The sequence below is a fragment of the Musa acuminata genome, chromosome BXJ3-1, assembly GCF_036884655.1.
Source record: "Musa acuminata AAA Group cultivar baxijiao chromosome BXJ3-1, Cavendish_Baxijiao_AAA, whole genome shotgun sequence".
Classification (NCBI taxonomy): domain Eukaryota; kingdom Viridiplantae; phylum Streptophyta; class Magnoliopsida; order Zingiberales; family Musaceae; genus Musa; species Musa acuminata.
In genome coordinates, this window is record NC_088349.1 from 15501992 (window position 1) to 15574080 (window position 72089).

General features: G+C 41.3%; 3 protein-coding genes across 7 annotated transcripts; all 3 read right to left on the bottom strand.

Annotated features, from left to right (window-relative positions):
• Positions 1–14228: 14228 nt before the first annotated feature.
• LOC135629662 (cell number regulator 13-like) lies at positions 14229–22840 on the bottom strand. 2 transcript variants are annotated; one of them, XM_065137378.1, is made up of 7 exons: positions 21716–22766; positions 20375–20787; positions 17940–18049; positions 17379–17450; positions 15956–16062; positions 14971–15064; positions 14229–14442 (listed from the first exon to the last, which is right to left on the bottom strand). In XM_065137378.1, exons 1-7 carry the CDS (start codon positions 22121–22123, stop codon positions 14390–14392), a joined length of 1257 nt encoding a protein of 418 aa, XP_064993450.1. In that variant the 5' UTR covers positions 22124–22766; the 3' UTR covers positions 14229–14389. The 2 variants fall into 2 exon arrangements, with proteins under 2 accessions (XP_064993450.1, XP_064993451.1); XM_065137379.1 differs by lacking the exon at positions 17379–17450 and having other exon boundaries at positions 21716–22840.
• A 277-nt stretch (positions 22841–23117) lies between these two features.
• Positions 23118–42942, bottom strand: LOC135629663 (probable purine permease 5). Of its 2 annotated transcripts, none has more exons than XM_065137381.1 (2): positions 42611–42942; positions 23118–24357 (listed from the first exon to the last, which is right to left on the bottom strand). In XM_065137381.1, exons 1-2 carry the CDS (start codon positions 42657–42659, stop codon positions 23300–23302), a joined length of 1107 nt encoding a protein of 368 aa, XP_064993453.1. In that variant the 5' UTR covers positions 42660–42942; the 3' UTR covers positions 23118–23299. The 2 variants fall into 2 exon arrangements, with proteins under 2 accessions (XP_064993453.1, XP_064993452.1); XM_065137380.1 differs by having other exon boundaries at positions 23118–24360; positions 42611–42941.
• A 9099-nt stretch (positions 42943–52041) lies between these two features.
• Positions 52042–62117, bottom strand: LOC135586271 (protein FREE1-like). 3 transcript variants are annotated; one of them, XM_065135216.1, is made up of 10 exons: positions 61020–62117; positions 58630–58716; positions 58394–58525; positions 55228–55377; positions 54727–54792; positions 54520–54630; positions 53032–53124; positions 52819–52837; positions 52646–52716; positions 52042–52509 (listed from the first exon to the last, which is right to left on the bottom strand). In XM_065135216.1, the coding sequence occupies exons 1-10, from the start codon at positions 61983–61985 to the stop codon at positions 52432–52434; spliced, it is 1773 nt and encodes a 590-aa protein (XP_064991288.1). In that variant the 5' UTR covers positions 61986–62117; the 3' UTR covers positions 52042–52431. The 3 variants fall into 3 exon arrangements, with proteins under 3 accessions (XP_064991288.1, XP_064991287.1, XP_064991289.1); XM_065135215.1 differs by having other exon boundaries at positions 52810–52837; XM_065135217.1 differs by lacking the exon at positions 52042–52509 and having other exon boundaries at positions 52668–52730; positions 52810–52837.
• Between the last annotated feature and the right edge of the window lie 9972 nt (positions 62118–72089).

The window sequence follows — 72089 nt, forward strand, 5'->3', positions numbered from 1 at the left end:
GTGATTGGCTTTAGGTCAAGTGGGAGATTGCTAGTCATAGGTGCCCAGCAAGCCAATCACGTGAGTGATGGCACGTGTGACTTGATACAGAATCTTTTTGCTTATTATATTTTGGCGTATATCACTTTATAACTATTGCATAAATGCATATATATATATATTGTGATGTCCTTGGATTTGTGCAATGGGAATCGGATCGTGATGAGATCACGATAATGAGATCGATTCACCTTTAAACACATATCCTAAATAATCCCGGTCATAGGTTACTCGAGAGGGACATCGTGATAACCGGATAGACTAGTGTGCTGTATACCCGTCCATATGATGCATGCAGCTGGTCTCATAGCTGCTCGTGTAGGGACACTAGGGATACAGTACAGGTGCTCATTGGAGAATGAGTTCACTGATTGATCCGCTTACGGAATGCTGGATGGTTGATGATGCCTTATTGTCAGACAGTGATTCCGTAGTCCTAGTAGTGTATCTGGTCCTTAGACTTGAGACACCAAGGATGTCCTGTATGAGTGCTCCACTCTTTGATACCAGACTTATAGGTTTGGCTGTCCCCAGATCTAGTACAGCTGGTCATTGGGAGTGGTAGTCGACCTTACGAGGGCTATTGAGTGTCAATAGAGGATCATCCACTCTCGACGTCATGAGAGGAATATCCTATGTGTTCTTGCTCAGACAAATCCCTGGCCAGGGCCATTCGGGTTGAGAGAGAAAGAGTTCTCCGGGAGAATCCGATTAAAGCAAGACTCGAGTAGAAACCGTATGGGTCTGACAGTACCATGCTCGATATACGGTCTCTGGGATATTATATGGATGAGGGACTATAGGTACATGGTAATTGAGGACAGACAGGTCCAATGGATTGGATTCCCCTGTATCGTCTGGGGACTACGGCGTAGTGGCCTGTACGTCCGTAGTCGATGAGTCGAGTGAATTATTACAGAGATAATAATTCACTGAGTTAGAAGGAGTTCTGACAAGTATGACTCACGGCCAGCTCGATATTGGGCCTAGAGGGTCACACACATATGGTAGGCATTGCGATGAGTAGAGGTTCGGATATGAGATATCCGACGGAGCCCTTGTCTTATTGGATGCAGATCCAATACCCACTAGGGAAGGACCCATTAGGGTTTGACACGGGATCTCTATAAATAGGAGGGATTCACAGCCTCATAGGCTAGAGTCTTTGCTTGCCTTTCCTATTCTCCTCTCCCTCTCCACCTCAGAGTAGGCCTGGAGTTTTGAGGAGCGTCGTCGCAACCCTACTGTGTGGATCACCGCTAGAGAGGAGGACGCTTGACCTCCTTCACCCTCTCCTAAGGATCTGCAAGGAAACAGGGATATACGATCTCCCTAGGTAACACAATCTACTCTATACGCAGTTTCATGTTTCGCGGATTTTTGCGCACCAATCTTCGCACAACGACGAACATTTTTTTGGGAATCGGGGATTTTGTTTTCTTGTTCTTCCGCTGCGCATATGATGTCGCCCCCAATGATTTCCCAACAGTTGGCCCCTAACAGAGTTGATGGGATTACCTTCCAATCCCAACTCCAATTATGTGCTAACTATGATTCCTAAGACATAATCTAAGTAAGATAAGTCTGGTTTCTTCCGACAAACTGCCGATGATCTTCCGATGAACTTTCGACGATCTCTCGGTAATGTTTCGGCGGACTCTCAATAAGCTCCTAGACTTCACGATGTTCTTCTTGAGTTTTGATGAGCTTCTTTGGCAAGCTCCTAGACTTCTCAATTGGTTCTGGCAGAACTTCTGATGAACATTCGGACTTCCAACGAACTCTTGAACACCCAACAAAATCACGTTCTTGACTCTGGGACTTCATTTTGCTTTATGCCTTGCTATCGTAGTTAATCCAGTGCACATAAAAATACACTTCGATCTAGATAATTATTGCTAAGCATGAATCATGTCATTCGGCTTGTCATTGGTCTATTGACGTTTCGTCTGATTCTTCGGCACATCATCCTCTCTTGTGGCCTATTGCCCAATCGGCCAGTTGACCTCTATAGCTCCGATATCCTTGGCACAATATCTTCTCTTATTAGCCCGATGTCCGAATCCATGGCCTGAAGCCTTCTGTCGATACGTCGACCGATCCTCCGGCCCGATGTCCAATCTTCTAACACGTTTTCCTTCGACCCAACATGATTCTTCCTACTTTAATTGTCTCTCCTTGGTCGAAGTATCCTACATCACTCAAAATGCAGATTAAATCATAAACACTTATCAATTAGTTTCATCATCAAAATCAGAAATTCAACATCATGAACTTGAAAAAGTTTTATCCCTAAGACTTCTCTCAAGATCAGGTTGGGGAAAACTATACACTGAATAATATACATCGATCTACAAAGCTCAAGGCATTGGTGATAGAGTGTATCTTCAAGATACCATTGTTACAAATTAAGAAAATGAAACTTCATTGCTTAAGAAAAATTGCATCCGTTCAGCCAAGCCTCCACATTCAAAACGAGACCCGATCTATCAACACAAAAGATTGATGAGGCAAATGTGCCCAACATAAGACTGAAGGAATAAGCTAAGAACACTGACCTGACAACTCTAAGACAAAGGACTAGTCCAATGAAAGACAATAATTTAAGCATCAGGATAAGGTGATGGGTCGAGGCTATCATCGAAGGGCACCTTAGTCATTATCAGGATATTTTGATCATTGAGGTAATCGATAAATGGGTCCTCCTCAAGCTCTAGCTTGAGATACCTCACCTTGAAATAGGCCAAGGTGATTTGGTATCCGAACTAGTACAAGATGACCCCCATCCTCTCCAAACCCATTTTAAACACAACAAATGCCTTGTAATCAACAATTGTCGCCTTATGATATTTTGGTATCATGCGTTGTTTGGCCTCCAACATATCCTTCAGTTATTGAGCCTGCTTATTGTAGGAAAATCGAGGGGGGAAATCACATATGCAACGGAAGAACAGAAAACAAAAATCTAAAATTTTCCAAAAAGGTATTTGTCGTTATGTGAAGATTGGTGCACAAAAAACCTATGAAACTTAAATCTACGTGTGAGATAGTTATGTTACCTAGGGAGATCATATATCCTTGAATCCTTACAGATCTATAGGAGAGGATGAAGGAGGTCAAGCGCCCTCCTCTCTAGCGGTGATCCACACAACAGGACTACGATGATGCTACTTAAACTACCATCTAAATCTCCACACCTACTATCTGAGGAGGAGAAGGGGGGAGGAGAATAAGAGATGGCAACCAAGAAGCCTCTAGCCTATGGGTCTTTGGTTCCCTCCTACTTATAGAGGCCTCATATCAACTTAACCCTAATGGATCTTGCCCTATTGAGTATTTGATCTCCATCCAACTACACAAGTCTCTTAGATTAGTATATCTCTATCTAATAATATCTCATTGGCTCTTATTAGATATTACCCATAGGATCAAATAATTCATGAGCTTATTGGATATCCAATAAAATAAATGTTCTGATAGATATCTTATATCCAAATCTCTACTCGTCACTGTTGGTATCAGAGTCACATTTTTCTCATTTGGTTTAACATCCAAAGAGAAATGGCTCTTTTCGGCTTTCAAGATGGTCACTCTTATTCGTCCTCTCATGTTCAATGGGACAGACTATACATATTGGAAAACTCGAATGAGAGTTTTCTTTCTTTTATTGAATCTCGATTTATGGAATTTAGTCGAATTTGGTTTTTAAAAGTCTTTTACTCCAATGAAACGAATAGAATGATTTGGAGAAGAAAACTTTTTCTTTAAATGCGGAAGCTATGAATGCTCTATTTTGTGCTTTGAGCAAAAATGAGTTTAATCATGTTTCTTTATGCGAAACTGCACAAGAGATTTGGCACATAGAAGTAACTCATGAAGGCATGAATAGAGTAAAAGAGTCTAGAATAAATATTTTAATGTATGATTTTAAATTATTTTGAATAAAACTAAGTGAGACTATTGGAGACATGTACACCTGTTTTACGGATGTCGTCAATAGTCTAAAAGCTCTTGATAAAAGTTTTTTGAATCTTGAACTTGTGAATAAAGTTCTACGCTCACTTTTTAAAAATTGGGATTCGAAAATAATGACAATACAAAATCAAAAGATTTGAACAATTTTCTGATTAAAGAACTTATTGGGTCTTTAATGACCTATGAGCTTTATAGCACATGTTGAACATGATGAACTTTAGAATAATATTTCAAAGAACAGGAAGGATTTGACACTTAGAACAATTGAAGACTACTCAAGCAAAAGCTCAAGCGATGGTGAACTTGAACTCCTCACTGTAAAATTTAAAAAGTTCATGAAACAATAATTAAAGAACAAAAATAAACTTAAAAAGAACATAACTACTTGCTATGAATGCAAGAAGAATGAGGCACTTTAGGATGAATCGAGCTCATCCGATGACGAGGAGCAAACCGATCAAGACGAAACGACAAACTTCGCCTTAGCAGCTCTCGACGATGAGGTAAATGACTCACCCGAATCCCCCTTAATTTATTTTAAAATTACTTGATGCATTTGATATGTTATTTTTAAATTAGTATATAAAATATAAAAAATAAATAAATAAAAGGGGATCATGCTTTTTTTTTACTAGCTAATTTTGAAAATGATAATAAAAATTACATGTTTTATGATAAAGGAACAAAATGTTAAAATTTAATGCTTTATGTTTAATGAAATTATATTTGATAATTTAATGATATGATTTAAATTAATGTGTTTATATTTTAAAATTATGCATAATGATTCTTGTAATTTATGGCTTTTTGATCTTTGCCGTAATGAAAGTTACCTTTTTATTTTTAAATGATGATGCTTGTTTTTGTTTAGTACAAATGACAAAGGCATGCTTGTATGAAATAAATCATATGAATTGAAACAACCATAAAGAGGAAGGCATTTTTCTTGAATTGTTTTTTTCTATCTTATCAAATTTTGAATAAGAGATTGATAAATCTATTTATGTTATTTTGAATTTGTTGAACTATGAAAGTGATTTTAATGATTTGATAATTTAAATTTGAATACATTTTTATCTAAATCATTATCTTGATTCCTTGATACTTATAAATTAAGATTTATTATGAATCAAGATTTTTCATTAATTGTTCTCCTACGATTCTACTTGGTATTTTCTTAAGAGGAGATTTTCTAAATGAATCATGTTTTTTCTTGTGAATTCTTGGATTTATAACATGAGATTTCTTGTAAATTCATATCGTGTAATATGATTCTCCTTTTCGCTATTTGAGTCATCCAAAAAGAATCATAATTTTTTTATCTTGATTTTTTGAGATTTATAACTTGAAATTTCTTATGCATGAATCAAGATATTATATCATTTGATCTCTTAAGATTTCGTTAGGAGATTTGCTAAAATGAATCATGTCTTTTGGTATTCACATAATTATATCTTTCATGCCATGATTTATTTATGATACTCCCTTATATTCATTGAGTGTATATCTTATCACTCAATTAATTTTTCTTGATATTCTTGATGTGATGAAATGAATGTGATGATTTGAAATTATGCATGAAATACTCATGATATTATGTTGATGCATATAAATAAGAAGTTATAATCATGCATGGTACGATGCAATGTAATTTAAAATTTTGATACTATCATGATTTGAATTATTTATAATTTGAAATAATACATGCAATACTATGATTTGTTGCTAAAGTGATGTATCATGAATGCTCGAGTATCATGCATAATATGCCCATAGTGATGATTTATTTTTGGTATCATGCATGAAGTAAGGATGAAATGTAAAGTTTTGAAATTGTACATGTTTTAATTTGAAACTATAATGATGTACAAATATATTGAAATAAGATTGACACTTTATCTTTATCATGATTTAAAAATTATTGTAAAGAAAAAAAATAATTATAAAATTATTTTCTTCCCTTTTTTTTGACAATGACAAAGGGGGAGAAAGAACTAGCTTACATATTCTAAAATGATGTAAAATTTGCTAGCTTGCATAGTATAAAATTTGTTAGCTTGCATGATGTAGAACTTGCTATCTTGAACATCCCCAAGAATTGCTAGCTTGCAATCTCAAGATAAGCAAAAGTGCTATCTTGCCTATCTCAAGAAACAAAACATGGTAACTTACTAATCTAGCAAAATTTACAAACTTGCAAAACTTCAAATTATTGCTAGCTTGCATGATAATAAAACTTGAGATTGTCTATAATGTAATGATTTGAACTTGCATATCTCAAACACTTGATAGTTGCACTTCTCCTTTTTGTTGATGACAAAGGGGGAGAAGTATGGTGATGTTATGCATGAGTTTATGATGATATGTTGCTTGAATTTTTGAATCCAATAGTTCTATCAATATGGCATATTGATAGTAGGAGTTAAAAGTTAACTCCGTCATCAATTGGTTGTCATCATAAAAAAAGGAGAGATTATTGAATCTCGAATTTTGATGATGAAATCAATTGATAGTGTTTATGATTTGATTTACATTTTGAGTAACACAAGATGCTTCGATCAAGGAGAGACAATTAAAGTAGGAAGAATCATGTTGGGCCGGAGAAAAATATATCAGAAGTTTGGACGTCGAGTTGAAGGATCGATCGACGTATCGACAGAAGACTTCGGGCCATGAGTTCGAGCATCCGGCCAAAAAGAGCGGATATTGCACAAAGGAAATCAGAGTTTCAGGGGTCAACTAGCCGATTGAGCAATAGGCCGCAAGAGAGGATGATGCGGTGAAGAATCGGGCGAAGCATCGATAAACCAATGACATGCCGAACAACATTTGATTAGTTTAGTAATAATTGTCTAGATCAAAGTGGGTTTTGAAGTATGCATGATTAACTATGATAGTAAGGCATAAAGCAAAATGAAGTCACGGAGTTAAGAACGTGATTTCGTTGGGAGTTTGAGAGTTCATTGGAAGTCCGGACGTTCGTCGGAAGTTCTGTCGGAATTGATCGAGAAGTCTAGGAGCTTGATAAAGAAGCTTGTCAGAACTCGCCAAGAAGATCATCGTGAAGTCCAGGAGCTTGCCGGGAGTCCGTTAGAACATTGTCGAGAGATCGTCGGAAGCTCGTCGAAAGAAACCTAGACTAACTGGACCGGATTTGCTTAGTGTATGCCTTAGAATTTGTAGTTAGCACATAATTGGGATTAAAATTAGGCCAACCCAATTAAGGGCCGGTTGGGCTCATGTATGGACTATGTTGGGCACAATAAAAGGCCCAAATAGTGACCAAATAAGTGGCACTGTCGTGGCACGGTCTCCGAGACTTTGTCAAGCGGTGGTACTGCTAGTCTAGGCAGTGGTACCACCCAATGTCAGTGTCAGGCAATAGTACTGCCAGTCTGGGCAGTGGTATTACCTCGACACAATCTCTCAATCGGTGGTACCACCCAGTGTTAGTGCTGCAGGCGGTCGTACCGCCCAACACAAGCGGTGGTACCGCTAGGACATGGGAAACTAGGGATGAGATATTTTTAAGCTCCAAGTTTGAATCCACTTGAGGTCTATAAATACCCCTCTCATCCCTGGTTAACACACACAAGCACAAAGAGCTTAAAAGTGGGAAAACGCTGTTGCAATTACTTAAGAGATCCCTTCCTCTAGTCAAAGTTTAGAATTCTGTTTAGGATGAGTGAGTATTTGTAAAAGGTTATCTCCTAAACCTGTGAAAATGAGAAGTGGGGTGTAAAAGGGCAATTGGTCTTCGCCCATTGAAGGAAGACTATCAGTAGATACCGATGGCCTCAACGGAAGAGGAATTAGGAGTGGATGTAGGCCACGACGATCGAACCACTATAAAAATCTAGTTTGCTTTTCTTTTATGCAATTTACTTTACTGCAAATCTCCTTACTTACTTTACTTTCTCATTACACTCTTACGAATGCTTTGAAGTTTAATATCTTTCTGAGATCGATTTTATCATACGAAAGATTTTTGAAATCGATGTGATTTTATCCGCTGTACTAATTCACCCCCCCCCCTCTTAGTGCCGACTCATTCCTAATAGTTGCAACGCCTACCATATGTGTGTGACCCTCTAGGCTCAATATTGAGCTATGTCACACCATGGAGATGTGTGTGACATCCCTATGTCGTAGGCAAGATAGCGAATCGCGATATAGGTGAGCCTTGAGGGACCCGACCAACTCAACCTACGTTGGGAATTGGTCCCTACCTATAACGATGGAAGGCCACGTGGGTCAATCTAATTGCCTCACATTTACCGACTTAATATTATTGAGCGAGGGGATTTTAATTTGGTCTCCTAATATGACGTATCACACATATACATATTTAATATATATCTACATTGCATGCAAATATATATACATTTCTAGTAGGTGTACAAGCAATCATACATCACATGAGTAATCACACTAGATGATCATGGACCACAACCTAAGATGATTAGACTTAAGCTAGTAGGCCTAATCACTCACATCAAGATCTATGTATGCAGCGGTATATCTTCATATGTCACGATCATCCGTCTCGACCTCGTGGGTCATAATATTGCTTCCACGCTCCCATTACACCTCCTCGTGTGATTACAACTTAATCATAGGTATGCAGGCCCCACAATAAACGAGAATAAAATTGGAGGCTAATAATAATTACATCACATGTACATACACATCACATGATCCATGATCATCCGTTTACATCATACACCATATGTACACATCATAATATATGACTACTAGATAAATAATAATAGTTAATTAAATCTTTTAATTAACTAATATTTTTCTAAAATTAGGGACATGTAAGAAATTTTTTAAATTATGAGGGATATTTTGATAATTTAGATAGAAAGGATAAAAGTTAGAATTTTTAAAATTCTGAGGGGTAAATCTATCGTTTTCATAAAAAAACCCTAATCCTCTCCTTCCTACTACATTACGGCCATCGCCACCGTACCAATAACGACCCTCTACGGGCGGGCGGGCGCACCCTTGACCGTAAGCGACGCCACCCCTATGGGGGATTTTGCCCACGGGCACAGTGCTTGCAAGTGGTGCCGCCCTTGCGAGTGGTTCTGCCCACGGGGGCAGCACCCACAAGCATCATTGCCCTTGCGGTTGCCTACCTGTGACCCGCTTATTGTTGGCCATAAGAGGCTAACCACCTACACACAAGTGGCCAAGTCTCGGCCAAGGCTGCAAGCAGCCATTGGCCAACCTATGAGGGTAGTAATAGATGTTGTCCTCTCTCACCTTTTGTGGTAACAATTTTAATGTCAAAAGTCTTGCTAAAATACAACACATGTAGTTCAAAACTAATCTTTCACATGAACAACCTGGCTCTGATACCACTTTAGGAAAATCTAGGGGCGACATCACATGGCAGCAGAAGAACAAAAAATAAAAAACCCTAAAATTTTTAAAAAGGTGTTCGTCATTGTGCGAAGATTGGTGCACAAAAAACTCATGAAACATAAATCCACGTGTGAGATAGTTGTATTACCTAGAGAGATCGTATATCCCTGAATCCCTACATATTTGTAGGAGATGATGAAGGAGGTCAAGCGCCCTCCTCTCTAATGGTTATCCTCAAACCACTGCCTAAATCTCTACACCTGCTATCTGAGAAGGAGAAGGAGATAGGAGAATGGGAGATAGCAACCAAGAAGCCTCTACCTTATGAGTCTTTCATTCCCTCTTATTTATAGAGGCCCTATGTCAACTTAACCCTAATAGACCCTACCATATTAGGTATTGGATCTCAATCCAACTACCGAAGCCTCTTAGATTAGTAGATCTCTATCCAATAATCTCTTATTGGCTCTTATTAGATCTCATCCATAGAATCTAATAATTCAGGGGCTTATTGGATATCCAATAAGATAGGGGCTCCAATGGATATCTCATATCTGAACCTTTACTCGTCGCAACCCCTACCATATGTGTGTGACCCTTTAGGCCCAATATCGAGTTAGCCATGAGTCATACTTATTGAAACTCCTTCTAGCTTAGTGAATTATTATCTTCATAATAATTTACTCAACTTATCGACTACGGACGTACTAGGCCACTACGTTGTAGCCCTCAGACGATACAGGGGAATCCAATCCTTTGAACCTATATGTCCTTAGTTATCGTATACATATAGTCCCTTATCTATCTAATATCCCAAAGATGGCATGATGCTATCAAACTCATACGGTTTCTACTCGAGTCTTGCTCTAATCAGATTCTCCCGATGAACTCTTTCTCTCCCAATCTGAATGACCTTGGCCAAGGATTTGTCTGAGCAAGAACACATGAGATATTTCTCTCATGACACTGAGAGCGGATGATCCTCTATCGACACTCAATAGCTCTCATACGATTGACTGTCACTCCTGATGACTAGTTGTGATAGATCTGAAACTTCTAAACATATAAGTCGGGTATCAAAGAGTAGAATACTCATATAAGATATGATATCTCAAGTCTAGGGACCAGGTACACCACTAGGACAACAGAATCGCTGTTTAACATTGAGGTATCATTAACCATCTAGCATTCCATGAGCGGATCAATCAGTGAACTCATTCTCCATTGAGCACCTGTATTATAGCCCTAGTATCCCCACATGAGCAGCTATGAGATCAGTTGCCTCCATTATATGAATATGTATACAGCACACCGGTCTATCTGGTTATCTTTATGTCTCTCTCAAATAACCTATGACTAGGATTATTTACGGTTTATATTTAAAGGTGAATTAGTCTCATTATCATGATCTCATCATGATTCGATTCCTATTGCATAGATCCATGAACATCACAATATATATGCATATATGCATATATGCAACCAGTAATATGAAGTGATGAAATGCTAAATAATATAATAAGTAAAAAAAAAAATGTATCATGTTACACGTGTCATCACTCATATGATTGGCTTGCAGGGCACCTATGACTAGCACTTATTAGCCACCGTAACCTACTCACCAAGCTCCAAGTTATGCATCCTTATCGAATCCAGCTCTCGAGTGAGTTGCAATAGATTGTCCTCCATAGTCCGGTTATTGCTCCGAACTTCCTTTAGCTGCCTGACAAGGTTGGCATAGAGCAGCTCGGCTTCCTCAAGTTGTCATGCCAGCTCAACCCTTCGAGCCTCCACCTCGACAACAACAGTAGGAGCTCTATCTTTCTTTAGCCCCTTGATCTCTTCTTGAAGATTGTCAATTATGAAGGCTTGTTGGTGAATAACGATACTAGCATCATGTACACGATCGATAAAGGTTGTTATATAGTGATAGTGTTGTAAATTATAAACAAACACATGATAGATCTACTTCGGAAGCAAATTGGAAGGAGTCTGCCATGACCTAACTTACTAGCACTTCGTTGTAAAAGCAAATGTCAATCAAAACCTCTAAAGGGGAATGATAGATCTACTTCACTACCACCGGACATAAGGATCCACGATAGTATTGCTCTGAAGCCACACCATCACTTCGTACCTTCTGCCCCTCGTGCAAATCCTCCCATCTCGGTTGCAATGATACTCCCAAGACTGGGTATGGTAGGTCAGCTATTTGAATAGTTGTAAAGGGCAAGGGCTTGCACCTACATAAATCAAACATCAACCTTGGTCTATCTTCTCTTTTTCTCGAAGAGAGCCGAGAACTACAGTGACCCTTAGAAGGCATCGACGCTACGGAGGTGGGAGGATCCCTATCAGTAACTCGCTCCTTGGGTTCCACACTCCTTCAAGGATGAGGCACCTTCCTCACAATGATCTTCTACTTATTTCTTGATTTATCGGTGCTAGTATGGTGGCCAAACTAAGTCAGGCCTGACGCCTCAAGTGATGGCTCGCAAATAGTGGCCGAAATCAAAGAGGCCACTATTGTACTTGAAGAAGAGCCAGGCACCTTCGTCTTCAAAGAATGCATGTCCATGTTTAAAAAGGATTACAATCACAAGGCTATAGAGGATTAAAAGGAAGAGCAAGGTCTATTGAATTGAGGACTCAACAAGCACCACAAAGGATTTAAAAAGCACTAGAACAGATTCGAAACATGCCAGACAAAGGATTCGAAGAACACCAAAATGAATTCGAAACAACCGGACAAAGGATTTGATATGCGCTAGATGGATTTAAAGAGGCAAAGAAATCTGCCATAGTGAAGGCACAAGGCCAAATGCACCTGAGACACACGAAGAGAAATCCGCTGTGGCGATGGTACAAAGCCAAATGTGCCCGAGACATATGTCGAAACAACTCGACCTGCATGATGAGAAATCCACCATAGTAGAGGTGCAAGGCTAGATGCACCTGAGATGCATGAGTTAGGAAAACTTAACCGACATAAAGAAAAATTCATCATGGGAGAGGTGCAAGGCCAAATGTGCTTGAGACGCGTGAGTCGAAAAAATCCGACTATGTGAAGAGAAATCCATCACGGTGAAGGCGTAAGGCCAAATGCACCCAAGATGCGTGAGTCGGGAAAACTCGACCTGTGCAAAGAGAAATCCACCATCGTGGAAGCACAAGGTCAAATGCGTCCTAAACGCATAAGTCAGAAAAACCCAACCCGCGTGAAGAGAAATCTACTACGGTAGAGGCGTCAAGCCAAATATGCCCAAGATGCATGAGTCGGGAAAACCCAACCAACATGAAGAGAAATTTACCATGATGAAGACGCAAGGCCAAATACACCCGAGACATGTGAGTCAAGAAACCCTGATCCACGTGAAGATAAATCCACCACAACGAAAGCACAAGATCGAATATGCTTGAGACACGTGAGTTGAGAAAACTAGACCTGCATGATGAAAAATCTGCCATAGCAAAGGTGCAAGACCAAATACACCCGAGACATATGAGTCAAGAAAACCAAACTCGCATAAAAAAATATTCCATCACGATGGAGGCACAAGGCCAAATCCGCCCGAGATATGTGAGTTGGAAAAACCTTACCCGCATGAAAAGAAATCTAACATGACAGAGACGCAAGGCCAAATATGCTCGAGATACATGAGTCCGAAAAACTCGACTAACGCGAAGAAAAATCCGCCACAACGGAGGCACAAGGCCAAATGCGCTTAAGATGCATGAGTCAAGAAAACTCGACCCGCGTAATGAGAAATCCACCATTGTGACCATGCGCTCAAAATGCGTGAGTCAGGAAAACCCAACCCGTGCGAGGAGAAAACTGTCACAACAGAGGTGTATGGCCAAATACGCCCGAGACACATGAGTCAGGAAAACGTAACCCATATGATAAAAAATATGCTACGACAAAGGCGTAAGACCAAATGCGTATAAGATACATGAGTCAAGAAAACTCAACCCACATGATGAGAAATCTGTCACGATGAAGGCATAAGACTAAATGCATCCGAGATGCATGAGTTAGGAAAACCAGACCTACACGAAAAGAAATCTATCATGATGGAGGCATAATGCAAAATATATCGAGATAACTTGACCCACGAATCTCAAATGCTCATGTGTCGAATGAACCAAACGCTGCACTTTGAGCCTTTCTCAAAAAAGCCTCAAAGCACACTTTTATGAGGGACAAATGATAGGAAAAACAAACATAAACTTTACTCTTGCCATTTATGATAAAAAAACAATCATAAGATTTCTTCATACCCTTTATGACCAAGTATAAAACTCACCTTTAACACAGAAAAGAGACTTCTTTTGACTATTCTTGTCCACACTTACAAGCTACTAACTTAAGCATTAAAAGGACTAAGTCGAGAAACCTTTTACAACATCGATTTACATGCAAATGACACCAAAGAAACTTGAAGTACCTACCTCAAAGATATCTCAAGCAATTTTACGCATACTAGTCCAAACCACGTCGAGCTGACTAAGACGTCAACGATATTTTTTCCTAACACCAACAAATAAAGAAAACTCCTGTAGTACTCGAATGTCCTTGATAAGGATGCTAGTGGTGACGATGGGGAGGGAGATGCCATTCTCGATCATGTGCCTGATGGTCTAGGACTCCATCACCACCGTCGCATGCACCTTGAACACCTCACCGTCTAAGCTCTTCAAGGTGATCTTTTTTGCCATGGCTTGGCCATCGGATGAGGCGGAAGAAGTAAACCCTAACAATGTGTATGTCATCCAATTCACACAATATAACAAACAGTAAAGCTGCACTCATCGTTACATCAGCCATAACATGCACGATCTGATAGCAACTTTGTTATAATAAATATATTGCCTACTATTTCCATAGTTTGAAGGTCACAAATCCTAATGCATGGAATACAGCAACAATCTACTGCTACCTCTGTTGCAGTCAATTAGATAGATACATCTACACAGCAACAAATCTCCTCCAAGCTGACGCTTAGAATTCCATGTACTGAGAAGCTGGTGGATTGGTTTGCGTCTTCCAAGTGCCTGCAAAAATGCAGCATAAGACGTCAATATTAGTAGATGATAAGTTGGATTCGTATAGTGTGTAATCCTGAGTGACCATTCTAACTCGACAGACAAGAATTGGATCTGTGGATAAGACATCTAAGTTGGATCAACAAGAATATTTGAGATTTGGAAACCTGAAGTCTATATATATAGTAACTCTTCTTGGGAAATCTTACTATCATTCACACTACTTGCCACCTCCACTGTTATAGTTCTTTCTCACTGGAGAATTAATTGAATGAAATAGACCTCATGATATCAGTTATCATTTATTTTCTTGGTTCAGTTTCTTTTAGGGATTGGATCGATATATGAGGAGGATATGATCTAACAAAACATGATTTGAGAAACCCTAACAAGAATATGATTCTGGAATTAATTTAATTTTGGAATTCTTGTCTGTGGATATTAACCAATAGCTAAAAGGACATTTATATGACAAATCAACTTTATCATTGGCTTATAAAGCATTTAATTCATGAACTATGCAATGCAATGGCATACCTTTAACCCCACGAATCTCCACCTCGCGCCATTCTTGAACTAGTGCACAACAACAGCACAGTAGATGTGACAAGAAATCATCACAAAGCCCTCCCTAGCAGAAAGAGTAGTAGTAGTGTATCAGCAAACCCCAAAAATACAGTCGAGGATGAATCAAAATTTTCATGACAGGTAATATATGAATCCAAGCAGATTGATCATCAACTACCTTGAGCACCCATAGATAACCATTGATGAGGAGTAAGACAGTGTAAAGAAGCTATTGTCGACATGCATTTAGCTACAATTGCTTACTAAATTTACTGACAATTTCGCAACATCAAAACGAATTAATGGATGCATTTTACTCTTAAACAAGCTCCACTTAAGACATTTCCTCGTTTCACTGACAATGATAAATGCATACCAATTGCCTTTAAGCACCCACCTAGAAACCACCTAAATTGCCAGCACAAAGTCCACAAAATTATTATCTTTCCATGTTTCAAGGACAACCAAATAGTTGCACCACAATTGATGTTAAAATAGATTCATCGAGATTAGGAAACACAGAATAACACTGGATCATTAATTATGGAAACAAAACATTTAAATACATAATCACAATGATAAAGTAAATATGAGAAGGGTATTTACAACAAGTTTTCTTTTCATTTTCTTGTTTGTAAAAAGTAGCTTATAAAAAGAGCCTTCTCTATCATTTTTTATCATTTACAACTTGATAGATGGAACCAATTGATTGTTTTTAGCTTCTCTTTCTTACATGCCCACTCATGTTGCAGAAGTAAATGACAAAATTAAATTATTGACATATTTGCATGCTGCAGTTAAGCAACAGAGAAGTACAAAAAATACAGTTGTTCTTAAGGTGTTCATAATGATACAGCAATAAAGCAAAAATGTGGCCTTGAAAGTTAAAATTTTGATAGGAGTCATCAAATCAATTACATAAAAATTACATGTCAGATAAAAAGGACCAAGTTACCGTAATGTTGAACATGTTTCGAAGCTTCCTTCTAACACAGCAGGTGTAACAACAGCATGACAATACTAATGAATATGCCATCAAGTCATTACATGCTTCCGCTGAAGCTGTTGACAGGAAACAGAGCCATTTATTGAAAAACAATCTTTTCCTTGGAAGCTTCTACCAATTGCGTATTGGAAACATCAAATTAACAAGTCATGTAAAATGATTATGTAGATAAACTGTCAAGTCTCCAGGTTATCGTTATAGCCATAGCATATGCTTGAGATCAACAGTAGTGAAATGCAAACACAAAACAATGAAGTTCCCAACCTTTACAAGGACAAGATGATAGATAATTGGTGTGTTGCTCTAATTCATACATGATTTCTGACCACATGGAGTTTTAAAATAATTCTGATTTCTAGTTAATTTATGCAAGCAACAAGTTTACAGATCAGAAATAGATTATAGCAAAGTGAATCATCTTGAAGACCATTCTGAAGTACAAAAAGCCAACCAACTGACATACTTAGCAAAGAAACTTTGCATTAGAGTGCAAATGCTCAACTTATACAAAAAGCTATCGTGAGATAGTTACCAACTATAGAGAGTCCAAGATCTCCAAGAATGTTGGGTTTTCAAAGTTACATAAGTTGGCCTTTCATTCATGTCATGTAATCAGCTGACTGCATAAGTTTAATGTATTGCTAATTCACAAAACTGTGGATGCTAAAATTACTATGATCATATTGAAGCATAGTGGTAATTGGACTCTTGGCATTTGAAAACTTGGCGATCTGATAATTCTTTAATCAAGATCATTCGAGTCAGAGCGTAATGTAATAAGACAACATTGTCTAAATAGTCATCCAGATAAATGATTCACGTTGAAAAAAGTGAATTGAATTCCTTCAATTTAAAAACTGTTGTCCTAATTCACTGCAACTTAAAGAACTATAGCAGGTTCTCACTAAATCTTTCTAACATAGGTTGCTGAAGCTTCAGAACAGTTAGTCTTCTCATGTACTACTATAGTACTATACCTACTTCAGATATTTAACTATGCACCCCTGCCAATCATCCAAAGACATACTTTATCGACTGATATGAACAAGCATTTGCAGCTTTTTCCTGAACTGAAACAGCATCGTTCGGTGGCATCAACATAAATCTAAAGTTCTCGACGGAAGTCAAGTATATTTTTTTCAATTGACTGGTTGTATTTCACACATAGGAACTGCATTAACATTTATAACAGATAATAGCTATTACTTGAATGTAGACGTTCCCCCTTAGAGAAAATAAAAAAAGAAAAACCACGCAAACATGGAAAAGCAACAAAGCATAGGTCAGAACTTTTCTTTTGGAAATTGTTTTTAGCATATCATTAATCACCAAGGAATATAGATGAAAACTATCATGGAATGAGATCACGTACAGACTGGTCTGTTTTTCGCTACAGAAGCAATCTGTGAAAATGTACCGCAAGGATAGAAGAAAGTTTTGAAACCTGCAAAAGATGAGTAAGGTGCTGTAAATTGATAGATAAGTTATCATGTCCAGTCAAAAGCAAATTTTTATTCATCTGATGATATTAGCAAAATATACGTCGTAAGCTTATGATAGAACAGTCATAAGCTTATGAATTCGATTGAAGAGTGTGACATACATTATGAAAACAATATGCTTTGTTTAAATTATGACGGATGTATACTGGTATAACTTCTAATGAGTGATAAAGAAATCCATATTGTTGATCCATACAATAGGCATTCTATCTATCCATTCCGAGGGTCACTAAAAAATCAAATGTGTTAGTGTGCGTCGGCAGCAAGAATTTGATGTCTTCACCATAGATGGCAGCAAGCTCATTACTTCATCTGATTGTTAACTAAACAGTATTTCTTTGCGTGCATGGAAAATAAGGCATAAAATTCCACTTATAGATTATTTAAGCACATTATAGATAAACTGAAGCTAGCCATAAAGAGTGACTTACATAATGAAGGCTCTGAACAACATCCAAGCAAGTCTGAATGCCACTCTTCATGCCCGTGATGTCCTCTGTGTGAAATCATATCATGACCCGATGAATGTGGTGAACCGGTTCTATGCAAATTTCAGATTCAGTTAGGTTTTAAATTTCAAATATACTGTACAAAAGTTCATAAATCACAAAGTTATGTATAGTAGATTCACATGAAACTTGCATGAACAAGTACTTGAACATCTTCATACTTTCTTTGTTCCAACATATTCATTTAGTTATGAGAAGAAAATATCTTTGTCTTGTTGTCACTATATTTATGTCTGTATATCATATAATTTCAAGTATTCAAGAACCTTTGGAAGATGGAACTTCGAAGTTGCAAGCAAATATTCGAATGCATTACATAGATTTCAGTCAATAGAAGTTGCCCAAGAACACAAGAAATACACAAACAATTCACAGGTGCAAGACGCACCAACAGTTTATGATTTATGGATATGAAAGGAATAGAAAAGCAAAATACTTTAAATAAGGTTACAAAATCTGCATGAGAATGTTGAAGAAAAAAACTGAACAAGAAAATGTCTTGGAGAGTCCAAACTGGAGCATTTTATTATTTTAGCATCTTTTTACAAACATTTTCATGTCCTCAAATTATTCATCATTGTAATTTACAGCTCTAAATCTTTTCTCTGAACCCAATTCACTATAAGTCCCTGCTTCATGATCGGGATAGAGGAACTAGATTTCATTATAACAATTCAAGCATCAATTATCATTTATTTGAAGACTAGAGTGTGCATTTAACATTCCATGCATACAAAATCACAAACATGATACATCCATGGTTATACATTTCGCCAGAACTGGTATGCAGGCAGAACATACCACTCTGGTGGCCTATTGGGGTGGCAGCATGGAACACAGCACAAGCCGCCAGATACCATGTATGCTTAAATATTTTCTAAGGTATAAGACAGATACCCGCATATCATGTGCCGTATGCTAACACATACTGGGCTTGTATCGGTCCTGTTGGGGATCCACATGGATCCAGTACCCGAAACATCCAACAAGTTTACAATTTTTTTTCAAATTGCGATTATTGGTGTACCATAATCTTACTGATTAATCTTATTGTGATTATTTTCTTCAATCTTGTCTGTAATAATCAGTAATTCGGTAAAGAAGAAAACACATCATGGAGTTTTCGACTTTGTGGTCAACAAGGGACAAATAATTGGCACACTAGGGATTAGGTTATGGCTAATGTAACATAATAAAGAGTGAAGGATCTGAAGAATAGAAACTATAGTTATGAAATATTTAGTCACTGTGAACAAAAAGGTCAAACAAGTGTTCATCCGTTGTATATTTCAAATGAGGATTTCACTATACCAAAACAAAATCGTTTATGACAAGAATTGCTGATCTCTATCTTTTTAAAATGATTCAATCTTTCTTTAATGTAAAAAAAAACAAACACAAGATTGATAGCAAGAGATCTAATAAATACAAAAGGTAGTTTGAAATGCTGTCATGGTCGTGGCAGCATGCAGTTGCTCCAATTATAAAATATCACAGGATTCTACAACTGAATGTCTTAAAAAAAATAAATTCCTTTCAGACAAAATGATCGCATAAAGTTTGTAGTGTATATATTTTAGGTACGTGAAGGTCAATGATTTGTTCAAGTGCTTCATTGTCATTGATTTTCTGTCTGGTTATGGCTCCAGTTATTAGCTATAAGGAAAGGTTGTCAAAACACTTAAGACATTTGACAACATATTTCTATGATTTTTGACAAAAACTGCTTAGTAATTGAGCAAAGCCTCTATGTAAGTTCCCCTGCAAATGACTCATCAGTTTATGCAGAAAAACGTATTAACAAGATTAAAAGAATAATTGGAGTATCAGTCAAAAACATTAGCAACCATGATTGCAATGTTGATTGCAATATGCCTAAATTTAGGTATCTTATGCAGTGATAAATGGTGAAGAAATAGTGCAACCAAGTCCGGTAATGCCTTATCATATCATCGTAAGGTCTTAGGATCAAATCCAGCCTTTATCACTTACCTTTGCAGGAAAAAAAAAGGTTTGGTATTGGCAGCTGTTATATGATCAAATAACTCAAGTCAGGAGAAGGAAACAATATGGAGAACTTAATAAGCAGATAAAAAGAAGAGCAAAAAGCAAACTAAAATGGAAAGAATAACCCTAATACTAAGAATTCTGAACAATAGTCACATCAACAAAGAAAACGAAAGAACTTTTTTGTGATAGGTACTGTCACAAAATTGAGTAAACAGATAACAGGAATAACACAAAAATAAGTATAAGTTGCTTAGTTTAACAATAGAACTAAGTTGTTTACAGACAAGAAAAATTACTTCAAGATTCATGCATCATACTCTCTTATCTTATGAAAAGAGAAGACCAACCTAATAGTTGATTTTGTAACTTGCTCATGATAGTTCTCATCAAAAGTATGTTCTTTGTAACTATTGTCACCAGAATAACTTAGCTCAACTTTCTTTGGACTTTTGAGATGTGTACTTTTTTCTTCTAAAGTGGTAGCCACATTGTGTGTCACTCCAATCAAATGCTGGATCACCTCACACTGACCAATATCCATGCTTACTTGTGATCTTTGAAGTTCCATTTGGAGCTTTTGTCTTTCTTTCTTAAGGGCCTCATCAAATGGCATGTTTGGATAAGAACAAGACAGTGACTTCTCGAGAACTGTGGTATGGTTTGTAGATGGATCACGATCCAAAATAGCATCTTGCACCTTTCTGTCTTCTTCATCCAAAGTATACTCCCGCTCATCCCTTGCAATGGAATCTAGCCTCTCCTAACATACAAGAAATTAAATAAAACCAGTTAGAATAAAAGCAAGCATGTTATCAAATAGTTAAATTTGACCACTATACGATGGGAGCATCAATGATCTTTCTATAGAAAACTATGGATATTTCTGCATGAACAGTCTGGCTAAATATCCAAAATAAACCTTAACAAGTCAACATATAAATCCAAAGAACTCCCTGAAATCCCTAGTTAAAATCTAAAAGCAAGGTGATATTAAGGAATCAAACAAAAAGAAAAGTTCACTTCAGTTTTGGACTTGCTTGAATTAAATGTGGCTAACAAAGTGAGTTATTGCATATCACCTATAAGTTCTAGACCCTTCGATATCCAAGATCTAACAAGTGGCTAGCAGGGCAGCCAACCTTGAAAGATGACCTAGCCTGATTCCACCCTACCATCCAGCAAATCCATTTGAACAGCTGTCCACCTCTAGGGAGTAAACTCCTATATACCATCTCTTCACATCCCTAAACCCTTAATCCCTTCCTCCTTCGTTGCTACTGCTCATTACTTCTTAGAAGCTTTGTTGACAACACTTTGATAATGCAGAACAAAATAGGTATGATATGCCATGTTCAGAAGTAAAGAAATCCAATGATGGAGGTTATTAGCACATTAAAGTCATAGAGGATATATATCCCAAACAATGCCGGAAAATAAATGCCTTCAATCTACATATCTTCAAGGTAGAAAGATAGCATACAAATCAATTGACGATACTTTGAACTCGATCAAATCAATAATGAAATATATACTATCCTTCTACAATCTGCTTATGCAAGAACAGGATTATATACTATTCTTCAAAGAAATGCTTTTCTAAAGCCATCAGGACCATATATTAATAGCATATAAGGAACAAAAAGATAAGTTGTTAGATTAGGACCCAACAATTAAGCCAGAATCCTTACTCTGACCCGAGCATTGTCGACGAGAGTGATGAGCGGAACGAGTCGAAGATATCGATCGATCTCATTCTGAGCCCTTCTGAACTGGTAGACGATGTTCCATCCCATGGCCAGAAGGTACAAATAACTCCTGTTCTGACAGCTATCCACGAGAATGTAGGAGCGCCGGAGGGCGTCCTCGAGCTGCTCCAGGGGCTCCCTCGTCTCAGGGTACTTCTTGAGCTCCGAGATCTTAAGCTGCTCCAAAAGATTGCCGATCAGCTTCAGGTGCTGCGCGAACTGGCGGCAGTTCTTCCTGTGCATCCGCGCGGTGGTCGCCGCCTGCACGATCAGCCCGATGAGGCGGCCGGCGTCGAGGCCCGTCAGCTGCGCCACCGTCGAGAGCTCCCCCAGTTGCTCCCAACTCGCCATCGTGGCACCTCGACTCGGGCGGAAGGAAACGTAAAATGTAGGTCGAAATGGGCACCGAACGAGAGGAGGAAAAGCTAAGCGGCGCAGCAGCACATGGCGATTGCGGCGAACGCCAACCCGCTGACCAAGAGAACACCAACAGATTTTGTGCTACGAATAACAACAACCGCAATAAAGTCTCCTCAAAATTCCTCCTTTTTGAGCGCCAGAGAAGGATTCAACTAGAGAAGGATCAGGATCATTTTTCTTAACCTCTTCTTCACCATTACAATTCTTCGATCTACGCATTCGAAACGGAAAAGACAAATCTTTCCAAAGATTTTGCTTCGAATCTCGAAGGAAAACATTAGAGAAAGAATCACCAGATCGAAGAACATGCGTGTAGAAAGAAATCTAGCACTCCGACTGCCGAGAAACTACGATCCCTCCACCCGCATTTTTGGCTAAAAGAAATCAAGACGATGCACGAAGAGGACCGACAGATCTTAGCATTCACCATCAGTAAACTATCACGAAAGATCACATCTTTCCGTAGCGCGCTTCTTGTCGCAGGGCTTCTCTCTCGCGCTCCGTCCCTTCCTCCTTTTTACCGTGTCCTTTTCTGTTCTTCTATGGATTTGGGTGGGTGGTGTCAGGATACGATTTCGTAGAGACGAGAACGAGGCGACGTGGACGAGCCACAGGCGTCATTTTGCGTAGAAGCTCGATCGGTCGTCTCTCTGTCCATCTCTGTCCTTTGGAGTGACCAGGCTCGAGCTCTCTCGTGTCTGCTGCTGCCATCGACCACCGTGGCTCTTAAACTCTCTTTGTCGCGCGCTTGTGATGCAGAGCCTTTACAGCTGGATAAGCGCAGCGTTGCGGGTGCGGCTCCTCGTGTTTGGTGAGAGAGATCCAACACAGGGATTTCGACGAATATACGGTGGTCTATGCCGGAATCCTCCACGATTCACATGGATTCGGCCAATCCCCATATCCTCCATCGACTTTGCCGCAGTTGATCATATAATTACTTTAATCTCACTCAACTTATGAGTGCATGCAGAATACAAGCAAAATCCATTATGGGTTCCACGGATCTACAACTTAATCTTACCACAATTCTTTGCTGAAGAGAACACGCCGAGAATTGGTACAGCAGAAAGAGAATGCCTGTCAACGAAGAGCTCTGCAATGCAACTAGGAATTTACTTTCGAGGAAGAGTGACCAACGATGTAAGAACCAAGTCCCCAAACAGTGATGACCAGAGATAGGATCTTGAAGCCACTCATGGGATCATGGAACAGAACAACTGCAGCAATGGCTGTGAGTGGCACCCTCACCGCATTCAGAACACCGGCCAACACCGTTGAAGCCAGAAAGACGATCGCGGTGCCGGCCAAGACTCCCAGCTGAAACGTGATGGCAGCCCAAGTGAGCACCATAGCGTACGAGCCCTCCCCGTGCTTGAAGTTGCTGGCTTCCGATCTCATTCGCTGGAAGTCATTGTTCACAACAAGCCCTATGGAAGTGAACACGAAGGCGAGGAGTGAAACCATGACCTGCTGCTCCAGCACAACATGGAAGGATCTCCTCCCCAGTAGCTTCAGGAAAACCAGCTCCGACAATGCAAAGATCAGACCATGGAGAGCCGAGCCGAGAATGTCCCAGATGAACCCCAGGGTGTATTGCTTGCCGGTGACTCCCGGGTATCGGTCTGATTCTGAATCCAATGCTATTATGACGGTGCCGGCGGTGATGATGACGATTGCATTTACGGAAGAAAGATTCAGATCATTCTTCACGATGAAATACCCAAACAGGGCGGAGAAGATAAGCGAAGACGACGAAAGGAGAGAAGCAGTGGAGGCTGGAAGATAGGCGTAAGCCCATGCAAACATGAGGTTATCGGCAGCACTGAGAAAACCCAGTAGAATGTACCAAACGAAGAGCTTAAGCGAGAGAGGAGTCGGAGATATGCGGCCGAAGAGATAAGGAGGAAGCAAGACAAGGGCAGTGATCGGCCACCCTGCAACTGCTGCCCAGGAGATTATCCATTTGCTCTTGCCACCATTGGCATAATACAAACGAGATAGAAGACTGGAAGCAGTAAACGCCACAAGCATAGCAGCACTGCTAAGCAACAGTAAGAACCAAAAAGAGAGAGGCTTCCTTTTGTATGTCTCCAGGACCGAGTTACAGAATTCAGCTGCTCTTTTCTGCAATGACGAGTTGGATACCGCTGGCACTGCGGCAGCTTCTGGTTTAATCCAAAATAAAAAGATCAAGTTGAAGATAATGCAGCGTTGCAAATGGAAAATAAACACCATAAGCTAATGAACTGTAAAATGCTCTGTTTAATGATGTTTGTTGTGAGGATTTTTGCGAGTTTCATGCAACTATAAATTTGTACAAATTCATATTGTTCTACTTATTCATTCATGGCACAAAACCTAATATCTACTAGATACTGACATAAAATTCTACTAGATTCATTCATGGCACTGAAGCCTAATATCGTCTTATCATGGAAGACGATGGAGAAGAATGCTGGGAGCTGAGTCCTTCACCATAAGGTATTGTGTATTATGGTGCTAGATTGCCAGCAGATTGTCATCGCACAGACGACCAAAATAACTCTCCAGAGACAGAAAGTTCTTCGGGTGATCTGCTGCGCTGCCGTGCATAAACATCAAATGCTTCCGGCTGTCAATTTCGGAAATGGAAAGGGATTCAACCATGTCTTGTTCTGATGAAACCAGACTGCGGCTTTTCCGGCTGTGTTGTTCTCTGCTTACGACATCTTCCTCGATTCTTCATCCTCACAGTAAGAAACTTTCTAGAGGAATTCATAGATCTAAAACATCGGCAAGGATAGCGCAAAACAGGGACTTGGCCACCTATAGCCATGAATTCATGTCAGGTATGGTTAGATGTGATACGACGTATTTTGGGCCCAAGACACGTCATGGCTAACGCCATACGCCAAGTCAGAACCGTACCAAGAAGCTGTTCCACATGTCCCGTCCTGAGAGCTCGGGGCGGTGCCGTCTGACGCTGCTCTGCATGTCACCTGAGACAACGGTCGGTCAGAAGTATCGTCCCATCCCTCGAGGGTCAGCGGCCATGCCGAACCGACGTCCCATCCCTCGAGGGTCAGCGTCCCATCACTACTGACTTGCTCGTCGGAGGGGCCAAAGTCGGGGATCACCCGGCAAGGGCCATTTTGCAGGCGGACGACCACCCGTGGGCGACGAGCATCTCAACCCAAGGGTCGCCATCCATGCGCAAGGAGAGCTGTCAATCGGCCGGAGCCCGACCAACGCCTACAAGCATTCCTTCCCGAGGGCACGGTTACCTCATCATTCAGCTCACTCGACAGAAGACTCCCGACATTGACCCGTGGACCAAGCCGTGCTGACTCATCAGCCACGGTATATTAGTTCACCAACATTTTGGCACTAGAAGGAGGGCCATGTCGCAGGAGCTCTCCCTGAGGGAGAACCACCGGCCGGTCTCCCCTCCGTCAAGCCCGAAAATCAGCCCCTCCGCACCCTCGGAGATGGGGGGATCCCAGCCTCGACGCCAGATCGCTACTAGCGCCTTTTCAATGACTCGGAGCTGTCGCCCCCCGGACTAACCACAGGACCCTTGGTCGTGACACTTGAGGCGTTCCTCGGCCTGACTAAGCAAGTGCAAACCATGGCGAGCATGATGCAGACGCTCGCTTCGCTCATTCCTCAGATCGTGCGGTTAGTGGCTCCCCAGACTGACCCGACCCGGTAGAGACTGAGTGGGGAGCAAGTCGAGACGGGAGAAGCCCGAGAGCAAGCGACGAACCCGAGAGGTCCGCCCAGGCAGAGCATACCAGCACCCTACCAAATCACACTACCCCACTTCGAGCTTGACACCGTATCGTTTGATTCGACGGACGACTCGCTCATGGCCCAACTGTCCCGGGTCAACCAACGCCTAAACGAGTTCCAGCACGAGTTCCAAAAATCGCGAAGCAAGTCCAGCGAAGGCGGCTCAAGCGGGTCCCCTTTCACTCAGGAAGTACAAGACAAGCCGGTACCCCTCAACTTCAGGCTGTCGGCATTGGAGACATACGACAACGGCTCCGATCCCGTGGAGCACGTCTCCGCATTTCGGGCTCAGATGGCCCTTTATGGCACCTCCGATGCATTAATGTGCCAGGCATTTCTGACCACCCTGAGGGGACCGGCACGAGCGTGGTTCAGCCGGTTGTGCCAATCCTTGGTCTCACCCTTCGACCAGCTCGCTAGGAAGTTCGAGCAGAACTTCCTCACCAACATGCGACCTAGGCCTTCCATGGCCACCCTGCTCGTGTTATCTCAGCGCAAAGATGAGTCGCTCTCCCAGTTTATGGCACGTTTCGCCACTAAGATCCGGGGATTCCTGGACGCTCACCCCTCTCTAATCATGCAGGAATTTCTGATGGGTTTGAAGCCTTCGAGGTTCTTTTGGTTGCTGATTGAGAAGTCGTCAGTAATCGTCTCCGAAATGCTCCAGCGTGCCAACCAGTACGACGCCGCCGAAGCGTTGGTGGCGGGGAAGCGCATGGACGGCAAGAGGCCAAGGGCGGAACAATCCCGGGGAACAACCTCAGCAGCCCTGGCGCCACCCTATCGGTGGCCCGATCGACAAGAGCTACTACTCCCGAGGCCCCCACCTCTCCCCCTGAATACGTCCCGCACCGAGATCTTTCTCCAAATTAGGGAAAAGGGTCTCTTGCGACAACCTCATCCCATGAGGGCCACTCACAAAGATCGGTCCAAATATTGCAGGTTCCACCGGGACTACGACCATGACACGGAGGACTGTCACGACCTCTAGAATCAAATAGAGGGACTGATCCGGAGAGGTCACCTCAGACGCTATCTCAAGGAACCCCGGGAAGTGACTCCGCACCCCAGGGGACCCGTTGAAAGACAAATCGATGTCATCTCCGGGAGGAAGGCCTAAGCCCACAACACGGTCGAGAAACGTCCCCGGCCCGAGCTCGAGCCTGAAATCACCTTCGGGGCTAGAGAAGTCGAGCGCTCCCATCATGACGATGCTTTGGTGATCTCCATCCAGATTGCCAACGCTCGAGTCAAAAGGGTGATGATTGACACCGGGAGTTTCGCCGACGTCCTTTACTTCGACGCCTTCAAGAGGCTCGAGTTGACCGAGGGAGTGTTGAATCTCAGATTTTGATGATGAAGTCAATTGTCATTTGTTATCTAATCCATATGTTGAGATAAGTGTGCAGGATTAACTACGATAAAAGTAAGACATGCAGCAAGTGTTGCGCCGGAGTCAAGACAATGATCACATTGGGAGTTCGAGAGTTCGACGGAAGTTCGGACAGTCGTCGGAGGTTCTGTAGGAACAAATCCGAGAAGTCCATGAGCTTGCCAAAGAAGCTCGTCGGAACTCGCCAAGTGGATCGTCGCAAGTCCAGGAGTTTACCGGAAGTCCACAGGAGCATCATCGAGGGTTCATCGGATGATCGACGGAAGTTCGCCGGAAGCTCGCCGGAAGAAGCGATTGACGCACCGGAGCAAGTTGCAGTAAATGTCTTAGGGAATATCGTAGTTAGCACAATGATTAAGTTGGAAATGGGAGGTGATCCCATTAACTTAATCTTGGGGCAATTGGGCCTCTGAAAAACCCAAATTGGGCCGAATGGATCAACCCATTCGGACCCTGATTTTTGCCAAGCGGTTGAACCGCCCAAGGCAGGAGGTTGCACCGCCTGGGCTTAGTCTCTGAGCGAGACTGGGAGGTGCAACCGCTCCAGCCAAGCGGTGGCACCGCCTGGGCTCAGTCTCTGAGCGAGACTGGGCGGTGCAACCTCCCCTGACAGGAGGTGGCACCGCCTGGGCTCGGTCTCCGAGCACTGGCTGAGCGGTGCAACCACCTCAGTCAAGAGGTTGCACCGCCTGAGCTCGGTCTTCGAGCTCTGGCAAGGAGGTGCAACCGCCCCTAACAGGAGGTGGCACCGCCTAGAGGCTCAGTCTTCGAGCTCTGCCAGGCGGTGCAACCGCTCCAATCAAGAGGTGCAACCACCTGATCCCGGAATTCCGGGAATTGACAGTTTTGAGCTCCAAATTTGAACTGGGTTGGGGCCTATAAATACCCCACCCATTCAGCACTGAAAGGGCACAGAATACACTCCGAAATCTTGATCTTGTTTTGTGATTTTTAGAGCTCAAAATTGTTGTAAAGGCCAAAAGTCCTTCTTCCTCTTTTCTTCCAAGTTCTGAGCTGTAAAGAGAGGAGAGAAAATTCTGTAAGGGTTGTCTCCTAAGCCCGTCAAAAGGAGTGAAACTGTAAAAGGGTGGTTAGCCTTCGCCTATTGAAGGAAGGCCTCTAGTTGACGTCGGTGACCTCGTCGGTGGAGGAAGCCAAAAGTGGAGTAGGTCAAGATTGACCGAACCACTCTAAATCTCGGTTTGCATTTACTTTGAGCATTTTATCTTTACTGCAAACCTCCTCTAAAGCTTATCGCTTTCTGCGCATATACGATCGGGTTTCAGCTTTGCACTTTCCGAATCAACGTTTAGACGTAAATCTGTTTTTTCGTACGATCATTATATTTCAATTTGCGTTTACGTTTTGATTTCTATCTTAACTGCAAACTGCCTTAATATCCTTGCTTAAGCTGAATCTCGCCTAATCAAGTGATTTACGAATCAGCATTTAGACGTAAATTAGTTTCTTCGTACGAACGTCATATTTCAGTTTGCGCTCATATTCTGGTTTTCATCATAACTGCAAACTGCCTTCATAGATTGACTTTAACGTCATCTCAAGTTAAAGTAATCTTAGAATCGGCTTTCACACTGAAATCGTTTTTATCGTTTGAACGTTTTTATCGTCGAAAGATTTCCGCTGGACTAATTCACCCACCCCCCCCCCCCTCTTAGTGCTCTTGATCCTAACAGGGAGACCTCACCCCCATGGCGTCAACACTCATAGGATTCACGGGGGATTCCATCTCCCCGCTCGGGACCACGGTCCTCCCTGTCACCATTGGGGAGGAGCCGAGAGCGAAGACAATAATGACCACCTTCATGGTAGTCGATCTGCCTTCGACCTATAACGTCATCCTCGGCCGACCGACGCTCAACAAGTTAAAGGCGGTGGTTTCCACCTACCACAGGGCCATCAAGTTTCCGACCTCAGCGGGGATCGGGGAGGCCCGAAGCGACCCGGGGGAGTCAAGACGATGCTATCTCACGGCGGTTACTCTCCCAGGGAAATCGCGCCCAACTCAAGTCCCTGACCCCCGTGAAGGACCCATAGCACCGATGCCGCTGGAGCCTCCCGAGCGACTCACTGAGGTACTCCTGAAAAGGAGCCGACCCGATCTGACCGTCAAGGTCAAAACCACACTCCCCGAAGCATATCAGCTCCACCTCATTGACTTCCTGAGGAAAAATGCCGATATGTTCGCATGGTCCCCCGAGGAGATGCCCGGGATCGACCCAGAACTGGCCCAACACCGGCTCAACATCGACCCCGAGGCTCGACCGGTGAGACAAAGACCAAGGAAGTTCACCCCTGACCGACAGAAGGCAATCGGCGATGAGGTCGACCGCCTTAAAAGGGCCGGATTCATTACTAAGGTTCAATACCCTCGGTGGCTGTCAAATGTAGTCCTCGTTAAGAAATCTAATGGAAGCTGGAGGATGTGTGTTGATTACACCAATCTCAACCAGGCATGCCCCAAGGACTGCTATCTACTCCCTAGGATAGACCAATTAGTCGATGCCACCGCGGGCCATGAACTCCTTACGTTCATGGACACATTCTTGGGCTACAACCAAATCCAGATGGCGACTCAAGATCAAGAGAACACTGCCTTCGTCACCAACATAGGGGCGTATTGTTACAAAGTGATGCCCTTCGGCTTGAAAAATGCTGGGGCGACTTACCAAAGGATGGTCGACAAACTTTTCAAGCACCAGCTCGGGAGGAATATGGAAGTATACGTAGACGACATGATCGTAAAGTGCAAGGCCGCAAGCGCGCACTTGACCGACTTGGCGGAAACGTTCCAAACACTCAGGCGGTTCAACATACGTCTGAATTCCGCGAAGTGTGTCTTCGGGGTCAGCTCGGGGAGGTTTCTCGGCTTTATCATTCACTAAAGGGGGATAGACACCAACCCAGAAAAGGTGCGGGCTGTAACGGAGATGCACTCCCCCCGCTCGGTCAAAGAGGTGTAGCGACTTGCCGAGAAGTTAGCAACGCTCAGTAGGTTCATGTCACATTCAAGCGACAAGTGCCTCCCCTTTTTCCAGGCCTTGCGACAAGCCGACAACTTTACATGGATCTCAGAGTGCGAGGAAGCCTTTGAAAAGTTGAAGGCGTGCCTCGCCCGCTTGCCCCGACTCGCCTCACCCGAGCCGGGCGAAACCCTTAGTCTCTACTTGGCGGCCTTGGCACAAGCAGTCAGCTCGGTGTTAGTTCGGGAGATACCACCAATGCAGCAACCCGTATATTATGTCAGCTATATCCTCGTCGGGCCTGAGCCACGAGACTCCCTGATCGAGAAGATAACTCTCGCTCTAATGAAGACGGCCCGAAAGCTACGGCCCTACTTCCAAGCCCACATGATCAAAGTAATCACCGACCAGCCGCTACGATAGATCCTTTCCAACTTCGATGCATCAGGTCGCATGCAGCGGTGGTCGATCGAGCTCAGTGAATTCGACATTCAGTATTCCCCCAAGACCGCCATCAAAGCTCAGGTACTGGCTGACTTTATTTCCGAGCTAACTCCTGAAGACCATGCTATGGGGCAGGAGAACAACCAGAACATGTGGACCCTATACGTGGATGGCTCGTCCACTGCAGGAGCGGCCAGGGTCGGGCTTATCCTCAAAAGCCCGTTAGGAGAAACCTATGAGAGGTCGCTCCAGTTGTAATTCCGAGCCACCAACAACGAGACCGAGTACGAGGCGCTACTTTATGGCCTGCGCCTCGCTCCGGAGATGCATGTAGACAACCTCGAAGTCTTTAGCGACTCCCAGCTAGTGACGGGACACGTTAATGGGAGCTATGAAGCTCGAGACCCAACGATGGTGTTGTACCTGATGGAGGCAAAGCGGCTCGCCCATCGCTTCAACTGCCTCTCAATTGCTAGAATACCTTGAGCACAGAACACGTGGGCCGACGCGCTAGCCAGATCGACCTTCGCTCGCAGCTCAGCGTCGGCTCTGACGATTGAGTCCATAATGGCACCGACGGTGACCACTCACCAGGTCGCCAAAATGGATGTTCCACCAAGCTGGATGGAGGAAATCCTTTGCTTCAAGAAGGACGAAAAGGAGCTTGACGACCCGACAACTGCGAGACGGTTGAGACGAACCCAAGCCTGGTACTGCGTCGTCGGCAGAAAGCTATACCGAAGGGCCTTCTCTCAACCTCTCTTACGCTGCCTCACGCCATCAGAAGCTGAGACGGTCCTCGCCGAGCTCCATGAGGGGATCTGGCCAACCATACGACGCGACACCATGTCATGCGTGCAGCAGTGCCCGCAATGCCAAAGGCACGCCCGACTGCCACACCAGCCAGCGGTTCCTCTTACCCCGATCCTCTTACCTCGAAAGACATGGCCTGGCCCTTCGCCCAATGGGGGCTCGATCTCCTTGGACCTTTCCCTCCAGCATCGGGACGACGACGCTTTCTTATAGTCGGGGTCGACTACTTCATGAAGTGGGTTGAAGCCGAACCCTTGGCCTCTATTACTGAGAAGCAAGTCCAAAGCTTCACATGGAAGTACATCATCACCCGGTTCGAGATCCCGAAGGCTATCATTGCCGACAATGGAGCTCAATTCAACAATGCTAAATTCAAGGCCTATTGCCAGTCATATGGGATCCAGCTGAAGTTCAGCTCGGTTGTGCACCCCCAAACCAACAGCCAGACCGAAGTGATGAATTAGGCAATTCTGGAAGGCCTCAAGAGGAGGATCTCGGGCGCACACGGAGCCTGGGTGGACGAGCTTCCCAACGTCTTGTGGGCAATGCGAACGACTCCCAAAACCGCCTCGGTGGAGTCTTCGTTCATCCTGGCGTTCGGGACCGAAGCGGTCCTTCCGCCCGAGATGGTGTTCCCGACCCTACGCACCTCCAACTATGAATAAGGAGACTCCGAGAAGGGCCTCCGAGCAAACTTAGATCTCCTCGAAGAAAGGAGAGCCAAGGCACATCTACGTACCTTGGCATACAAGAAGGCAATAGCTAGGGTATACAACCGCAAAGTCCGTCCGCGGCCCATCAAGGTCAGGGACCTAGTCCTCCGAAGAGCAGAGGTGAGCAACCCGACCCGAGCAAGGGGAAAGCTCACGCTTAACTGGGAAGGCCCATATCGAGTCTACGACGTGGTCCGAGAGGGGACCTATCGACTCGAGACTATGGAGGGAAGCCCCCTACCGAGAACGTGGAATGCAGGAAACCTAAAGAAATTCTACCCATAAAAGAAGCAAGTTGGGATGTAGAGAAGACATACGAAGCACGCGCACCCACAATCGGGAAAAAACAAGTCTGAATTTCAAATAAAAAGTGCTTCTTGGTGAAAGAGGAAGTACACTTGGTGGTTAGGCGGTACGGTTCCAAACCCGACCAGAACCAAAGAAAAAAGAAAAGGGGAGCCCAGCCCCAAGCTCCGGGGGGGAGTTTCGGGCCCATCGTCGAAGGGGATGTCATGTCGACATCCTGATCCACCGAGTTGTCGGCGAATGGGTCCGACTCCAGCTCCAGGTCTGGGTACTTCGCTTGGAAGCGAGCACAAGCCACCCGGTACCCGTACTCATACATGGCCCGCCACGACCTCACCAGGCCACGCTCGAACCCGGCGAACACTTTGTACTCGGCGATCACCTCCTCGACCTTCTTGGGCAACGCCAGCCGCTCCTCCTTCAAGATCTCTTCGGCGACCCAGGCCATAGACCTGGTGGTCTCGACATCATGGGAGAGGGTCAGTAGCTCTTCATCCAGCGATCGGATGTGTGATCGGCTTTCTTCCAGCTTAGTCTTCAAACGAGCCACCTCCTCAACTAGAGCCGAGGCACGCTCTTCGGTCGCGGCAACGGCCTCTCGCCCCCTCCGGCCTTCAGCTCTAGGTTCTCCAGGCTAAGGGCAGCATAGGTGTCCGACTGGCGCCCGATCACCTACCCGGCTGTTACGAACGGTCGTCGTGCACCCGCAACAACTCCATTCAACGAACCGTTCATCGCACTCGTCAACATATACAGCTGCTTGGCAACATGTTTTGGGTTAGTTTTAAGTCCTTTTGCTTGTAAAAATGTAAGTTCGAACAAGTTGCAGTGCTATAGTGCGGCCGCTCACCGAACCGAGCAAAATAGCCCCAAAACAACTCCGTTTTTGCGTGCCACGGGCTTATTTCTACAGCCCACTATTGCACGCGAAACGTCAACCATCTTAGCACCCTAGAACCCCCCAGGTGGCATAGGGCTGGATGGGGCTTCGATATAGTGTTAGGCGTTGAACAATCTTTCGTACGTTCGTACGTTACCTTGACGGGAACTTGTTGTCGCGCCCGGCACCCGGTGAGCGGCTGTTTGTGGACTTGCAACTGTTCGTTCAACCTTCTAAAGTCCTTGTTTTCCCCCTCTCCCTCTTTTCTCTTGTGCATGCAAGGTGCTCGCTGAATTGCTTGTAAAGCTTCCCCTTTTCGCGAGACGTCGGGACTTCTCTGTTGCTCGTTCTTCGAACTAATCAACTTTCTCTTTTTACAGGTCCTTCGGGACTTGCGAGAGGTTGCAAGTGGGCTGATCTTTGCGGACGCAAATCGTAAGGGCAAAGCGCGACTTAGGCAATGTAAGCTAAGTTCGCGTCTTTGACACTAGGATGCCTCGCGACTTAGGCAACGTAAGCTAAGTTCGCGTCTTTGTCGCAATGGTGCCTCACGCCTTAGGCAATTCCAGCTAAGGTCGTGACATTATGGTATCAAAGCGGGCAAGCACTTCGAGCGAGCAGCGAAGGAACTTCGCAACTTCGCCATGGCAACATATCATGGCGAATCAAGCAAGATGGGGCAGGGCGGACCCTTGTCCCAAGCAGCTGCAGGTTGGCTGCAAGTGCACATTCGCTCGCATGTTGTTGGAGCCGCTCAGGAGGAGCGCGACAGCGAACATGATGAGCGAGAAGTTGGCTACTCTCCGCGAGCGGAGGAGGCGCAATCTAGAGCACCAATCGGGAAAAAGAGTCATAAGGAGAGACTCACAACGGTGGAAACCCGCTTGGACGTTCTCAAAGCAAGCTTGGAGGAACTCTACCATGGCCAACAAAGGCTTGTTGGGGTAGAGAGCTCGCAAGAAGAAGCAGAATCTAGGATCGACAAGGTTGAGGCCCTAGTCGACCAATTGTCAGATGACACCAAAGACTCCATGCAACACCTATAGGAAGTTGTGGCGGAACTCACTTCGAGGGTGTCCATGCTCACAAGGGCACTAAATGCGGGAGGAAGCAACACCCGCGTTGCGCTGTCACAAAACTTGAGGGCACCCGAGCCTCATGGTTATGGAAGGGCCATAGATGCAAAAGAGCTCGAGAATTTCTTGTTCGATATGGAATAATACTTTCGAGCTACGAGGCCTAATTCTAAAGAAAGCAAAGTTTCTATAGTGACCATGTATCTGAACAAAGATGCAAAACTTTGGTGGCAAACCTGTTGGGAGGAGATCCAACAAGGTCGATGTCGAGTTGACACATGGGAGGACTTGAAGCGGGAGTTGAGAACTCAGTTCCTACCGAAGAACACTGAGTTCGTCGCAAGAAGGAAACTGAGACAACTCTGCCAAAATGCTTCCATCCGAGACTACGTGAAGCAATTTTCTACGCTAATGCTGAACATCCAGGACATGTCCGAGAAGGATAAACTATTCAGCTTCCTCGATGGTTTGAAGCCATGGGCGCAACAAGAACTACATCAAAGGAATATCGCCGATTTGATCGGGGCAATTGCTGCTGCAGAAAGGCTTACTGACTTCGTTTCCTCTGAAGACCCGAGAAGAAAGAAACAATCTTCAAGTAATCACCCTTTAAAATATACTCGAGGGAATGAGCTCGGGGGCGAACAAAAGAAGAAGAGTTCCCACAAAGGGCCAAGCCCGAAAGGCAAGGCTCCGAAACCTGGCGGATGCTTCTTGTGCAGAGGGCCGCATATGATGAGGGAGTGCCCACAAAAACAAGCACTCAATACTTTAATAGCTTCCATCCATCCCCCCAAATCGGACAACGGCAAGGCTGTCGCTCTTAGTTCGAGTAGTTCTGAATCTAGCAGCGACGACGAGGAGTCGCAAGGACCCCGGATGGAAGCAATGTGTTTGTTGAATGCCATGCGAGGTCAAGTGGGGGAGAATACTAAGACAAAACTACAAAAGGCAGGAAGTGGTGAGCTGATGTACGTAGACATCAAGCAATGGTGGACACGGGTGCTACCCACAACTTTATTGTCGATCAAGAAGCAAAGCGACTTGGGCTGATCAAGAAGCAAAGCCCAAGTCGAATGAAGGCGGTGAACTCGGAGGCCAAGCGGATCTTTGGGTTAGCAAAGGAGTCCCCATCAAGATTGGAACATGGAATGGGAGCACGAACATGATGGCGGTGCCATTGGATGACTTCCAAGTGATCCTTGGAATGGAGTTTATGAATGCGGCGAAGTTGGTGCCAATGTCGTTCCTAAACACCCTATGCATTATGGGGGATGATGACCCCTGTGTGGTTCCTGTTTCTCATAGAGGAACCAAAGACCCCCAACAGATATCGGCATTACAACTGAAGAAGGGGGTACGAAAAGGCAAACTAATATTCGTGGCTGCTATGAAGCTAGAGCCACTTGACGAGAAGGTCATTCATGAACCTGTTGTGGTGGCGAACGTCCTAAAAGAGTTCACTGACATTATGCCACCCGAGTTGCCAAAGACCCTTCCGCCACACAGAGGCATGGACCATAATATTGAGCTGGAGCCAGGAGTGAAGCCTCCAGTGAAACCACCCTATCACATGCCCCCGCCAGAGTTGGCAGAACTCAGAAAGCAATTAGGTGAACTACTAAGCGATGGTCTCATCCGCAGTTCGAAAGTACCATTTGGAGCTCTAGATCTCTTTCAAAAGAAACAAGATGGGAGCCTCCGATTATGTGTCGATTACCGAGCCCTCAACAAAGTGATGGTGAAGAACAAGTATCCCATCCAGCTCATCGCGGACTTGTTCGACCAATTAGGCAAAGCCAAGTATTTCTCAAAACTCGACCTTCGATCGAGGTATTGGCAGGTGTGCATTGCTAAAGGTGACGAAGCGAAGACAACCTGTGTGACCAGGTATGGAGCGTTTGAGTTCTTGGTGATGCCTTTTGGCTTATCCAACGCTCCAGTCACGTTCTGCACTCTCATAAACTAGCTATTCAAGGAGTATTTGGATAAGTTTGTGATCGTCTACTTGGACGATATCGTCGTCTACAGTCAAACACTCAAGGAGCATGTCAAGCACCTTCGGACAATTTTCAAGGTTCTCAGGGAGAACACTTTGTTCGTGAAAAGGGAGAAATGCTACTTTACTCAAACATAGATCTTATTCTTAGGGCATCGAATCGGTAATGGCTCTATTTGGATGGATAAATCGAAGGTGCAAGCGGTTGCGGAATGGTGAACTCCAAAAAAGGTGCTAGAGTTGAGATCCTTCCTTGGTTTTGTCAACTACTATCAACGCTTCATAGCGGGGTATTCGAAGCGTGCAACTCCACTGACGGAGTTGTTGAAGAAGGAGCAGTCTTAGAAATGGTTTGATAAATGTGAAATTGCATTCCAAGATCTAAAGGCTGCCATTTTGGAAGAACCGATGCTCAAATTGCCAAACTATGGGGAGCCCTTTGAAGTCCATACAGATGCATCAGACTTCGCTATTGGAGGAGTACTCATGCAGGAGGGTCATCCGGTGGCCTACGAGAGCCGCAAGCTCAACGAGACCGAGCGGCGGTATCCAGTGCATGGGAAGGAGATGATAGCAGTGATCCACTATCTACGAGTTTGGCGACACTACCTCCTCGGATCGTGATTTGTGCTGAGGACAAACAACATCGCTCTGAGCTATTTCCAAACTCAAAAGAAACTCTCCCCAAAGCAGGCACGATAGCAGGACTTCTTGGCTAAGTTCGATATGATAATGGAGTATAAGCCCAAAAAGGCGAATATCGTGGCTGATGCACTGAGTCGGAAAGTGGATCGTGTGAATGTCGTACGATTGGAAGGCAGAGGCCAAGCAAGTCAGTTACACTCCAATTTCCTTTCCAGGATCAGGGATGGACTGTACAGTGATCCCCAAGTAGAAGCCCTGATACAACTCATTAAAGAAGGTAAGGCATGACGATTTTGGGTCGAGGAGGGACTCGTTTACACCAAAGGGAATAGGGTCTATGTTCCTCGAGTGGACAATCTGAGACGTGAACTCTTAAGAGAGTGTCACGATTCCCTTTGGGCTAGACATTCAAGCATTCATAGAACCTTGGCTCTCGTGGAGAGGGCCTTCTATTGGCCGAAGATGGGTACTGATGTGGAGGAATATGTTCGAACATACCTCACTTGCCAACAAGATAAGGTGGAGCAACAGAAGCCGGTGGGACTTTTGGAGCCGTTGCCCGTACCAGAAAGGTCATGAGAGAGCATTTCTTGGACTTCATATCAAGCTTACCCGCAGTAGGGAGACTCGGATCGATACTCGTGGTGGCCGATCGATTTTCTAAGTATGCAACTTTCATTGCTGCTCCCCTACACTGTTCAGTAGAGGAGCCAGCCAAGTTGATGATGAAGGATATGGTAAAGTATTGGGGAGTCTCGCACAATATCATTAGTGATCGAGATGCTCGGTTCCTGGGACGATTCTGGACCGAGCTATTTAAATTGTTTGGGTCGAAGTTATACTTCTCCACAAGCCTCCACTCCCAGACGGATGACCAGACTGAAAGGATAAACTCACTCCTAGAGCAATATCTTCGGCACTACGTGAGTGCCAACCAACGAGATTGGGTGAAGTTGTTAGACATTGCCCAATTCTCCTACAACTTGCAACGGAGCTCTGTGTCCAACAAGAGCCCCTTCGAGATTATTACAGGGGCAACAACCGTCAACTCCTCACACCATGGTAATTGGGTATACTGGGAATAGTCTGTCAGCCTACCACTTTGCAAGGGAGTGGCACCGAAATACAGATATTGCGCAGGCTTACTTGGAGAATGCAGCAAAAATAATGAAGAAGTGGGCAGACCTGGGAAGGCGATCGCAAGGGTTCAAGATCGGCGATTTGATGGTGGTCAAGCTCCAACCAGTATCACTCCAATTCTTCAGGAACAAAGTACATAAAGAATTGGTGCGCAAGTATGAAAGGCCCTTCCCAATTATCAGTAGGGTGGGCAACGTCTCCTACAAGTTGCAGTTGCCGACGTGGTTCAAAATTCACAATGTTCTTCACGCCAGCAACTTGAAAGCCTACCACTCGGATCCGCAAGATGCTTCCCGAAGTGTTCTAACTCGGTTACCCCCCACCACAGCCTCCTACGAGAAGCGAGTTGAAACCATTCTAGCGGACCGCAAGATAAAGCTACCCAATGGAGTTGAGCAACTCGACTACTTGGTGAAGTGGCGAAAGCTTCCTCGAACTGAAGCTAGTTGGGAGCCTAAAGACGCTCGACGACATGAAGAAGCAATTATCAACAACTATTAACAAGCGTCGACTAGGGCGTCGATAGTTTGAGTGGGGGAGAATGTCACGAACGGTCGTCGTACACTCGCAACAACTCCATTCAACGAACCGTTCGTCACTCTCGTCTACATGTACAGCTGCTTGACAGTATGTTTTGGCTTGGTTTTAAGTCCTTTTGCTTGTAAAAATGTAAGTTCGAATAAGTTACAGTGCTACAGTGTGCCCGCTCACCGAACCGAGCAAAACAGCCCCAAAACAACTCCGTTTTCATGTGCCACGAGCTGATTTCTACAACCCACTACTGCACGCAAAACGTCAGCCATCTCAGCACCTTCGAACCCCCCAGGTGGCACAGGGCTGGATGGGGCTTCGGTATAGTGTCGGGCGTTGAACAATATTTCGCAAGTTCGCATGTTACCTTGACGGGAACTTGTTGTCGCACCCGGCACCCGGTGAGCAGATGTTTGTGGACTTATAGCTGTTCGTTCAACCTTCTAAAGTCCTTGTTTTCCCCCTCTCCATCTTTTCTCTTGTGCACGCAAGGTGCTCGCTGAATTGCTTGTAAAGCTTCCCCTTTTCGGGAGATGTCGGGACTTGTTCGTCGCTCGTTCTTCGAACTAATCAACTTTCTCTTTTTACAGGTCCTTCGGGACCTGCGAGAGGTTGCAAGTGGGCTGATCTTTGCAGACGTAAATCGCAAGGGCGAAGCGCGACTTAGGCAACACAAGCTAAGTTCGCGTCTTTGCTACAAGGGTGCCTCGCGACTTAGGCAACGCAAGCTAAGTTCGCGTCTTTGCCGCAAGGGTGCCTCACGACTTAGGCAACGCAAGCTAAGTTCGCGTTTTTGTCGCAAGGGTGCCTCATGCTTTAGGCAATTCCAGCTAAGGTCGTGACACGGCGTCGAGGACCCGGTCGATCAGCGCCATGCCGTAGTACAGGCTCTACACGAAGATCGATGTTAGGGCCCACACATGAAGGGATCGATCAGGGAAAGGAAGCCACCACTTACCCAAACAAGCGACTTGGCTGCCCGCTCTGCTAGCGCCTCAGAGGGGGAGCTGTAGAGATCCTTGGCTATGGCTGGATGGAGTGCCCCCCGGATGAACTCTTGGGCAGTTGGCCCGTCGCCCCAGATGCGACTGTCGGCCTTGAGGGTCGCCCACCGAGTGGTGTAGGGGGCTCCCGGCTCCCTAGCTAGAAGGTCGGCCATGTTCAAGGCCTCGTACTCCTCACCATCGGCCCGGGAGTAGATGCGGCATAGCTCTCGTATCAATGGCGGGCGCGTCGGCGCCCTCTTGAAAGGGTCACTACCGGACAACCCAGCCGACCCCTTCCCCTTCACGCTCCCCGAGCCTTCGCCCGGGGAAGGGGCCCCGCACAACTCTGGGACGGCACTCGTGCTAACAGCCGGGCCCGCAAGCATTTTTCGGGCCAAGGTCTTCGTCTTCTTCGGAGGGCGCCCCATTGCTAGAGACGCCGGCGCCCTCTTCGGTGTGCCCTCCAGTGGGGCAACCCCACCTCCGGAACCCTCCCCGTCCCAAGACGAGGGCACGGCAAACTTGACACTGGGCGTCTTCTTCACCGATTGCAGGTCCACCATTTCTGCAAAACATAGCGAGCGATCAGATGGTTCGAGACGAGCGGACGAGCCATCATATACGAATGGCCATACCCCCGGTGGCGGGGCTCAGCTCCGCTTCAACCATCCACTCCTCGGTCATCTCCTTAATTGCCCGAGAAGAGGACAGGATACCCCTCAGTCGATCCACGACCACTGTTTCTCCATTAGAGAGCAACGGGGAGGCGTTATCGATGGTCCGGAAGGCCCACCTAGTGCTAAAGCCCCACTCTTTACTACAACAAAGAAGAAATGCTACTTCCAACCTTTGTTGTTGGAAGGTGCAACACTTCTTCCAGTTCCTGCCCGAGTCGCTCCAGATCGCTCCCGACTTGCGACCCACCAGCACCGAAACTTGAGCCCGAGTATAGTCACTCGGCCCACAGGTCCAGCTCCTGCCCAGGTCGCTCCAGATCGCTCCCGACTTGTGACCCGCCGGCACTGAAACCTAAGCCCAAGTATAGTCACTCGGCCCACAGGTCCAGCTCCTACCCGGGTCGCTCCAGATCGCTCCTGACTTGCGACCCTTCGGCACCGAAACTTGAGCCCGAGTATAGTCACTCGACCCACAGGTCCAGCTCCTACCCGGGTCGCTCCAGATCGCTCCCGACTTGCGACCCGTCGGCACCAAAACCTGAGCCCGAGTATAGTCTCTCGGCCCATAGGTCCAGCTCCTGCCCGGGTCGCTCCAGATTGCTCCCAACTTGCGACAAGTCCAAGTGCCCGAGTCGCATCTCGGCCGATCCAACGCTCGAACCACGCCTTGCGGCCAACCTAATGCCCGAGTCGCATCTCGACCGATCCAACACCCGAGCCATGCCGCGCGGCCAATCTAATGCCCGAGTCGCATCTCGGTCGATCCAACGCCCGAACCATGCCTTGCGGCCAACCTAATGCCCGAGTTGCATCTCGGCCAATTTAACGCCCGAGTCGCATCTCGGCCAATCCAACGCCCGAGTCGCATCTCAGCCGATCCAACGTCCGAACCGCGCCTCACGGCCAATCGCCTCTCGGCCAGTCCAAAGTTCGAGCCACACCTCGTCGGCCTAGTCCGTTGTCCAAGTCGCTCCACGTCGATCCTCGACTCGCAGCTCGTCAAGTCTCAAACCGAGCCGCTCCAACTCGCTCACCGACTTGCAAACTCGACGGTCGTAACTCCGAGCCACGCCAAACCGGTTATCCGACCTACAACACGTCGGTCTCGCCTCACCAGGCCCCAGCCGCCCGATCAGCAGAGTCAATCCTGCCCGAAGCACGAGACGCCGCCCCTCTAAGTCACCCCACGATGAATCAATCCACCTTCCCCTCATAAGCGATCAACCTCACTCCGACCTAGGCATGCCTCTCGTCCTTTTAAGGATCTTACAGCACGCCTTGGAGAGGTGGGGAAGTGATACAGCATATTTTGAGCCTAAGACACGTCACAGCTAATGCCACACGCCAAGTCAGAACTGTACCAAGAAGCTATTCTACATGTCCCATCCCGAGAGCTCGGGGCGATGCCGTCTAACATTGCTCCGCACGCCACCCGACGCGACGACCAATCACAAGTGTCATCCCATCCCTCGAGGGTCAGCGACCACGTCAAACCGACGTGCTACTGACCCTCGTACAATAGTATAAAGCCCCTGGCCGGCATCCGGCCAAGAAGAGAAGAAAAATAGAAAAATAATTCATCTCACTACTGACTTGCTCGTCGGAGGGACGAAAGTTGGGGATCACCCGACGAGGGCCATTTTGCAAGCGGACGACCACCCGCAGGCGACAAGCATCTCAACCCAGGGGTCGCCATCCATGCGCAAGGACGCCAATGAGCATTCCTTCCCAGAGGGCTCAACCAACGCCGACGAGCATTCCTTCCCAGAGGGCACGGCCACCTCGTCATTCAGCTCACTCGATAGAATAACCCATGGATTAAGCAATGCTGACTCATCAGCTATATTAGTTCACCAACAAGATGACCTAAGCAATCCATACCGTATACCGAAACAAAATCTCATTTTTCAAGTGCGTAGAACGCCAATTTCCACCGAGAGCTCCAGAAAAACATCGAGTAGTAAAAGACGGAACAAATGCCCCTCTCTGGAACCGAGGACAGCAAGAGAAGGAATCGGAGAGAAACCGAGCGAATTCTTTTGGGAGGTGTAGTTAAGTACCCGGAGGTCGAACCGGAATCGTATGACGTGAGGGATCGCCGGCATCCATGGGTTGAGCTCTCGGCAGCACGCACCACCACGGCGAGGCCCTCCTCGGTCCTCTCCGCTCACCGTGAGTGGAAGATGACGTGTTGGAGTCCGTACCTGGAAAGCGAAGGGGCAACAAACCGCGGCTCACGTCCGATTAGGAAAGAAGCAATTGGCGTCGATTTGGTGGCGGAGGAATAAATTGGGGGCTAATCACAGATTTGGGGCAATCGGCTTGCGGTCCTCACCTCTCACTCTACCGATACTTTTGTTGCTTTATATTTGTGTCAGTGGTAGGCTAAACTAAATTAATACAGACGTCTTAGAAGCTATATATATATTAACGAGCATTCCTTCTAATTAGTTATAAGAATTCTAGTTAGATTTAAACTCAATTTGGACTTTCTTATAAATACACCTTCAATCTTAATATCTTGATGAGAGAAAATGAATGGGAAGACATTTGGGTGCTCTGAGGATAATTTTTTGAGTTTATGAGAATAAAAATTTTCATATTTATATGAGAGGATATACAAGAGACTGTTGAGTGAGGATAACTTAAAAGTCGTGTAATTTTCAATCATAAATTTATGATATAAGTATGATTTTATCAAACATACTAATCTTTTATCGATTTTTTGGTACTTTATTTATTTATTGATGTAGGGTGGATTTATCTTTTGATTTTTAGATGTTCTGGATTCTCACCCTCCCCAACAAGTGATATCAAAGCTCTAAAGATTTGTAATTAGAGATTTAACAAGGATATCATCGATTATTTCTACTAATTGTCACGAACAAAATTATAAACGGGGTATTTGATGTAATGCTTATATATGTCCATGTCTTTTGGTTTGTTTATGCTTTGCATAACATGTAAAGAGACAATCGAAAACTTAATAGCCCTATTTTAATTAGGTTTGATGATCGTTTTCAGCTTATAAATAAATGTTATGTCATGTGGACACTTGTGAGAGATTTTGATCTATAGTAGACCATTTTAGATCCTTTATTGTGCGATCATTCAGAACTTATGAAGTCTGTTTATAATTTATATTGATTATAAAGTGTTTGCTGAAATGATTGCTTGTGGATCTCGAATAAGACATTTTCTCTAACCTATTTTCTCATTTATAAGTCCTAAAAGATCATAGGAGGTTTCGGGGAGGTAGACCTTTATGGACGGACACGCAATGGTGCCACACGACTTAGGCAAAACCAACTAAGTGCATAACATATGGTATCAAAGCAGGATAAGCACCCATATAAACACTTGGTATGCAAACGTAGGAGACCTAGGGGGCTGCGTTGAGGGCAGCCAGCATGCGCGACCGTTTGGGAAAAAATGGGCATGGAGATGTAGGGAAAATGAGTCGCTTAGAGGAGCGGACATTTGAGATTGACATTAAGAGGAATGACCAATTCTTCGCATAAGATACACCACAAGGACAAGCAAGCTTGGAAGAACATATAGCGCACAAAGGTTCGGATGACTGAGTTCGAGCTATGACTCGACGTTAGCAACCATACTTGATGGTGCTCAAGGCAAGCGAGGCGCTTGGTAAAGGATGAGACCATGTAAGGTGGAATGAGTTGTTCAGCGATCGAAAGAGTTATGCAAAACTCACAAAGATGAGGAGAATTGCTAATTCAAAAAATTCAATACTCATGCAAGGGCTTGTATATGGACAATGGAATGTTCATGGCAATCCCAAGACGATCAAAACTTAGCGCCATAGAGCATTGAAACTTTCTCTTCAGCATACGAAGGATACGTCCGTATGAGGCTGAAGTGTATAGCGAGTTTAGCATGTTGCTAGGCCTTGAGAGGTGTAGTGAGGGTTGTATTGACGTGAAGTCGCAATCTAGCAAGTGCATTTGCGAGGGCAGAACAATGCATAGTTTGTTCAGCAAGACAGAGTATTATAAGGGGATGGTGGTCTCTGAAACTTCTAGAGGGAAGAATATGAAGAAAAAAGTTGCTCCAATGGGACAGATACCTTAGAGGGAGTAGTCATGGTTCTCTAGAGGGAGAATCATATTCAACGGACTACATATGTTGAGGAGGAGTACCTCAAAACAAAAAACTCCATAAAGCTAAACGAACTGAGCGAGTGGCGAGGAGTCATCGCATGATCTCACTTGAGGTAATGTATTGGGGGATGCATTATGAGATCAAGTGGGGAAGCGATCCAAGGCAACACCAATGAAGGCACATTTAGAGCCGATATAGATAATAGAATCAATGAAGGGTTGACCTATGGAATAGTGGGTGTGAGGGCCACCATCAACTCAATGCAAGTCGAAGAGCGAAGTAACTTGGGTGTAACTTGGGGAAGAATCCAAGTCACATGAAGGGAGCCGAAATAGAAGATGAAATATGGAGCGGAGGCACAAAGCTTTCCTTAGACAAAGGTCAAAGAAATGAACTCTTGCAGAGGCAAGAGCGGGATAATGTCATTCCATGTATTCTTCATTCTGATGGAGCGGACTCATTCTACATGGTGCCAAAGATAAAAGGAGCTTTGAGGCACATGCACCCTATCTCAAAGAAGCATTTGACGGAGGAACCAAGGTGACTCAACTTGCGGAGGCAAAGTTGGGTTCAGAAGACCTTGGCATGGGGCAAGAAGATGCGAAGGTGAGTACTCTCAAAGAATATGCCATAGTGCTACCATTCAAGTTGCCATGAAGGAAGCAGTGCACGACAAAGATTGTGCTGGTAGGGGCAGAAGCCCAAGATCCAAACAATAGTGCACCGATTTCAATGAAATCGGTAGACTTTGGGAGCTACTATGTGATGGGCTATCCTAAAGCTATGCTTCATCTAGGTGTAACCCAAGAGTGGGTAGACGAAGATTGATTGCCAAAGGAATGAATACAATCGAATGTGGAAGAAGCCCTACGATGTGTTGGCAGAGGCTATACATGGAGAGATCATAATCCAAATTCATCTCACAAGGATCAGAATACAATGGAGATGTCACCAAGAGGTGACATGGTGCAGCGGATCATATTGGAATAGTTTGTGGTAATGCAATACACACAAATCTAGTCCCGCGAAGGACTAGATCATACAAAGGTATGATCGAGAGCTATTGAGAGCTCCACTTCGGTGAACAACACGATGGTAAGAAATGCTGTAGATTTAAGGAGTGAATGCTATGGTATCGTAGAGACAAGTCTTCCGTACGTGCATTAAATTTTGTATCGGATAAAAAGCTTTGACCATTAGCATATGGGGGTTGTGTACTATCGAGGGAGAATATCAAATGCAGTACCAGTGAGTCCTATGGGGGGTCTTGATCATACAAAGGTATAATCGGAGCGATTAGAGAGCTAGACTACTTTAGTGCTTATATTCACTTAAGGGAGCTCGGTAAGTTAAAGGATAAGGCCCGAATAAGCGAACATTGCTACCAAGGAAGCTAAAGTTAACATAATCGGTGCAAACCCTATAACATGATGGTGGAGGCAATGCATGGGAGTTGCAGTTTGTCTTTCCATCGACCAAGGGGAACTACTTGGAGAACACAAAGGTGTTGAAACAAGGGGTCGAAAGGGGCGAGGAAGCTACTACGAGTCCAAAAGGACTTAGCTACCCAAAACTAAGCATTAGTTAGAATGGAGGTGGACTCGGAGAAGTGCTATAGTGCTATAGAGGCAGATCTACCGATCGTGAAGAAAGGGATGCATATGTGAGGCGATAGATAATAGGGCCATGGGCATGACAGCACAATGGTATTGCAAAGGCAAGACTTCCGTGAAGTCATGATCCCTTGCTCTTATGGAGGGAGAGCGCTTAGTCGTGAATAAGGCCGAGAAGTGGAGAATGCGAAGGTAAACTCTAAGTACCGAGACAAGACTGAAGGACAGTGGCCAAAGAACTTTGTAAGATCGGTGTCAACAAGCTTCTCATCAAGATAGCCGAAAGTGGAGGATTTCAAGTTGATATAAGAGTGCTCGACTAAGGAACGAATTAGACAGTATATAGTGTTGTACCTTTGCAACTCAGAGGAGTAGGCAATAAAGATGATGGAGAAGTCGGTACAATCCCAAAGGCAACCAAAACTACTAGAGATTTGCTCCATGTTAGGGTGAAAACTTCTTACATTCCATAAGTTTGATGACATTGAGAAGGTGAATCATAGTAGCAAACTTAACGTAAGGAGTGCAAATACTTTGAGTGCTTTAGAAGTGTAAGCAAAGAGTGGGTGAAGGCTAGTAATCAGCTTGATGCATGAAGTACAACACTTGAGAAGATAGGCAAAGTCAAGTAACCTTTGCCTTCCCAACTCTTAAAGGAATGGGCGAAACTAAGTACCCCAATTCTCTTATCTATCCAACAGATGAGCTTTGCACAGGTTCAAAGACCCTTCAAAGAAACCTAATGGAAGATAATAGTTATCAAATCCTCACCAATGGTGACCAATGCTACTGAGAGTAGATTATTCACTTCATTTTCCAATAGAATGTCAATCGAAAATGAAAGTGATACGAACCTACTTTAAAGTGATAACTAAGTGGAAGAAGAATCGATGGGCAAATTTTATGGAGGAAGGACCCAAAAACTTTAAAGTCTACAAGGCGATGCTCGTTAAAGCTCCAACAAGCATCCACCTAGTTCAAGCGACACGAAGTATTTGAGAAACTAACACATACTAAGGATGGTCTTTTCCTTTATCTAAGGGATTCATAAAAAACAATAGGGATCAGCATAACTTAGTCGACCCCACACCAAAGTTAGAGTTATTGGAGAGTTAAAGCAGCATGACGGATTAAAAGTTCGACTGCTCAACAACAATAATGGAGAGCAATTGGAAGCTAAGAGATGCATTACAGTTAAAGCAAAAGATTGAAGACTCAGCAAAGGCGAGGAGTTCCAACGTTGGCAAAGGCTTCGACGAGGACATTAAAGGAATAAGTGAAGGAGAATATCATGGACAAAATTATAAACGGGGTGTTTGATGTAATGCTTATGTATGTCTGTGTCTTTTGGTTTGTCCATGCTTTACACAACATGTAGAGGGGCAGTCAAAGACTTAACAACCTCATTTAGTTGGGTTTGATGATTGTTTTTGGCTTGTAAATAAAGGTTGTATCATGTGAACACTTATGTGAGATTTCAATATGTAGTAGACCATTTTGGACCTTTTATTGTGCGACCATTCAGAGCTTGTGAAGTCTGTTTGTAATTTGCATTAACTATGAAGTGTTTACTGAAATGATTATTTATGGATCCTGAATGAGATACTTTCTCTAACCCGTTTTCTCTTTTGTAGGTCCTAAGGGACCATAGGAGGTTTTAGGGAGGTTGACTTTTATGGACAACCATACAAGGGTATCGCATAACTTAGGCAAAACCAACTAAGTGCATGACATAACGTTACCATAAAAAAATTTGATGAAATGAATAATTTTATCTTATTAGCAAAGGAGGGTAAAGGATCTTATTTAACAAAACATAATAAGAACATTGAAGAGACGAGTAACTAAACCCAAAAAGATGATCTACGAAGATTAGAAGGAGCCTGAGGCAAAGTGCATGAATACTATTCATCTTTGCTTAATAATATTATTAATAATATTATTAATAATATTATTGATGATAATTCTGTCAATAAGTTAAAATAGCTTTATTTATCTTAAAAAAACTTAATTAATAAATTATATCTAAAGATGAGGTTATGTAGACTAAGGATGGAAAAAAATCAGAGATTTAATCTAGCGTTTGAACATATTCAAACAAATACTCGATCGTACGAAAATTAATATGAATATTGATGAAGAAAATAAGATATTGTTTCTTCCTATATCACTTATGGATTTCTATAATAACTTTATGAAGATAATACTATATGGGAAGGATACAATAACTCTGAAATAACTTGAAGATGATTTAGTTTCTTATGCTATCAAGGAAAAAGAATAAATCTAAAAATATAAATAGTGAGATATTAGTTGCTCAAAGTGGAGGTCGACGACAAGGATTTTCTAACATGAGTAGATCTCAACATGGTAGGTCAAGATCAAGAGTTAGATCTTTAGAAAATATTTAGTGTTATAGATACAAATAGTACAGACATATCAAATGAAATTATCTGAGAAAAACTAAGTAAGAAAAGAAGCTAGAAAAAGAAGTCAGTGAGTACTCTCTTGTTATGGATTATGATGAAAATATCCTCACAACATACAAATATAATGATGTATTTTTTTCAAAAGAGTTAGATTTTAAATTCTGCTTATGTTACTCATATTTACACTTTGATCAGTAAATTGAGTTTGACAATGACTCTAAGGTGGAGATCGTGAGTATCGATAAAGTGAAGATCAAAATGGTTGATAGATTAATATTTACTTTGGAAGATATAGCTTATATTCCAAAGATACGAAAGAATCTAATTTCTTGGAGTCTTTTAGATTCTCAGGATTATGGCTACAAAGTTGGAGGTGGAATCAAATTACGTTAATTCAAAAAATCTTCATTTCGATTAAAATCGATCTCGGAAGATAACTTGAAATTCAATGCTTATTTGTAAACGCGAAAGCAAAGTAAGGAAGGTAGTTTACAGTAAAGGTAAATTGCTCAAAAAGAAATGTAAACCGATTTATAGTAGTTTGGTCATTGTGACCTACATCCACTTCTGATTTCTCCTCCGTTGAGGCCATTGGCTTTCACTACGGATCTTCCTTCAATGGGCGAAGGATTAACTACCCTTACAACTCGATTCTCCTTTTGATAGGTTTTGGAGAAAACCGTTACAACCCCCCTTCACTCCTCTCTTAAACAAGACTAACACTTAGAGCTTAAGAGGAGTTCTTACAAGATTACAATAGCGTTTTTCTACTTTTTTGCTCTCAATTCTTGTGTATGTTAACCAAGGATGAGAGGGGTATTTATAAGCCTCAAGTGGATTCAAACTTAGAGCCTAAAAGAGTCTCATCCCGAGTTTCTTAGGTCTTGATGGTACCACCGCCTGTAGCACTAACATTAGGCGGTACCATCGCCTAACACAGTCTCGAAGACTATGCCATGACGGTACCACTTGTTGGGTGACTGTTTGGGCCTTGCACTTGGCCCAACACAGCCCAAACTTGGGCCCAATTGACCCTTAGTTGAGTTAGCCCAATTCCAACCTAATTATGTGCTAACTATAAATTTTAAGATATACATTAAACTAAATAAGTCCGGTAAGTCTATATTTCTTCCGGCGAACTTCCGACGATCTCTCAGTAATATTCCAACGAACTCCCGACAAGCTCTTGGACTTCACACGATGATCTTCGTAGCAAGTTTCGACGAGTTTCTTTGGCAAGCTCATGGACTTCTCGGTCAATTCTGACAGAACTTCTAACGAACATCCGAACTTCTGACGAACTCTCAACGAAATCTCGTTTTTGACTCCGAGACTTCATTTTGCTTTATGCCTTGATCACTATCGTAGTTAATCCTATACACTTTAAACCTACTTTAATCTAGATAATTATTATAAAGCTTGAATCAACTGTTGTCCGATATGTCATTAGTTCATCGACGCTTCATCCAATTCTTCGGTGCATCATCCTCTCTTGTGGCCTATTGCCTAATTGGCCAGTTGACCTCCGCAACTCTGATTTTCTTGGCGTAATTTCCGCTCTTCTTGGCCTGATACTTGAACCCATTGCCCAAAGCCTTCTAGCGATATGTTAAATGATCCTTCGACTCAATGTCCAATTTTCTGACATATTTTTCTCCAGCCCAGTATGATTCTTCTTGCTTTAATTGTCTCTCCCTGATCAAAATTTTCTGATCACTTAAAATACAAATTAAATTATAAATACAATCAATTGGTTTCATTATCAAAATATAAGATTCAACAATATATACGTAATGAAAGGAAGATTTTAGTAAGGGTTATATCATCTCAAAGGAAATATAGTGAAGATTTGAAAGGGCTAAAAACATATTGTACATGTAGGGGATGATAAGTACATATGGTAGCAAGCTTCCTTTATGGTGTAAAAAATGAAGAGTAAGTTTCATAGTTTTCAAGATACAGATGATTGTGAAGAAAAAATTCTTGGTAGTGATAGGACAATAAGATGGAGGCCTTTCGGCTGAACAACATATGATGTATTGGTAGGCTTATTAAAATTAAGTGTTGGACCTTGATTTGATTTGTATAATTGTGATGGATTCTTCAAGCCAATAATTTAATTTTTTCAAGAGACACAAAGTAAGAAAATACTTACCAAGATGGATATTGTTTGGTAAGTTTTTTAGGAGTTCTAATTATATTCAATTTAGTTGAAAAAAATTTCTAGTTAAATTAAAATTTCTAGGTGAATTAGGATTTATTCTAATAAATCTCAAGATTTTGATGAGAGAAAAAAGTAAGACATTTAAGTGCTCCCGGAGATCTAGAGTTAAAGTGAAAAGTACTTTAGATTTATATAAGAAGATGTTAAAAAAAAAATCATGCGAGGGAGAAATAACTCAAAAAACCTCATAGTTAATCTTATATAATGAAGAATTTAATTTTTTTCTATAAATATAGGTAGAAATTTATCAAACCAAGTTAATCTTATGTTGATTTTCTGAAACACAATTTATTTGTCAATCTGCATATCTTGATTCATTTGTCTACTATTATTTTTATATTGATAATCAAATGTTTTCAATAATTTGTGCCAAGTTATTATTCATTGAAATTTTTTTTTAGAGTTGTTTGACTAGAGAATTTTCACAAACACACATGTTTTGGTGGTTTCGAGGTATAAAATTATATATATTTTATTATTTATATTTTTATATACCCATGATATATCATCTGTATATTATTTTTATATTTATATTTTACTATTTGACTAGAGAATTTTTATATACCAAGGATCCTATCATTTATTATGTCCTAGTTGTTTTAATTAGCAACAACAACAATCGTAATGAAGACATTGATTCATATTTTTATACTGTCGAATTTTACTAACCATGATTGTTTGACAAGTTATGTTTCTAATATTAATATCAATTTGAGTTCATTATAATAATCAATTGGTGAAGACTAACAATGTCGGCATATCTATAAGTTTTTTTTTTTGAGCTTTGCATGAATACATTAAATTGGCATAGTTAATTATAACAACCAAAACATGAAGTTGTCTGCATCTATCAAATTGCTTAGTTTAACTACAAACCATTTTAATAGATGGAAGGCTGCAGAACTCAAACAAGGGAAAACGAAGAAGGTAGTAAATGAAACCTGAAACCGGCCACGATTTATTGACTCGATGTGGGGCTGTGGTTGACTCGACCTGCATCAACCTGTCAAATAATCTCATCTATGAAATATTCTCAAGTCAAGAAAGAAAGAAATAGAATATCATAGAATCACTTTTCTGATAGGAAAAAAAAATAAAGTTGGTAGTAAAAGTCCATGACAGTTATCATTTCAATATGAAAGCATACAAAAGCACTCGTCACTATGTTTACTTCACTGCCATAGTAGCCACGAACTGTGCCCAAAAGCAATTCCTACCAACAAATCTATGTGGTCACAGAACAAGTTTTGCACACCAACAGTCATTACAAGCATTACTATTTATTCGCTCATCTTCACACTACTCTCGGAAAACATAGCTTCCACACTTGACCTTTTATGAGGTGAATGCTTACAAAAGTTCACTTACAAAAACGCAGGCAACTTGGGTATACAACCAAGGTGACCGCAGAGAGCATGTGAGATGCTACTGCTTGTCAAAGAGAATTATAGGAGCGTAGAAATTGCAATGGCTTGGCAAGGCGAAATCAGATATCAATCAGCACTGACCAAGAAAGGGTGTTGACAAACACCACATTCGATTGTTTGGGAGCCTGAGGCAAGAACTTGCACCTGAAATTCAAGGTAAATATCGTAGAATTCAGTCCTAACAACACATCAGCAAAGTTCCAGTTTGGAAAATAGATGAAGAGATAAGGAGAAAGCTTATCATGTTGCAGAAAAAAAAAAAAGTTCTAATATTATAGACCTGAAGGTGGACTGTGCAGATGGGACATGCTACTTCCCTCATTGGCTTCCAAGACTCATCAGAATTTGAACCTATGAAATAGGTACTACCATAAATTAGTCAATAGTAGCACATGTTATATCAGAAAACATAGTATAATGTTCTACAATATAGCAGTAAAGTACCCGACTTACGATTCTTGTTCAATTCCTCCTGTTGCAAAAATCAAGACCAAAACCTTAATTATTCATCATAATATCTGGGTTAAAGAAGTTAGATGCAAGAACTAATAAAGCTGGCTAACTGGATCATTTTTCAACAATGAGAAAAATATGCCCTCCATATAAAGTACCACAGCGAGACATCTGTCTAAACATGGTGGTCTATAGCAATAAAAAAGACTGCACCTGAAGCCTTCGCGCAAGATCTTCATGACTTTGTAGACCAGCAGGTTTGCTGACAGCTTCTTTTGCATTGCTTAACCTTTGAGAAACTTCTGCCTATTCAACGTGAGAGACTCCCATGTAACATCAAGCAAATCACTTCTCAAGTCGTGTTTTTCAGTTAATGCTCAGAATATCTAACATTCATACTAACAACCATGCAATTTTAAGTTTCAGTACTTAAATTAGCAGATCAAGCGTGTTAGGGCTGTTTTATTTCCACACAGTTTCTATACTATATGTGAAGAAAAACGAAATTTCTAGCTTTATACAAAATTAAATTTCACATGACAGTGAGATTTACATAGTTCACAAAAGTTAATTCAGTAATTTTCACTATCCCAGGAAATTAGTTCAGCAACCACAAAGTACATAATCTGGCCCCATTGACAACATCTTCTCCAGTGAAAGTTAATCAAAATTGGTGACCACATGTCAACATTTGGTGACAAGTCAACACTAAGTTCACACATGCAAAGCAACTTGCCAACTCTAATGCTTACATGTAATATGAAGTCAGAGGGCCCAAACACAAGACAAGACAGTGAATTTCTCGAGGACAAACTAGTTCAAATTTTTTGTAGAACATCCATGAACAAAGAAAAGAATGTTCAAGTAAGACAATTCAAGCTATAATGTAAGTGGACCACCACTGGCTAATAATAGCCATAATGTAAGAACTAGTTCAGATCTTTTGTAGAACATCCATGAACAAAGAATAGAATATTGATCAACTAAGACAATTTACGCCATAATGTCAGTGGATTACCGCTGACTGATAACAGTGTTTTATCAACCTAAGGTACAAAATCTAGCTAATGGACTTGCAGCAAATCCTTGGATGAAATTCAATAAAGATGTAAAATGAAAAGTAATTCACTCAATTGACTAAACAAATCATATTTTCTTTAAAAAACACTTTCTTCACCCTTATGATTAATGATAATACTAAAATATATAAGTCTATCACTGCAGATTGTTTTAAGGAGGATCCTTATAAAAACACAAATCTCTTTAAAAGACGGTCAATGGTCAGTGGAGGGGTAAAATATTTTTAGCAAACCTAGCTTCCAGAAAAGAAAAAGATCTCCTTTTAGCAACAATACATCAGATTTTATATGAGATTGGAACAACAAATGCCTACTGCTAGAAGAAGACCCATTATAAATATAATATCTTAAAAGACTTAAATAACGTTTACCAACATCATCTCGACTTCCAGAATATCAACAACTGAAACTTTCTCCTGAACCAAAAAGGTTATGCAGACACCTAAATCTGAACCACTATTTAATATACATTATCAGTGAAGACCAACCTGACATAGTTCAAACTTAAAACTGCATATCTCTACAAGCATCAATTTTCAGGAGTAAGAAATGACATCATCAAAAATACAAAAACCAATTTGTGCAATGATGTTAAAAGTAAAGGATAAACCAGTCAATATACCATGCATCTATTACAAACTCGGACTTGCTGAGCATTTTCTTCTGCAGTGAGAGCAATTCTACCCTTTGTGCACTTGTCGCAGAAAATATCGCCACAATTCCTGCAATGATGCTGAAAGTAAAGAATGGAATTGTCATGCTATATCACAAGGAAAATTGTGATATCAAACAAGGTTGAAAAGAAAACTGATTAGATGAAAATCATCACCCTGCGATTGAAAGCTCCAAAATCTGATCCACATGATGTGCATTTGCTAACAGCTTCATCCGGAACCTAAATGTATGGCAATATAGGTATGCTTCAACTACTGCAGATCATAAGAATCATAATAGCAATTCTGAATCAAGGGAGATACAACAATAACTCAAAAATTAAGATGCCCAGCTGGCCAGTCAATAATATGGATAGTCTCATTCAGTATGCATTGCAAGCCAGATTTACTAATAGCTTCTTTGACCAAAACAACCAGCATATATGAATACATAAACAAAATACATCACAAAAAAAAGGGACACTTCAGCCTCTCATATGCAGCAAACAATATAAAATCAACAAAGGGCAATAGAGCCAACACCAGCTCCAGAAACAAATAAGGTTTTAAGTCACCAAAACAAATGAAAGTATCTCTAGAATAATCATTTTTTCACACCAACAAATATCAAGTTGAAAAAATTCTTTAATAACAAAAGAAAAAGCATCTAAACTTACCCAGTGATCTTTCTCCTCATTAGCAGGTTTAATCAAGTTCATCCAGTTCACCAAACTTTTTTTCCTTTCAACTGATTGATCAGATACCTTGCTAGCATCAGTAGCTTCTTCGCCTCTGGTTAGGCTACCATTTCCACCCATCTCCTTAAGCTACAATTTTTTGTCACATTAATTAATTTGTAAACAAAAAACATATTTGCACAAATGACATTGAAATACATAAAAAGATACTATGGAAACATGTAAAGATTACAGCCAAAAAAGAAACAAAATAGCTAAGAAGTTTGAGTGACATATTGAGAGAAAATTTATTTACAGTTACAGACACTGTAATGATCTATACTGTCAGAAGAAGTTCAAATATCTAATTAATGCCTGTAGCAGGAATTTGACCAGTAATTCAAGGAGTTCAAGAAAGTTATCTACATTCAAAAGAGAAGCTACTCATCTAACAAAATAAGGATTAATGGTTTGCCATGAGGAACTGATCTTTCTGCTGTTTCTTCTTGAGCTTGACATGTTTTGCACAATACTAAGATCAGGCAAGGTCAGATAAGTTTGGGCCGTGCAGATCCTCTAGTAACATGATCAACCTTAAATAAGAGGATGATTCTATGTGTTTTGTGAGATCAAAGAACAATAATTGGTAAATCTGAAAGTACTGTATGATTTTAGAGTATCTGGTCGAAAAATAGATAGTGATGTTGGGTCTTGAAAATTCAAATTATCGCAAATCTGCCAATATACTGAACAACAAGATTTCTAATTTTCCTCTCAGATACATAGGGTTTACCCTTAGACCAGATGTCTCATGTCTCGTGAGCAAATGATTAGTCCCTGCTGATCCACTGATCAAAAGAGAAGGGGCTAGTCTCTTGGAGAGTAAATTATTTATTTGCAAGAGGAAGATTGATCTTAGTGACTCATGCTAATTTCTAAGATGCTGCAATACATTCCAATCCTTTAGGGTACTTCATGATTGGCAAAAAAAATATAAGAGGATAAGACAGGCTTTCTTCTGGAGAAGGGATTGAACTTCATGCGTGAATGGGTTCAAGTAAACTGGTATGTGGCATGTTAACTAAATAGTTTTAAAGATCTTGGAATCTTGAATCTAAATGTTTCAATATCGGTCATGATTTTTTTGTTTCCAACAGAGATAATGTCCCTTGGCGGAGCTTAATATGGGGGTTTACTGCATAAAAACACAGTCATTCAATCATATGAGGAACTGCAAGGATTTCCTTTGGCCAGAATGTTCCTTGGATGGATTGAGGTTGGAAGAAGCTTTGACATGGCAATAGAATGATTGTGAAGTGTTGGTTTGGCCAGATGATTTTGGACAGTCACAATGATTGAATTTTCTGATTTTTTTTAATTGAATGGAAAAGAAGTCAAATTTTAACAGTTTAATAATTCTGATTGGAGAAAACTTATTTAATGATTGTCAGTTGCAGCTCCTAAATCTTTCAGAGTCTCTCGATAGGTGTTCATTTACTGGTTTTGTAGATTTGATATGGAGACTGGCGAATATGTCAAAATTGTCAATATTTTGCTTTTATATAATCTTGGATTGAGGGTAGAAGTACCATTGCAATGAAAAATTGGAAGACTTGTGCTACCCACAAGATCAATAGGTTTCTCTGGTTGCTATTCATAACAGACTCTCCTCTAGAGTTTCCATAGTTTTATGTGTGATAATGGTGAGGAAACTGCTGATCATTTGATCTGTAATGCTACATGCATGGAGAGGTTTCTATTAATCTCACTAATATAGCCAAGTCGCTTGTTCATCTGTGGAACTCATAAAATAGTATGGTTCATGAGTTGATCCAAACGGCTTTGAATTCTCCCTTGGCAGCAGGTGTATAGACTTTGTGAAGGGAGTGGAATTTTGCTGCTTCAGTGGAAGGTATTAGATGCTGCTGTGGTTAGGGAAGATGTCAAAAGGGTGAAAGCATGAAATCAAAGGCTGTTTATTCTTCTTATTCTAATTGTTGTTTTTTCTTCTTCCTTTTTTATTTTTTCTGATGTCATAAGAGTGCAGACCTTGATAGTTGTTATAACAATAAGGTTGATCCTTTGTGACCTGAATGACCAGATTCAAATCACATAAATAGTCTCTCTATTAATAGAGATAATAGTGTGTACTGTGTACATTGATCCTTCCAAGAGCCTATATTGGTCGGAGTCTCGTGCACTAGATTAACTTTTTTCTTTTGCAGATTATTTTTCTACTTTTTCTTTTGCACTAGATTACTTTTTTACTGATTTTCTTTTTTCTAATGAATTGATGGACTAGTTATCCCAAAAAGAAGCTACTCAACAAGATACGCTATTCAAAATTGCAGTTTTCTGAAGATATTGCAATATGTGTCATTTCAATAAATTCTCAACAGACTGCTTTGCACAAGTGTAATCATAACAATTTGCTTGAAAGAAATTTATTCCAGCAAATATATATTGATACCATGTGAATATTGGACACCAGAATGCAAAACCCATGTTATTGACCATCATATTACCCAGATAAACCAAGAATAAAACAACAAATAAGAGACCTTAAGGCCTCAACCAAATCTTAGAGGTGGTATTCAATATTTGGTTCCAAGTCATCTTAAAACTTGACAATCACTAACCACCATGCCCAGATAGTAAGCTAGAGTATATCCAAAATGATAGCACTAACAGTGAATAATGTAGTTCATCTAAGAACATCAAAACAGATCCAAATCATTTAAAAAATGAACAGAAACTAAAATTTCTTAACCACAGATACTATGTGAAACAACAAAATTCATCCTTTACACCTTATGTGGCATACACTACTTTCTAAGAGGAAAATCAGTCTGTAACTGTTGATCAACTACTACATATAACCTGAATTCAATCTGCCGTACAAACTCTATAGTGAGTATAAAAAAATATCAACAAAACACTAATGATCTTTGGTATAAACTTCAGATACACCAATCAACAAAAGGCTAATAGTTATGGTCTAATAACTGAGAATAACTTACTATCTAAATTATATATTAACAAGTTTTTATCAAATTACAACAGACACCAATTCACGAAAATCAGTAGAATAACCTCTCAAAATAAAACATCTAGAAAACTCTTAGAACATTCAAATTAAGAGGAAAAAAGCTAGTTGAGTGCCTACCTGCACTGTAGCAGCTGTCACTGTGTCAAGTATGGTGTTTGTGGTGTAGCTGTTTGACTGAAGCCTTATGCGCCTTGGATCGATGTCAACAAAGCTCTTGGACCAAAAGGCAAATGTAGATGAATCCAATACCTAGATTAAACATACATGACATTTTCCAGATATGTTAAGAAACATATTATGATTTATTGGAAGCAAATTAAATCCTGAGTACCTAGCGCAATCTGAAAACTTACTTCCCATCTTGTCACAGTCTCAAGAGGGTAGATTCTCAATGTCCTATTAGTGCTTGGGTCAAGCATGCGAATCCCATCCAATCCAATCTGTGACAAAAAAATATGCAACAACATGGAGGTTAACACAAGTATCTGAATACACATTTGACACAACATGATACCCAAATTTTAGATTAATTTTCAGTCATGTCTTTGACCAGATCACACCCTAAACTAGTCCTTAAATGTCCTCCAAACATAATAATGTAATGCAATTAAAATACTAGAAACAACAATAAGTAGTGTCAATCCATGACCCATGCCAGTTGCATTCAGACCTAGGTAAACTGACTCTAACATCTAGACCCATGGTTAGTGCCTCAGTGGTCTCTTTTAAGAATGAATAGGTTCCAGATCTCTCTTTCTCCACTCATGGTTTTGCTAGGTCAGCAAATGACCTAAATCTTGAGTTGATGTAAAGATGCTATTAGGACAAAAGGTGGGTCTCAGTCCAATTCGTGCAAGCAATATGAATTGCATACAAGAACACAACAAAATTGGATGCTATAGCAAAATTGAAAATTTTAATTGGGAGAAAATATTACAGAGAAACAGAATAAATAAAAACGGAGAAGAAGATAAGATGTTCAACCCAAAGACAAAGTGCGTTCACGTTGCTTACTTTAATAGCTAAAATTCCGGTAGAAACCAGTTCCACATATTTTTAAACAGGCTCGACAAAGTACTAAAAAAACCCAATATGGATTCTTAAACTAAAGGAAATCACCTTAGTTAGAGGCCTAATACAAGAATTAGCTGCATATTTACCATATCAAGCTTAATTGACCACTAAGAACTCCATCTAGGAACCATTTCATTGAGGAAAGTCAGGAGAGCAAATGATAAACTAAAATAATCGTTTGGCTATCTTTGACTTTGACATCTTCTAAATAATCAATTTATAGAAGTACTGAGATAAATGTGTTAAAGAAACTGATCAACCACTAGCTTTTGGAAGAAAAATGTAGTGGTCCCAACAAAAAATCAATATGCACCTCCCAAATATCCCATATGAAATTTAGAAGTCCTAATATGTTTTATTGTATGTAATGAAGAAAATAAAAGTTGCACCTTCTCAAAGAAATGAAACATAAGAAATTGATCAAATCATCTCTTTTGGAGATCACCAAGGTATCAAAAATGCATAAGAGGAATAATAGCAAAATAAAACCACTTTTAGGTGCTTGAACAGAGGGGCAATCGACTAAAAATATCTTCCCAAGAAAGGTCAGAGAGTGGTGAAACATTCAAGTCAGAATTGTCTATCATGAAAATCAGCATGTTGTCTGAATGTATAACAAGGCAATAATTGCTGAACATCAACTCTTTAAAAAGATTGGACAAAGGGAAAATGTGAAAAGAAAAAAAAGAATCATTTGGATGCATATGTCAAGAGAGATCAATCTGTATGCATCACGAAAAGGGTTCTATATTAATTCATACAAAGACGTAAGAAAAAAATCATGTGTCAGTATATTGCAAGCATTATGGATTGGTCATCTGATCCATTTTCTTTTTTCATCCATTTCAACCCCACTGATAATGATGAATAGAAAGGCAACTTGTTAAAACCATAATTTGGTCTTGTTAATCCCACAATTTGAACTTGTTCATATTTTATGATGATGCAAAACTGTCATTATAGGCAATGTATGGTAGATGATACACTTGCATTCTACATGCTTTGGCAATCAATGTCATTTGGGTGCAAACTGGGGGATCTTAATCTTTGCTTATAATTAAGCACATCTATCTAGTCCAACCTGCTTTAACAAATCAACCAAATTGATTTTTCTTCAATATTCAACCAAAAATCATCAGGTACTTACTTTTCACTGTAGCATGACCAAGTTGCACATTTGCAAGATTCCAAAATCACTTTAAGACCTTCCACGTGTTATTAAAATCAAAATGTAAATCATGGGGAGAAATGAATTTTAAGATCAGTTTGTTGATGATAAAGGAGCTTGAGGTCATTTCCAAAAAAAATCAAAATCCTAACTGGAAGATCATACTTCGAACAAAATAGTAGGACCAATTCTTCCCAACATCTAGCCATGTATTAGTAATCATCTATTTATTTTGTTGAACCTAACCTAAACAGGATCAATAATCCACAAACAGTAGACTCACTGCTTGAATACCTAAAAAAACATGGTTGAATACCTAATATGCATAATAAATTACATCAACAACAACTGAAAAAAGACTGCAGATTTGAAAATTATAAAGAACAATTGACATGTTTATTGATGGAATTTTTCTAATTCATCATAAAGCTAAGCATTGCTCCTGAAGATGTAAATTGACGAGGTACTAAACAGTAAAAATGTCATTTCTTGATACCAAACCTGGCAAAGTACGTCCATAGTGTTCTGCTCTCCCCCTTCAAGCAACAGCTTCACCCTGAACTTCTGCCCATTATTCACATCCGGCTGCATGTCCTCCTTTGGCACTGCTCTGACGATTTTCCCAACGCTTCCTCCTTGGTTATTCCCAACCGAAGGGAAGCTTACTGACCTCCCGTAATCATCAAAGAGGGTCGGCGACCTAGTGGGTACCGTCCCACGAGAACCATATGGTTCCGATCTCCCCCCATCATACTGGTACACGCCATCGCCAAGCCCATCATCCTGCGGACCAAACTCATCGTAGTGCATCCCAGCATAAAGATTTTTCTCATGGAACTCCTGACCGAAACCGGATCGGCTGTGCCCGTACCCATCGTTCATACTCGCACCATACCTCCCAGAATTGTCATTGAAGGACTGTGCCTCTTGTTCAGGCATCATGGCAGAGCTCTGTTGAGAAACGTTATAAGAAGTGTAAGGAGAGGACAAGGAGGAGCTTGGGTTGGGGGAAGACGTGGGCACGGAGATTGGGTTCATAGGTGAGGCATGACTCCCGGTGGCCAGCTGATTGGGATCGTAGGGATAATATGGAACTGAAGAGGGCTGCTGATGAGGATACAGCGATGCCGTTGGCGATGGCGATGTCTCCGGCGGGTAGGACGACGAATTGTAAGGTGGAAATGAGGGAAATTGGGGAGGTAACTGGGATTGGGGTTGACCGTAGGACGGCACCGAAGGGGGTAGACAGGAAGCGGGCTCCGGATTCTGGGAAAAGGGGGCGTAGGAGGATGGGGCGGGGCCGGGGGCAGCGGCGAGCGGGAAATCGGTGGAGTACGGCGGCGCCGAGGCGTACAATTGCTGGATCGGGGTGGACGGAGGTAATTCGGCGGGGACAGAACTGGGATTGGTGGGGGGAGGCGGGGACTGGGGGGCGTAGTACGAGCTGTAATCGCTGCCGTGCTGCATCGCCGCCGGCCGGTGCTCTGCCGATCAAAGCGATCACAGGCGATCGAAGAGGAGATTGAAACGGCGGCGTTGGATCGATCGGAGTGGTGGAAGAAACCAACGATGTAAGAGAAGAAGTCTGTTTTCGATCGCGTTGTGGCGTTTGGTTTTGAACGCGGGGGGAGAAGGCAGCTACGTTAGAGAGTCGGTGCTCCTGAGGAGCAGAGTTAGGTAAGCTGAACCGTGGATCGATCCATGTTCGATCAGGACGCTCGTGTATAGAATGGACCACTCTTGGTTTGATCGAACCATATCTGCTGTCCGATTGGGCTTCAATTAAATGCCTTGATGAGCTAAAATTAATAAGTTGGGCTTCATAAGATCACACAATGCAACAAGCAAAAAAGCATATGAATACAACAACAGTTGTGATAATCCTCAAAAATAAGTGAATTTGTGTATTTATCCTTTTGAATTTAAATTTAAATTTAGCATATATATATATCCATCCCCCCATAATCAAAATACTTGCATATATGACGAGAACCACAACACTTGCAAGGGAAAAAGATCCAATCAGCGTCGCCTCACAGCTCTTCTTCTCTTCTTCCCCTCCTCGAAGAAAGAGAAATATAGTAATCTCCACCACCTACCGTGGCCTGCTTCGTGGAGGAGAATTCAGGTCGTCGTGTTCGCTCGACTGCGCTTCCAAGTGACGAAACCTTGGCTTCCTTCTTCCTTGCGATCCTTTGCCATGCCACTTTGGACTCCTCAGCCTTCTTTAGCCTCTCATTCAGTTCTCGGTATTTCATGCTTGTCATGGCGAGCATAGAGAAAACTCCTCAGCCTTGCAAGTGATTTCATGTGTCGCTCTCTCTGTGCATACAAGTGATTTATATGCCAACAAATAAAAATGATTGTCACCGGCCAATACGAACCATAGAGGAAACACTGATCCATTTCTTCTTGATTCTTCTCCATCAGATCCACCAAGAGAGGTTGATTAAGAGGATGACATGAAGTTGGAACAGAGGCTGATATCATCAGACAAGGACATCAACAAAATTTGTTCTCATTGGATATGTTATTCGAGAGATCGATTCAAATGTTTGAAGCAGGCTTCGCCATAATCTATTTATTGTAAGGAATGCAACAGAACACTTTGAAATGCCATGATGAGCTCCAACGCAGTGCAAAGAAATAAAACTTAACAATAAGAGGAGAGTGAAGCAGAAAGGGACTCCTCACAAAGAAGATATGGTCGAATCCAACATTCTTCTTCTTCTAGGTTAAGAAAGGTAGCCAAGAAAGAGACGAAGATGGCACTCCATGTAATCTCACTATGATTGATTGTCTAAAGTAATCTCACCGTAGAAGTAAACCAGCAACCATGCCTAAATGGTAGTAACTGTACATATTGTATAGTTGCAAGAAAGCAAGACAATCACAATAAATTATCACTGTAGGGTAACATTAGGACTGACTTGCAAGTTAAAGTTACAAGCAAGTGAACATCAACTCAAGTTAGTAATGTAAGAAATTTTAATGAAGCCAACTTGTGTTTCTAAATCATTATAATAGAAACATAATAAACTAATGCGGAAACAAAATAGCGTACCTCCAGCCATTGTCGCCAAGAATTTCTGCATAGGTTTCTTCTTGAACTTTGGTTCTTCTCGGCTCTAAACTCTCGCTTTAGATGGTGTAGGAAACCCTTTAGCTTCAAAGAGATGATTGAGCCAAGGGACCAAAATCCTCATGTATATATAGATGTTCTCCCATCAAGAACATTTATCATCACCAACTTATAACGTTCAAGAATTAATTCAAATTTGTAACGTTTGGACCATAACGAAGAACTTAATGATATTAAATATTTAATTTAATAATAACGGTTTCATGCATAAAGAATAAGAAACTGAAATCATTTAAACCATAATAAATGAAGAAATTCATGATAATGAATTATGAATCTTAATAAGAACGGTTACGTTATTATTAAATACGATATTTAATAATAACCGTTACATTCTCCCACTTGGTCCATACGTTTATCTTAATAATTTAAATTAATCTTTCTCGAACAACTTTCTTAAGAAATAAATACATGAATCATAGCGATAAGTCCTCTAAGAGCGAGTATTATCATCCATGTATCACGATGTATTTAGTTTCTTAATCTTAATGTGGTAATATTACTTTATGAATAAACCTTATGTTTATTCTTGGTCCAACAAAAATATATTTTCTCAAAATAATGTGCACATAAATGAGAAAATTTCACAATATATAAGAGTTTCAATATCATTAAAAAGTGGAACTAAGTCTCATTTTCTTTACATGATCCTTGAATTTTAGAGGTGGCATGCCTTTAGTCAAAGGATCAGCAATCATCAATTCAGTGCTAATGTGCTCAATGACCACTTTCTTTTCTTTTACACGTTCTCTTATGGCTAAATACTTAATGTCGATGTGTTTACTTCGACTTCCACTTTTATTGTTTTTAGCCATAAAGACAGCAGCTGAATTGTCACAGAAAATTCTTAATGGCTTAGAAATAGAATCCATGATTCTAAGTCCAGAAATGAAACTCTTAAGCCATACACCATGTGAAGTAGCCTCAAAGCAGGAGACAAACTCAGCTTCCATGGTAGAAGTAGCAGTCAAGGTCTGCTTAGCGCTTCTCCAAGAAATAGCTCCATCGGTCATAATAAAAATATATCCTGATGTTGATTTACGAGAATCAACACAACCGGTGAAATCTGAATCTGAGTAACCAATCACATCCAGATTGTCTGTATGTCTATACATAAGCATGTAATCTTTGGTTCCTTGTAGATACCTCATCACTTTCTTTGCAGCTCTCCAGTGGTCCATACCTGGATTACTCTGATATCGACCTAGCATCCCCACAATAAATGCAATATCAGGTCTAGTACAGACTTGAGCATACATAAGGCTTCCTACGATAGAAGCATATGGGATGTTTTTTATTGATTCCCTTTCAAAATTGTTCTTTGGGCATTGGTTCAAATTGAACCTATCACCTTTCACAATGGGAGCAACACTTGGTGAACAATCCTTCATCCGAAATCTTTCTAAAAGTTTATCAATATAGGTTTCTTATGATAGACCTAAAATGCCTCGAGGTCTATCTATATAGATCTTAATGCCAATGACATAAGATGCTTCACCCATATCCTTCATGTCAAAATTTTTAGAAAGAAATTGTTTCACCTCATGCAGCAAATCCTTATCATTGGTTGCAAGCAAAATATCATCTACGTATAAAACAAGGAAACATATTTTACTCCCACTAACCTTCTGGTATATGCATTGATCCATGAGATTTTCAACAAATCCGAATGAAGAAATCACTTCATGAAATTTAAAATACCATTGGCGGGAGGCTTGTTTTAAGCCGTATATAGACTTCCTAAGCTTGCAAACCAAGTGCTCACCAACACTAGAGGAGAAACCTTCGGGTTGTTTCATATAAACCTCTTCCTCTAGATCTCCATTAAGAAATGATGTTTTCACATCCATTTGTTGCAACTCAAGGTCAAAATGAGCAACTAATGCTAAAATAATACGCAGAGAATCTTTCTTAGATACAGGAGAAAATGTCTCCGTATAATCGATTCCCTCTTTTTGAGTAAATCCCTTTGTAACAAGTCTTGCCTTGTATCTCTCAATGTTGCCTAACGAATCTTTCTTAGTTTTAAAGACCCATTTGCAACCAATGGCCTTTGCTTCATTAGGCAACTCTACAAGATCCCAGACTCCATTGCTCATCATGGAATTCATCTCTTCTTTCATAGCATCATGCCACAAATTTGACTTTTTGCAACTCATGGCTTGTGAAAATATTTCAGGATCATTTTTGGCTCCAATATTATAGTCAGATTCTTGTAGATATACAACATAATCACCAGGAATTGCTAATCTTTTATTTCTAGTAGATCTTCTTAATGTTGTACCAATGGTTCCTTGAGGAACTTGTGGTTCAACTAGTTGTTCAGGAGCTTGTTGTAATTCCTGAACTGCTTGATCTATTAGAATACTATCAACAACTTATGGAATTTCAATGATTGGTTGTTCAGCACTAGTTTGTACTTGAGGAGTGCTATGAACTATAACCAATCTATTATTTGATGTGGAAGGTTGAGATTCTATATGATCATGTGCGGAAACTATGTTCCTGAAATGATCGCTCCCACTAATCACATCATCCTCAAGAAATTTAGCGTTTCTTGATTCCACAATCCTAGTTGTGTGAGATGGACAATAGAACCTGTAACCTTTGGACTTTTCGGCATATCTAATGAAATACCCACTAACAGTCCTCGGGTCCAATTTCTTCTCTTGTGGATTATATATCCTGACTTCAGACGGACATCGCCAAATGCGCATATGTCGCAAACTCGGTTTCCAACCTTTCTATAGTTCAAATGGTGTCTTTTGGACAGCCTTGGTTGGAACTCGGTTTAATATATACACAGCCGTTTTTAATGCTTCAGTCCACAAGAACTTAGGAAGATTGGAGTTGCTAAGCATACTCCGCACCATGTCCAATAATGTTCGGTTTCTTCTTTCTGCAACACCATTCTGGTCTGGAGAACCAGGCATAGTGTATTGGGCAATAATCCCATGTTCTTGAAGAAACTTAGCAAAAGGACCAGGTGCTTGTCCATTTTCAGTATATCTACCATAATATTCTCCACCCCTATCTGATCTCACAATTTTAATTTGCTTACCACATTGGTTCTCAACTTCAGCCTTAAAGACTTTGAAGGCATCCAATGCTTCATTTTTGTTATGAAGCAAATATATATACATATATCGTGAGTAATCATCTATAAAGGAGATGAAATATTTCTGACCATGTATGTCCATGTCTGGACAACATATATCAGTATGAATTATTTCTAATAAGTCTGAACTCCTATTAGCACCCCTTTTGGACTTATTGGTATGTTTTCCTTTAATACAGTCCACACAAGTCTTAAAATTAGTAAAATCAAGAGTACTAAGTACCCCATCTTTAACTAATCTTTTAATTCTCTCTATGGAGATATGTCCTACTCTCCGATGCCATAATATAGAGGAGTCCTCATTAATATTACACCTCTTAATGCCAGCGTGAACATGCATTGAACCTTGAGTATTATCATTTTGTAATAAAATATGGTAAAGACCGTCAGACAAAATACCATTCCCAACACAATCAGATTTATATAATAAACAAAATGATGTGTCTTTAAAATTAAAGGAATATCCAAATGGTACGAGTCTGGAAACAGAAATTAAGTTTCGTGAGAAACTTGGTACATAAAAGGTTCTTTCCAATTTTAAAACAAAACCACTACTTAAAGTTAAAATGCATGTTCCAATTGCTTCCACATGTGAGCCCATCTTATTTCCTGATAAGATGCTTTGCTCACTTCCCACTGGCTTCCTTAGGTTTTGCATACCCTGCAAAGAGTTTGCAATATGGATTGTTGATCCAGAGTCAATCCACCAGGTGTTAATATTAACATTGACCATATTAGATTCATAACATACATATGAGGTTGGTTTACCTTTCTTTTCAAGCCATTGTTGGAATTTCGTACATTCCTTCTTCATGTGTCCCTTTCTTTTACAAAAGAAACACCTTGCTTCTTTCTTGATATCAGCTTGGGGTGGTATTTTACCTTTTCCCTGCTGATAAGCTTTTTGATTAGCTTGATGTTTGTCAGTTTTGTTCTTTCCTCGAGTGCTTACCATCAATGCACTCTCACCCAATTTCATTACTAGCCTCTCTTCTTCTTGAACACACATGGTCATTAATTCATTAATTGACCATTTGTCCTTATGTGTATTGTATGAAATTTTAAAAGGGCTATATTGAGGTGGAAGGGTGTTCAGAATATAGTGCACCAAGAAGGATTCTGACATATTAACCTCAAGTTTCTTAAGTTGAGCCGTAATATCTCGTATTTGCATTATGTGCTCACGCACACCCTTTATGTTGGTGAGTCTAAGGGATGAAAATTTCATTATAAGGGTACTTGCTAGTGCCTTATCCGAAGTGATGAATTGTTCATCGATAGCCTTTAGCAAATCTCGGACATTTTCATGCTGGTCAACAGAACCACGTATGCCAGCAGTTATCTTAGTTTTGATAAACATCACGCTGAGCCGATTGGATCGCTCCCATCGCTCATATAATGCGATCTCAGTTAGAGTGCTGGTATCAGTGACTATAGGTGGTTCGTCTTTTCTAATAGCATAATCAATATCCATCCACCCTAAATGGAGGAGAACCCTCTCCTTCCATATCTTATAGTTATCACCACTAAGTTCGGGAATATCACATCGAATATCAGAGAAATTAACAGTTTGAGAAACTGCATAAAATCAAACATGCTTATGTCAAAATTTGAAGCTTAATAAACTAAAATACATGTTTTACCAATGTGAAACATGCCAAAAATATGAATCTCATGACATAAAAATTGCCTGTGGGCTAAATTCTTAATTCAAATAGATTCATATGGTCTTTATGATAAAACTATCAAATTATATTCCAATTCATAATCGCTGTGGGTAAATTATGAAAATAATCTGATATTTTATCCTGATTAATTATATTAAATATAATAAAAGATCCTGTGGGATAACAATTATTATACGAAATATAATCAATCACAATATGATGTCTAATTACTTATGTGATCCTTATTTTAACTTTATATATAATTTTAATTAATTAAGGATGCTGTGGCTAATTCTTAATTAATTAAGATTATATGGATCATTAGACATTTTAAACATAAAAAATTTGCTCATAAATATAATTAATATAACTAAATATGCATACATAATATGAGCATTTTACCAACTAAAATGTTGAAAATGATATTTCCTTATGATTTTCAACAAAATATATCAACAAGTTTCCAAGAAGAAACCAAAATCAAATCATTTTCATGGCATAAAAATAAAAACTTTTTCATATCAAGGCAGAGGTCATTCGGCTCTGATACCAAATGTAAGAAATTTTAATGAAGCCAACTTGTGTTTCTAAATCATTGTAATAGAAACACAATAAACTAATGCGGAAACGAAATAGCGTACCTCCAGCCATTGTCGTCAAGAATTTCTGCATAGGTTTCTTCTTGAACTTTGGTTCTTCTCGGCTCTAAACTCTCGCTTTAGATGGTGTAGGAAACCCTTTAGCTTCAAAGAGATGATTGAGCCAATGGACCAAAATCCTCATGTATATATAGATGTTCTCCCATCAAGAACATTTATCATCACCAACTTATAACGTTCAAGAATTAATTCAAATTTGTAACGTTTGGACCATAATGAAGAACTTAATGATATTAAATATTTAATTTAATAATAACAATTTCATGCATAAAGAATAAGAAACTGAAATCATTTAAACCATAATAAATGAAGAAATTCATGATAATAAATTATGAATCTTAATAAGAACTGTTACGTTATTATTAAATACGATATTTAATAATAACCGTTACAAGTAAATGGTACAACACACACTACATCTTAACCTTTGTTTCTAAAACAAGGAATATTGAGCTTGAATTTATCCTTATTTTCTAATCATTCATATTATCTCTGATTAACTAAAAAAATAAATCTAAGAAGACATAAGTCACCACCCACCTCTTTAAAGAATACTCAACAACATTAATTAGTCGTATGGAACTGCTTCAATAATTCATTATCGTATATTATGAGAGAGAATCTTATATGTAAAAATGTTAGTCTATGAGCAAATTTAATATATAAGACTCTTACTAATGCATTATCTTATTGGATGCTTAGACGATCGCCTAGGCATTGGGATGATGGACTAGGTGAGGTCTTATAATTGGGCACAGCTTATACGCACGCCTAAGCTTAGGTGATATGCCTAAATTGATACTCATTTAATCTAACTAAGCATAATGTTAGTTTGATCAAACCAAATAACCCATCGCTTGCCCTCCTCACACGTGAGACCGACCCAGACCTCGTCTCCAGAATGCCCATCACTAGTGTTGATGAATGATTTCCTCCATCAATCATCCTTTTTCTCTTTCTTACCCCACTCAAGATCATCTTTGACCACTCAAAAAAAAGCCATCAACACCCACAACACTGGCTTCTCAAAGTTATCTGATATATCCTAACAATAGTCCATTGTTGCTTTGAATTGGAAACTCCTCTCAATGGGAGAGTTCCTTCTATCGCATGTATCACTAGAAAAGACAAACTAAAGGTAACACAAGGAGGAAACCTTAATTTGTTTTTCTCTATTCTTTTCTTGATGTTTACATGACACCCTACTGGTTTTCAACATTAATAACTTGTTGCTGGCACAATGACCTCCTTAAGCCTCTCATGAATGGATGTTATTTCCTGCTACTGCAAGGAAGATATCTTTGGATAGTAGGATACTAGAGTATGCATAACTTGAAGTTCTTGTCAGCATTAAGAGTTAATCATGCTTCCTCTATGTTAGCAAGTTTGAATGCCTCCTGAGGTCCAGCTACATAACCAACTTAGTTAACCAAATTCTTGATTTGGGTACTGCCACTACTATATGATATGAAGGATTGTTGCCTTTCTTTTCTGGGTTCAAGTGGTTTAATGGATGCTTGGTTCAATTGTGCCTTCCAACATTAATCCAAGGCCTATACAAGGAATCATCTTCTTGTTTAAATACCTAATTTGAAGTGTTCATATGTTCATCTATATGTTTGGGATTGTTATCATATCAGGCTCATTCCTCAACATTGGTCTGATCTATGCCCAACCATACCATAATTAAAACATAAATTTAGAAGATTTTTATAAGCCACGATTTGGAACAACTAGGAAAAATCAACCATGCAATGGTTTGGAGAATTGCATGAGAATAAAAACACCAGCCATGATAATGTTAAAAAATTTTATATGTTTTCCTAAAATAAGAATAATTTGAAGGAGGATACTAGAATTAAAAAAGTTCTAATGGTCAACCTAGAACTATACAAATTTTCCTTTATAACTAAAAGATTAGTCTCTAAGGAACCATGGATAGAGTCTGACCCTTTTAAGGACTAAGGACCTCTAGTGAAGACTTTGATTTTCTCTTCCTCAACTTACAATCTAAAACAGAAGAATACAAAAGCAAATTCACAATCAAGCAGGCAAAATATATTCCTCACTTTTTAGGCAACTCAAATTGAAAACAAAATCAAAACGAGTCCTACCAAAGAATTAACCACATAAACTATGTATCCAAGACTGTTTTACAATATCATGCTTCTTCAAATCCAGCACTAATTCTCAGTTAGAAGAATACTAAATTTGACTGAGATTTGTCTTTGAGACTTGTAGAAAATTTTTCAGATTTTATCTCATGGACTCTTCAGAACAAGCCTTCCTAGGTGCTGGGACTACTGTGAAGTGGAATAGCAAGAACAATATTAAGATGAATAATAGAAGAGTAGTGCCCTAATGGAGAAGAGAGGAACTTGCGTTCTCGCAACTATTTACATTTAAAAAAAAAAACGCAAGCGTAAGATCTATTACTTTAAAATTCTAGTATAGACTACTCCATACTCCTCGGAGCACAAAAAATAGGCAAGTCCCTCAGCCAGTTGTCCCTTTAAATATAAAAAGATTTTGAGGAAAGTACAAAATGTGCTAATCAATTAATACTCTTATTTCCCTCCTTGAAGACATGATAGAATTTACGTGTCATAAAATAGAAATAAAAGCATCAAAACATATCACACACAGTTAGTTAACCTCTAAAGTGTGGTCTCCTCCTTGTTGAGGATCCTTAGAATTGTCTCAGCATCAGACTCAACTTGAAGCTGGATAATACCAATTTTGATCGCAGGTTTCATCCCCAATTTGATTAGCAATCAGCATCTGGCAACCTGCTATGACACATTTGTTATCATTGGATCTGATAAGGAATTTGGCCCCTCTTGTTTCCTCCTACATATTGAATGACCCATCAGAATTTAATTTTTATTAGCTAGCCATCAGTTTGTCCCAGGTCCCTAGAATTTTGCATTGCCCCATCAAGCCTTCAAATAGTTATAGAGTTTTACGTAATGATAACTATGCTAT

Bases quoted from the DNA above. Each gene is read 5' to 3' on its own strand.
- LOC135629662 (XM_065137378.1), bottom strand. From the start codon at position 22,123: ATGGCGAGTTGGGAGCAACTGGGGGAGCTCTCGACGGTGGCGCAGCTG. The intron at 20,788-21,715 runs GTAAGGATTCTG...CTTGTATGTTAG, and splicing joins TCGACAATGCTCGGGTCAGA to GAGAGGCTAGATTCCATTGC. The intron at 15,065-15,955 runs GTAACTTGGTCC...TCTTTCTGCTAG, and splicing joins GAAACATGTTCAACATTACG to GGAGGGCTTTGTGATGATTT.
- LOC135629663 (XM_065137380.1), bottom strand. From the start codon at position 42,659: ATGGATGCCGGCGATCCCTCACGTCATACGATTCCGGTTCGACCTCCG. The intron at 24,361-42,610 runs GTACTTAACTAC...GGATTAAACCAG, and splicing joins GATTCCGGTTCGACCTCCGG to AAGCTGCCGCAGTGCCAGCG.
- LOC135586271 (XM_065135215.1), bottom strand. From the start codon at position 61,985: ATGCAGCACGGCAGCGATTACAGCTCGTACTACGCCCCCCAGTCCCCG. The intron at 58,717-61,019 runs GTTTGGTATCAA...TTTTTGTCACAG, and splicing joins CTATGGACGTACTTTGCCAG to ATTGGATTGGATGGGATTCG. The intron at 58,526-58,629 runs GTAAGTTTTCAG...TGTTTAATCTAG, and splicing joins AGACTGTGACAAGATGGGAA to GTATTGGATTCATCTACATT.